The sequence below is a fragment of the Marmota flaviventris genome, chromosome 1 (genome assembly GCF_047511675.1).
Source record: "Marmota flaviventris isolate mMarFla1 chromosome 1, mMarFla1.hap1, whole genome shotgun sequence".
NCBI classification, from domain to species: Eukaryota; Metazoa; Chordata; class Mammalia; order Rodentia; family Sciuridae; genus Marmota; species Marmota flaviventris.
In genome coordinates, this window is record NC_092498.1 from 100233278 (window position 1) to 100305366 (window position 72089).

General features: G+C 39.4%; 1 protein-coding gene, 1 long non-coding RNA gene and 1 pseudogene across 2 annotated transcripts; 2 read left to right on the forward strand and 1 right to left on the reverse strand.

Annotated features, from left to right (window-relative positions):
- Positions 1-25148: 25148 nt before the first annotated feature.
- Positions 25149-37044, reverse strand: LOC139704735 (uncharacterized). The gene is made up of 3 exons (XR_011706705.1): positions 36909-37044; positions 25731-25889; positions 25149-25411 (listed from the first exon to the last, which is right to left on the reverse strand). It is a non-coding gene; the product is annotated as an uncharacterized lncRNA (long non-coding RNA).
- Positions 37045-44453: 7409 nt separating this feature from the next.
- Positions 44454-44957, forward strand: LOC114095164 (tRNA-splicing endonuclease subunit Sen15 pseudogene; annotated as a pseudogene).
- A 22612-nt stretch (positions 44958-67569) lies between these two features.
- LOC139704725 (thyroid receptor-interacting protein 11-like) lies at positions 67570-69787 on the forward strand. The gene is made up of 2 exons (XM_071608329.1): positions 67570-69112; positions 69228-69787. The coding sequence occupies exons 1-2, from the start codon at positions 67570-67572 to the stop codon at positions 69785-69787; spliced, it is 2103 nt and encodes a 700-aa protein (XP_071464430.1).
- Positions 69788-72089: the final 2302 nt, after the last annotated feature.

A 72089-nucleotide genomic window follows, 5' to 3' on the forward strand; every position in this document is an offset into this window, starting at 1 on the left:
TGTGTGGCAGGTCCTGCGTTCTCCCCAACTATGTGGATGAGGAAATTGAGACCTGGTCTAAGCATAGGATCAAATATTTCGTTCTAACTCATCAACACAGCCCAGTAGACAGTCACCCTGTGCACAAGGGTCACAGACACAGAGATAGCATGTCCTAGGCACCTGTGAATGCTCTAATTCCTTATTTACATTAACTCTTTCAAGTAACACAAGAACTACAAAAGGTGGGTCTTATTATCTTGTTCTGCATGTGAGAAAATTCTAGCCTACAGAGTTTAAGATATACAGATTCTATCATGAATAATTGGTAGAGCCAAGAGTTAAAGTTAAGACTTTAGCCCTGCCATATTTACTGCCATATTCTCAATACCCAACACAATATCTAGTACATAGCAGACACAATAAATTTTTAATGAATAAATTAATAAGGGATAGAAATCACTTGATGATGGTGCTTATCGCTAGCAGCATCACTTAAGGACACATGTAGTCTATGTCTGTCATATTATCTGGTGTGTCTGTTTATTGATTTATTTTTTCATGCATTTCATGATATTTATTGAATACTTCCTATGTTTGGTTATTGTACTGGGCATTAGGGATACAGAGGCAAGCTAAAATGATGTATGTGATTATGATTCCTCTTTTCATTCTTCTAGTGGGAAGAGAAACTCCTAAATATCCAAATATACCTCTAGGCACAAATTCTGACTAGTTTAATAAAGACAAAGTTTAAAAGTAAATTTGGCTATGCCATTGGAAAGTGGGCAGTCAATGATGAATTGTGGAGAGGTGACATTTTATGCATGAGCTGAATGGAAAAATGAATGAGGCAAACCGGATAGAGACTCCACAGCGGAACGGCACAGCATTTGAGAAGGTTCCAAACAGGGAAATATCTGGTACTTTCAGGAAAAAAAACTTGAAAGACTCTGTGACCAGAGCTAGGGAAAAAGAGGGCTGGCAGCCCAAGAAGAGTTTGATTTTGTGACCCATGGACAGGTGTATAGGACTCAAAGAATTTAAAATTTATCTGAAATGGAAGAGTGGGCTCTAGAAGGTTTTATGTAGGGGAGTTACATGATCCAAACTGTATGTTAAAACATGACTTTTTAGAATTAGCTACAGAGATCATGAACAAACCTCCTGGCCTCAATAAATCTGTGAGCACCTCTAATAGTGACACAGTTCAAGCAGTTAAATATTTTTTATGGATTTTACCTGGGCCCCTTTTCTTTAACCCAAAAGACTAATGTCTCTGAGGACAAGGACTCTATAATTGCTTTCAAATAACCTCAGCCTCTGATAGTACAGTTGAAACTGTAAAATAGATGTTTAATAATTCTTTGTGAATTCTTACTCATTACAAAGTATTAAAAATACATATATGGGGTTGGGGTTGTAGTTCAGTGGTAGAATGCTTGCCTAGCACATGTGAGGCACAAGGTTTGATCCTCAGCACCATATAAAAATAAACAAATGAAATAAAGGTATTGTGCCTATCTATAACATATTTTTTAAAAATGTATATGTGGCAGGGTGTGGTGGTTCCTGCCTATAATCCCATCTATTAAAGAGGCAGAGAAGAAGATTGCAAGTCCAATACTAGCCTGGAAAATTTAATGAGATCATGTCTAAAAACAAAAAATTAAAGGGCTGGGAAGTAGTTCAGTGGTAGAGTACACTTGGGTTCAATTTCCAATACCACACACAAAAAAGAACATGTTCAAACACATTCCCACAAGCACACACCACACATACATACCAGGGAGATTGAGGTCCTTGCTCACATTTCTAGAAGGTTCTTTGAGGGCCCATGCACAGACAGAGAAGGAACAGAATAGAGGCATTTTATGGTCCAGCCCAAAGCTACCCCAGTGAAATTTCCACCCCTGTTTTATAGACTCAACTTTGCTCCAATGTTAAGATAAGCATCTGAAAAGAATAGAAACACCTGTCCTAGACCAAGGCTCACATTCTTACTGACTGTAATTCTAGCCTGGGCCATAAAGCTTTCAAGAATGAGGCTCTCCCCTGATAGGGGCGCCTGTTTGAAAGTTCATAAGGCACAATGCTTTTACCTGGGAATTTCCTTTTTGATGAAAAAGAAAATATCCTATTTTGCACTTTTGAACTTGTAAAACTATTTTAGTAAAAGATATTAGAGAGAAAACCAATTAATGAAGACTTTCCATTAACTGAGATATTTTGTTGTACTTCACTATTAAGGAGAAAGAAGCAAATTATATACCCCAGGCTCAAAGCAATGACCATCAGCACATTTTCAATACTCTGTAAGAAGAACCAGTGTTTAGACTGATAAAAATGAGGCACATAAAAAAACCAATCTTTTGTGACTATCAAATGTTAATTCCTGGTACACTGTAATGCGGACTAATGCATTTCTGAAGGATTCCTTAACAAGAGTAAGAAGCAAAATATTTGCCATTGAAGCCAGAATTTAGTGGGAAATTCAATTAACTAAAAGGAACATTGTTCTCCCAAGCATTCTGATTAATTGATGATCTACTATGCATTCATTAGATTCTGATACACTTACACTAGACATGAAAAACATAATTCGGCATCATTTTTGAATTCCTTAGAAGGAGCAAATATTATTATATGAAATCAAACTTTAGACAAACTGAACTTTTGGTATCATGACTTTTTCTAATTTCTATCTAACCAAATATTTTAATAGATATGTATTTTTTAATTAAACCATGGCACTAACAGAAGTTATTCATAAATTACCTCCCAAACCCACTGTAATATGATTTAGTAATAGATTTCATATGGATTTAAAAGAAATAATAACCCCAGAATAGATTTTATAAATGGATCAGACATACAACAATTTATATGTGATTTTAGATATCAACCCAATGATCTGCATAAGAGCATGGAACATGACTGATGAAGTGGGAGTTATACCATGCACATTCTAGAACACTGCTTCTTTCATAAAAATATACTTTTGGCATTTTTCTTTTAGATCTGAAACCCAGGGAATACCAAAAAAAAAAAAAAAAAAAAAAAAAAAAAAAGAAAAAAGAAAAAGAAAATTCAACAACTGGAAGAAATCCACAAGAAGATTCTACATTTTTACCAAGTTGTTACCACTGGAATGAAAACTGTACAATATTCACACCAGGTGTGACTAGCAGGAAAAAGCTCCATCTGTGAATCTTTGTTCTCATCAATGCTCAGGGGTTTGTTTCATTACATGGGGGTGATTCCATAGGTTAAATAGGCGAACTTATAAAAAACTACAGTTATTACCAAAAACATATTCCCTGGAAGCTTTGCTGGAACTGCATAATGGATTTGGGGAGGAGACACAGGGTGCTCTTGAAATGCCTGTGTTGTGATTGCTCTTTGTTGCCAAGGAAGGGGTCTTAGAGGGATTTGGGGAAATAGAAGGCAATTTTCCATTGCTCTTGTCATTTTAACCTGTCTTGTAGACTCAGAGGTACCCACATTTTTAAGACATGCATATAGGTATGCAGGCATTGAAGAATAATCGTACTTTTCATTAAGAAGATCTGTCTGTATCATACTTTGTGTTACCCATGAAAACCATAATGGAGTCTTGCATATGAAGATACTAGATGTGAATTTGTTGAAAATGTCATAATTCTCTTCCTTCTCTGCTATCCATGTCTCTTGAAGCAGAGTAGGGAATATAGGGTACATTACATTCGCTCCAATCCTTTTTGACAATAATTGCATGGCCTAATTGCTTAAGTCTCAAAGTCTATATTTCATTTTATCTCTGTTACAAAAAGATACACTTCCAAGTCCAGAAAAAAAAAAGACGATTCTTTGTCTATCTTTATGAATTTGTGCTTAGATTCAATCACCTAGAATTAGAGCATAGCATGTGCCATTGATGGCAATCATGAGACATAAAGGTTGTCATTGAGCCCTCTGGAAACTTCCAGATCCTCAATGCAGCATTCAAGGAAGCCAGTGCTCCATGGACATTGACACAAATTGGACCATCCATTTTATCATTGTTTTCATAGACAATAAATTCTTGATCATTGTCAATAAATTAGCTTTTGGATCTATAAGTTTTAAAATCTTGATATGTTAGCTTTTCATCACTGATCAAAATACCTGAAAGAACAACTTAGAGGAAGAAAGATTTATTTGATTCATGGTTTTGGAGCTCTCAGTCCATGGTAGACTGGCTCCAATGCAGAAACCTCATGGTGGAAAAGCAAAGCAAAGTTTCTTAGCTCATGGCAGCTGAGAAAGTGGGGTGGGGAGGGAGGGAGAGACTGGGAAGAAGATAAGCCCTTCCAGGGCACACCCCTAGTAAACTACTTCCTCCAACTAGCTCTCACCTCCCAGGAGTCCATTCAACTATTATGATCCAGTCATGTCCTGAAAGCCCCACTTCTGAACTTGCTGTACTGGGGACCATTCTTTCAACACACGAACATTCTGGGGACACCCCATATCCAAACCATAACATTTGGTGATTTGAATTATCCTTTGTAAATACTCATTCTCTCCTGATTTGTAGTCTTTGCCTCTTTCCTTTTCTGGCTGCTTTCCAAGGGACACCTGGCTCCTGTGACTGCATAGCAGAAGGTCTTTGGAGGTTCCTTCATAAGCTGTTCAATATGCTTTGGATATGGGTGGCCCTGAATCTTTTGGCAGCTAAGTCTCAAGTCTGTGGTGGAAACCATGAGCTGAGACTTCAACTCTCCAAGCTATTTAATCTTTACAATATGCAGCAAACCATATGTAGCATCCGATTGGACTGATCTCAAGTCACATTATGAGAATGCACTCAGTGACTATCTGGAGGTAACACCAAGATGAATATTTTCACCCAATGAAGCATCCTCTCACTTACATTTTCCTGTTTTGAATTCTTCACTGTTCAGATTTACAGTATTGGAATGATCTCCTTATCACTGGCCTCTGGGTTTCATTACTAACCACAAAGATTCTGAGGTGCTTCTTCTGCAGTGACTAATGATTTGCATTCTCATTGATGTCATGAAAGGGTGTGCTTTCCTCCTCTACACCATCTCTGTAAAATATCAGCAGCTACAGCTAATTTCCCATCTCCATCTCCATTAGAACTCTCATTTTAATGCATTGACATGGAGGTAGGGGGCTTATTGCACCTAGTTTTTTGGTGGATAGAGTACAGATTTCAAAAACTCTAATCAAAAGAAGAATCACTATAATTAGAGTCTATCAGATATGTAATATTTTGGTTAACATATTTAACTAACACAATAATCTTCTGCTTATCTCTCTCCAGTGACCAAGTGTTGACACCTCTATATTATAAATTAACTATTCTCAATCCTATTGGTGTAGACCACTGCTCCCAAACTTGGTTGCATTAGAATCACCTGGAAGACTTGTTAAATCTGGAACTCCTCATCTGATTCTGTATAGTAGGCAGAAAAATGGCCCCTAAAGATGTCTGTATTCTAATCCCTGTACCAGTGGACATGGTACGTGGTAAGGGTAATTAAGTTTGAAGATAGAATTAAGATTGCTAATGAGCTGACCTTAAAATAAGGAGTTTATCCTGGATTATCCATGTGGATGAATAGAATCATGAACATACTTAGATGTAGAAGAGGGAGGCAGAAGAGGAGGTCAGAGTGATGCAATGTAAGAAGGACTTGACTCACTGTTGCTGCCTTTGAAGATTGGGTGGCCTGGCCATCAGCCAGAGTTGGAGGAGGCCTCTGGAAGCTCCAAAGGGCAAGGAAATGAATTCTCCATTAGAGATTCCAAATAACACGCAGCCATGCTGATACCTCGATTTTAGTCCAGTGAGTCCCATTTTGGGCTTTTGACCTCCAACTCTGTAAGGTAATAAGTTTATTTCATCTGTTAAATCTTTATATTTTTGTTACAGCAGCAATAGAACACTAATACAGTAAGGCTGGGGTGGGATTTTGTTGGAAATATGGAGAGATGCTGACGATGCTGGCCAGAGGGTCAGATGCTGAGAAGCTGAGAGACTCTGAGAGACTACTTGTACCTCTCATCCGCTGAGGTCTTTTATAGTTGTGACCGACTTTGGCGTCATTGTCTTCTCCTGCTGGTATCTCCTTATACAGTCCCCTGTCGCTGAGTGTGGATATGGCCTGTTCTGCTTGTAACCAATAGAATATGGGGACAGCGATGGGAAGATTATATTATATAAGCCCCTGTATTGCTGGCATATTTGCTTTTTGTTCTCTCTCTTGCTTTTGAAGAAGCAAGTTGCCATGTTTTGAGAATGCCCATGAAGAGGCATGGAGAGCAATGAATAGTATGTGCCACCTCTAGGAGCTGAGAGCAGCTTCTGATTGTTAAAAAAAATAAAGTTAGGTTTGCCAGTGTGTCATCTGCAAGAAATTGACATCTTCCAGCACCAAGTGAACTTATATTTCCAGTCCAGCCTCCGTATGGGAACACAGCTCCACTGACACCTCAATTGCAATACCTTGTAACACCCTAAACAGGGGATTCGGTTAGGCAAAGTCCAGCCTTCTAACATATAAACTTAAGAGGATAAATATATGTTGTCTTAGGTGAGTAAGTATTTAGTTATTTGTTATGCACCCTAGAAAACCCATACACTAGTGTAGTCTAACATCTGAAACAGACAGAAATAACCCATGGCAAGAGAAGAGTCCGTGGATCCCATTGTGGGTCATGTCTCTTTTTTCCTTTTGGGCTTTTAATAATAAACTTACCATTCACAGAGCCTGCACTGTATGCCAGGCTTTGAAACAGTCCCCCAAGTTTTATATTTATTAACAAATTGATTCCATGAAATAGGTGGAAGCCCACTGCACATACAGAGAAACAGAGTCCCCAAGAAGTCGGGCAACATTTTGATATCACAACTTTAGTATGAAGCAGAGCCCAGGATTACATATTTGTCTGAAAGTTATATCCCAGTCCCTGCTGCATGGCTGCCACCATTATATAAGGTGGCCATGCATTTGCAGTAGTTCAGGGGTGCTCCAAGAGCTATAGACTTCCAGTAACAATGTGGTTTTCCCTGTGCAGGAGCTGTCTATGGTGTGGGTTTTAGAAATAGGAAACAATAGCCACACTCAGAATTTGTGTTAACTCAACCTACAGTCTTTTCTTTGGGCCCTATTGATCCCAAGATATCTCTCAGGTACTCCACTATGTCCTAAAGCCTTCATTAGGGAAGGGGGCCCACGTAGAGATACTACCTTCTGAAGTTTTGCACACAGGGAAAGTAATAGGACTTGCCAACTTTAATAATAAAAAACACTTGCACAAAAAACATTTAAAATCATGGAAAGGGAGTGTTTGACTAAAGCCATTTGTCTATATAACATATTTCCCTTAATTTTGCTCATAATGGATGATTCCTGTACACTCATAAGTACGGGGATGAGCTGACCGATTTTAAGCAGACCCACGCGGTTGTGACCACATTCATAACTGTCTCATTTATGAAACTCAGCACACCCATTGAGTTTAATGAAGTAGAAAAATTAGGGGCTCAGAAGGCCGCTGAGCTCTATGACTGTGTGCAAATACAATTAATGCACATCTCAATAATGGGTGTCCAGGAAGTGTTCTCACCTCATATCCGATTCAAGACAACCAACAGGACTAATCCAGCGCTTTTTCTGAAGAGACATCTGAAATATATCAGGGAAATAAATGAACTGTCAAAAACTTCATTTATTCTACTGAGACTATGAAATGCAGCTGAAGAACTCATCTGAAAGATGGCTGCCGGAGCTCCATGAGGTTAACACCCACTACCTGTGGTCTCCCGGCTGTTGAGGTGAGGAAGCCGGTGGGTGGAACGAGGCAGAACCAGCATCACCTGAGCCAGAAGGGGCAAGTGACTTGGGCCCAGCCAATTAGGGCAAGTCATAGCCAGGGCCGAATTCGTAGCACAACCAATGTGGTTATGGTAAATTCCTCCATCCTGTTTTTATTGAGGAAATAAGTCATACTCTGTTCAGCTCTTTCAAGGTTGTCCACTCTCCCACACCTGCCACCCTTTTTTACCAAGTGTACTATTTTGTGGGTGGTGTACCAGAGTAAGATGGAACAAAGATTTTTAGGTTAATGGTTTCCTCTTTCAGACACTAGAAACTTACATTGCAATAGCTGAAGGGGAAAAAAATCTGAACAATTATAAAATGGAATGAGCCACGTATGACAAAAATAACCCATGAATATCTAGCTCTTTTTATGAAAAGATGATGGTATTAAAAGTGGTGGTGCTTCTGTATCACCTGCCAGTACTGAGTTGTCATGTTTATGCTAATCTATTTAGCAACACTGAGAAGATAATGTCTGCATTTTGCGGACAAAGAAATAGAAGCTCAGCAGGTTTAAACAGTGTCTCACTCAGCTCTTCATTCCTAACAAATAAATATCTGACATAATTAGCTTATAAAGAGGAAAGACTTATTTTTCCTCACAGTTTTGGAGGTTTTAGTCTATAATAGATTGGTTCCATTGTTTTGGGCCTGTGGCAAAGCAGCATTATTATGGTGGGAACATGTGGTGGAACAAATCTGTACACCTCATAGCCTGGATACAAAAGAAAGAGGAAGAGAAAGGGACTGGGGTCCACAATCCCTTTGGGGGATACATCCCCAATTACCTAAAGACCTCCCTACATCTTATAGGTTCTATCATGTCCAATAGTACCACCCTAGGGACCCAGCCCTTATCACATGGGCCTTTAGGAGACATGCAAGATCCAAACTATAGTAAGCAGCTTAACCAGGGTCACCGAATTAATAATGGCAAAGCCATGGCTTCTGTAGCTGAGCTATTATAGAGGAATAACTAAAATTACTCAAATGGCCCATCTGAATTAAATTCAAATGTCTGTACAAAAGGAGAATGGTCCTGATGTTTAATTATTTCCTCAGTATTAATATCTGTGGAGAATTTTTGGAGAGATTTACTGAGATTAATGAAAAGAAGTTTCCAGAAAAGTAGCATGCACATAAATATGCATATAGGTACAAAGACGAAGGGAAAGAAAATATTTCAAGATGAAATATTGCTTTTTCAAACAATATTTAATATTTAACTTAAAATAGGGCCAGGAATGTGGGAAAAGAAGGTGAAAAAAGATATGTGGGGAAGAAAGCTGGTTAGAAATTTGAGTGACTGTGTGGGCCGAGGCTCAGCTGCTTGGTTTTCTTCCTTTGTTAATGTTGCCCTTGGATTCAGCGAGGGCTCTGAAGGCAGACATTCCACAAAACTGTTCTTGAGGTAGCTCTGGTTAGACTAGAAGCAGGAAGTGCCAGAAATCTTGCAAAGAAGCTGATCTCTTGACATTTCCTGCCTCAGAGCCCAGGGGCTTGGGTGACTCTCCCCACCTGAGGAAGCTCCCGTGAACTTGGCGAGGTTCACCTAGATCCAGAGAGAGCCGGAAGGGCTGACAGCAGCTCTCACCAGCAACAAGGATTTATGTGCCACATTTCAAAGGACATGCATTTTAAGGATTTCTTGCTGTGTGAGAAACCGTCGGGGCAAAATGGAGTAGAAGAAAAGTGCACCTGATTGTAATTAATGCTGACAGTAATCTCCAGCTTTCATTCTGAAAACAGCCAGATGGGAAAGTTGGAACTGTTAATAATAGAAAACGTTGCCATCCACAGTTCCTGGAGCCATAACTCTTTAAACTGTTTGGATTCCAGATCTCCACAGACCAGCCCAAGCCAAATGCTGCTCAGAATCTACGCAGCCATGGGCCCTGGTGGGCCCTACCACAGGAAAGGAATCAGAGAGAAGAAAGCTCTGTTCTCAGACCCCCCAGCCCTGATGAGAAACCTTTATTATGGAGGCCTGGAGCTGGGGGAAAGAGAGGAAGGTAAGGAAATATCAAGAACATGTCAGGTCAGCCTATGGCTTTGAAACATCTTAACCAATAGCCTTATACCAGTGTTAGCAAGAGAGGAGCCCAGGAATTGTGTGGGGTCCCAGTTCAGAGGAAGCTTCAGAAGGTGCCAGGGAGAAGGATGTCATTCTCCAAGGGTCTGGTCACATGTGTCCCAGCAGAGGGCAGGGTGAAGAGAGTACCCAGAGCCAGGGAAGTAGGGAGCTTGGTAATGTTTTATGCTAGGAAGGAAGGCAAGAAAGAGAGAGCCCCACAGGAAACCATCTCTCTCTCTTTCAGGAATTGCAACCATGAAGTCATTCTTTGTCCCTCCGTGAGGATATGCATCTCTTCAGAGCTGGCTGAGCCATCTGTCCCACTGACCTTGGTGTCCAGTGACTTGGGTGAGATTTTCCAAGTGTGAGGACTCTAAGAGAACATCTGGGGACTGATCTGACCCCAGCTGTTCCCAGTGGAAAAGTTGAGGACTAAGGGTCTCATAGCCAGAGAACTGCTAAGGAGAAGATAAAAAACTCGAGCACTATATGGAGTCCAGGGCAGTCTTTGATAGCTTAGGAAATTTCTTTGGTAAACCCAGGCAGGGAGCCTGCTGTTAAAGCTCCCAGTTTCAGTCCCTCCCCTGTCCTATCCAGGAGCACCACGGAAGTCAGCATTGCCAAAGTCCTTTTGACTCTGGTGGACACACAAGGAGGGGACATAGGCAGGGACAATCAGTACTTTTAAAGGTTCTGACAGATCTGAACAGGTCAAACTGGCAGAGGTGGGCAGGCTTCTGGCAGGAAGGAAAGAGGCCAGCAATTCCAACCGTTCGATACATAGAAAGAAGCACTTCACAAGTGGCTCTCAGGGGCACTGGAGCCGCGTGGAGGTTGAACAACCTGAAGGAGAAGAGATGAACTAGAGCTGTAGATGGGCCTCTCATGCTGTCCTTTAGAAGCCATGGGCTGGGCAGGATTCTTTGCCTCAACTTCCAGTAGGAAAGTACAAAGGGGGAGGCTATTTGCCACCGACTGTATGTTCAGGGAAGCCTTTTAGAACTGAAACTCTCTGGGGGACAGAAGCATATGGATATGCTTTAAGAGTAGGAAGAGAAGGTTGATGAGGCTATTGATTTCTGGCTGGCTGCTGGGCAGGGTGTCAACATCCTTGCTGGGCTGGTAGGAACTGACCCATAGAACGACTGTAAAAATGGAAGTTCAGGGAAAACACTGTGAAAAGCACGGATGGGGAGAAATCCCCCCCAAAAGCTCCTGACAAATGATTAAAGACAAAATTCTAAATCTACCAGATAACTAGATTTTAAAACACCACAAAATCAAAACATATTTTATTCTTATAAGCACATCCTAATAATTTTCAGTAATACTTGGGTAAATCTGAGAGAAAACATTCAGAGTGAAGTCTCAGTCTTGGGGTAAGCACCTACCTGAGTGAGATGCTTAGGATGGGGATAACAGGACATTAAAATGATCTTGATGACACTGTAACCTGATCATTTTCATAAACAAGAAACTTCTGAGCCTCCAATAAAATCTCATGGAGAATCATAGTTGGATAATATTAGCTGTAGATCTGAATGTAATAGGGCCAGATTCCCAAGATCTCAGCCCCCAATAGATAACCCGTTGGCCTATAGAGTGGCCACAAAGGTCCCCTGAAGATCTTGAGCCTGGGAGAAGCATTCTGGACATTGTGAACTTTATCAATTTTCTCATTTTGGAGACAAAGGTACTGAGCAGGTTTGCCAAGAAAAAAAGGAAGAAAGTTAGAAGGCGGCTTCGACTCCTTGTCAGTGAGAATTGTTTATACCCCTGCCCCAGATTATCTTTCCATTGCCTCAGCCCCTACTTGGAAAAGACAGACATCTGTTCCCTCTGCATGGGTGCTTGGACCACAGGGAGGAACTGGCTCGAACTTGCCTCATGGGTTTGTAGATTCTTCTATTAAAGTTGATTTCCACATATTAAAAACCTGGCTTAACCCTCCCCCCACCCCAAAGACAGCCTCACAGCAGATATGCTTGAATGAACACTCAGAGAACATGTTGTGAAACCCCGTTGGGGCCATCTGGCCGCCTGTGCCTTCGGATGCAGCCTTCTGAGCAAGTGCCCTATAACCCAGGTAATTACAGAGCCTGAGCCCACTCAGGGGAATTAAGATGAAGCAACAAGCTATTATTGCCCTTGTCTGCAGAAATAATAATATGTAGTACCTGGGTAGCACCTTTCATCAGGAGACTTCAAGGTACTTCCCAGGCATTGTTTGATTGTAAGCTCTTCTACCACTGATCTGCAATAAAGGCAATGAAGAAGAAAAGAGAAGTCTCCTGTCAATGAACAAGTATTAGCTGGTGGCAGAAGTGGGGGTTGCCTCTGGAGCAAGGGACTTAACTCTGGCTCCCACTGAGACAAAGCAAGAGACTCCACCTGGGCAACAAGAGCTGAGGCTGTGTGGACACAGATGGAAGGTGAAGAATGCAAACAGCAACGCTGGGAATTGCTAGAAAGATTTAGCATTTCCACAACCGCCTCCGTGGGTCAGCCCTACCAGGCTCTGGGCACACAGAAAGGAGGCCGAGGGAAATAGGAGAAGCCCCAGGGATGTTTAAATAAGTTCATGGAGTTCAGCAAAGGCCCCAAAGGAGATGGGATGACTAAGACCAATAAAGCCATGGTTTTATAAAAGAGCCCATGGGGACAAACTAGGAAACTGCAGGCCAGTCCATTTGACATGAATTGTGGGCCACTGTGAACTTCTTTTAAGAGTCAAAGAGGAGAACATTTGGAAAGATCCAGATTGACTGGGGTGACTGGGTAGCTTCAGGAAGTAAGGGGCATTGTATTTCACTAACCAGGGGATTCTTTATAGATCCGGCTAGTCTGGCTGACAGAGGGAGCCAAGTCTTATGTTTGAAAAACCCACATCCCCAAGCCAGGAGAGCAGGGCCCACAATGCAAATGTGCCGAGCAAGTTGTGATGAGCAGTGGATACCAGTCTAATGAACAAGAAGGGTTTTAATGATTTCTCTACTGTGCACACTCAGTTAACCTTTGCCATTCATCAATCCAGAGAGCAGGGATACTTGGCTCTTTGTCTACTATTTGTCTACTATTTCCCAGAATGTGTTCCTCAGAATCTTGATCACATGTGGATGACTCAAAAACTGTTCTATAGCCAGAGCAATTTTGGAAATGCTGCAGAGTGCTTTGATTCCTCTCTTGAAGATGAGTGAAATATATTAGCCTATTAAAATCCCCAGGATGTCTTAGAGGAAAGAGACTTTTTCGAACTGTCTTCATCCTTGTGTTCTCCCCAATTATTGGCCCACAGAACACTGTTCCCTTTTGCAAACACTTGTTAATGTTTCAGAGAATGAATCAGCCCTCAGAATGCTATTGGGAAGCCCTGATCCTATTCACTCATCCAGGCTGTCACAAAGGGCAGAGGCTGCTGCTTGAGGCATACTATAGCCAAGCAGCAGCATTGAACAGAGGAGCCCTGCTCAGTAGGGTAGGGGAGTGGGCAGTGCGGTACAACTAAGTCACAGAGGCTAGGTCCAGTCAGGACAAATGGACAATCAACGAAACAATGTTCAGAGACTGAAGTATCATTAAGCAAGGGCAGGGCAAGGGCTATCACACTGTGGAAAGCCAGGGAAAGTAGCAGGGGCCAATTGCTAGGAAATGTTAGAATTGTCATCTGCAGGAGTAACAGTAATCAGCTAATGATTCTTCACTAAGTGCTTAGAAAATCCCTTCAGTACTTTCTGTGCATGCCTCTCACCTAAGCTGTATGAGCAGAGAATAATATAGAAAGTCATATAATATAGAAAGTCAAATAATTAGGCTAAGGCTGCCCAGTCGCCACTGTTAGAGCCTGAAGAACCCAACCTTCTGTCTTTAGAGTCTTTCATTTTAGCCTCTATGCCAGGAATTGGCAAATGATGGCCCTAGGCCAAATCCAGACCACTGCCTGTTTGGGTCATTAGTATTTTATTGGAACACAGCTATCCCCGTTGTTTGGTTCTGCTCTATAGATGCTTGGGTGGTGCAGTAGCACAGTTGGGAAGTTGTGACAGAGAATGTGCAGCCTGCAAAGCCTCAGATATTTACTGTCCGCTCCTTGAAAACTTGAATGATCTCTCCTTTATGATAGTCTACCTTTACTTGAGGGCTGGGAACACATGCAGAAAGAAAGAGCTCAAAGGAAAATAGAAACAGGTTGTTTCAAACCTAGGCCTTAACATGACAGCCTGTGTTTTAGGGAAGGTGTTTGGCCTAGAGAACACAGAGAACTGGGCAGGACACTTCCCAGGGAGGCAGCCAGCCTCAGTGGGGGAAGGTAGACTGTGACCTGGAACTTCACAAACTTCATTCATTAAATAACTTCTTGTTGAGAGTTTATCATGTACCTGATATCCTAAGCCCTATAGCCAGCAGCTTTTGGGTTTATCCTAGTAGAACTTAACTCTGAACAACACCACAAGGTTTAGGCTACAAATAATTCAAATAATTTTTCTGATTCTCTCAGAAAATTGAATTTGTTCTGAATCTGTAATTGTTTCCTTAACTGCACCGAATAAAGCCTGTTAGGGTTCTGCAGCAGCTCTCACCCCAAGGAGCTGAGGCAGACAAGACTTGGAGTCAAGGTGGGGCTTGGCACAGGTCCCCATTTGAGCTTGGGATAAGGGTGAGCTGGCGCTCTTGGCCCACATGGGAATGGACAATTGGTGCAGGGCTCATTAGCACAGCAGGCAAGGGGCTGGGGATTAGTACCAAGAGGTGATGAGCCGTGTACTAGCTAAGTGGAGTTGGGGGTTTGTCCTATGTGCTGTAGGCCTTGGAGACCTGTCTTAGAGCCACTGGCCCAGGAAAAGTCTGGGAAAATAAAGGAACCCTCTGCTGAGACAGGTTTGAATCAGTCTTTCTTCTCTGGTCTTCTCCCTTCAGATCAGGCTAACGCAAAAGACTCAGCTGCACAGGCCTGAGGAAGGACAGGGGCATCTGCATTTCTGATACATAATGAAGATAATTTTTATACAGTTATTCCTTGGCTGTGACTCATTTGACTGATTCTGATATTTTCTGAGGCTCAGATTTTTGCTCATGAACTGAATACAGCCCCTTTCTCTCAGGACCTTTCCTCTAATGCTAGTGTATTCTTGCTCTCATTTTCTAGAGCCCTGATTCAAGATCACCTTGATGGAGAAGTCCTTTCACCCTTGATGTTGTGACCCTCCCCCACCCCCACCCCAGAGGATCATGGTACTATAACTACCAGATAACTAGATTTTAAAACACCACAAAATCAAAACACATCCTGTGTTATCCTCTGTTACCCCAAGGGCAAATTCTTGTCTTCAGACTTCAGCTGTGTGAAACCTTATTCCCAGGTTGCTGTAGTCCCCATGTGTCCTGTGAAAGGCAGTGGATTTGGGCAAGTAGATTAGGGTTTTCAGTATCCACAACCATCAACCATCAGTTAAGAACTGAGTCATCTCTAACCCCTGAACCAACACTGACCTGAAACATATTGGCAAATGAGGAGGCAGAGGCTGCCCGTTCCAGCTTCCTGGTCTGGGCACTAACAACTTCGCCTCTATGTTTTCTTCTGAAGAGGAGTAGGGAGGAGTCCTACAGAGTTGGCAGGGTTTCTTCTGAACAGCAAACTCTCCAGGGCAAATGTGACCTGCACCAACACCATCACCTCTCTGCTGACAGTGTGCCCGAAGTGGGCAGCACATGTCTTGTAACTGGGAAGTCTCTCCTTCTATGGGATTATTATGGGACCTCTGCTGGTCCTGGAGCATGGTCACCTCCACTGGATGATAGATAATAAAAGCATCTCTTTCAGGAAAAATTTGATTACCCATGCACTTCCTCTTCCGGTTCTTTGGGAATGTGTTGGCCCTCCAGGCCTAATGTGAGGAAGGATTGTGAGGGGCCTCTTAGAGTACTTTTGGGCTGCCCAGGATCACCTTCAAAATTCAGTTGTGAATCACTCCACAGAGACAGGCAACAACTGATTTGTACATCTTTCTGTCTTAAAACATCAGCCAAAATGGTCATATTCATAATCATGGTCATTTGGGAGATGGGAAGTGGGAGATTATTAATTTAGGATGTACCATATTTGTTCCATTGCAATATTCACATCTCATTTTTCTTTTAAAGCATGGCTTTTCCTTTGAAGTGAATTAAAATCATATGATAATTGGAGTTCCATTCAGGTATCTATCATTTTCTCTCTTGTGGTGACCCAGCAATTTCCACATTTTTTCTTGCAACTGTCAGGGCAAATTTCCTTTTGGATGTTGCCATAACCTATTAAAAAACTGAAGTGGAATATTTGGGATATTTTATTGTTGCAATTATTTTGATTCCCAGTAATGGCTAAGATATGATCAAAACAGTGTGGGGACTGGCGCAGCCAGAGGTCCCTCATGGATTATCTGGAGTCTCCAGCCATCATTTGTTTTTTCTTATGCCCAAGGATAAATCTTCAGGAGCAGATCCCTCTATGCCTTCCTCTTCCTCTACATCCAGACCCATAGTCTGAGGTAAGTATTTGCTTTGCAAAGACTCCAAGGGCCTCTGTGTTGGGTTCCCTTCCCCAGGCTCAGAACACTTTGTTCTTATCAGAGGCTTTGGGAACTAGAGAGATCAGGGGAAAAAGCATGAGCTTTGATTTCAGGCCAGCCTGAGTTTATGGTGTGACTTGGACACACACACTAACAGAGAGAGGCTGAGTTTGTTAGCTCCTTTAATACTCAGTTTCTTCATGTCAAAAATGAAATTTTTGGTGATAATTGAAAAGAGAGTAACATATGTAAAGTTCCTCCATGGGACCATTTAAAGTGGTGAATAAATAGCACCAGCTATTAAGGTAGAAGGTAGCCATGCTCACCACTACACCACCAACACCAGACATGACAAATCGTTATTTTGGACGTAGCATTGTGACTATCAAACTTTATCACTGCTTCTGTATGCCCCTGGTCTGCTCTGATTCGCCCAGGTTTGTTCCTATCCTACTGCCTTCATTTAAAAAATACTTATTCAATGGCTTTATATGTAGGTCTCTTGGCTGGATATAGAAAATATAGTGATTTCAAGGAAAATAGGCAGTAATTCTGTCCTCAGTGGGTACACAGATCAGCAACTTTTAACCTGGGGCTTCATCTCCCTTCAACTGCAGTGGGCCCCCTCTGCCAAGTCTGAGTTCCTGTCCCTCCCTGCCCCCACCACTAACAGCCACTACAACAGTCTGGAACCAACAGCCTTCTTTCTCTCTCATCTCCCATGTTGCTCAAGGGTATGTCTACTAGCTGTGCTCTGCCTTGTCTATGTCTGATCTCTCTCTGTTTAAGATGTGTGGGCGAGGATAATAATAATAACTAACACTAATGAGCCTTCACCAGGGGCCAGATACTATTGCAAGCATTTTGCATGTTTAATGTCATTTTTTTTTCTTACAACTACCCTTTGAAATGTATACTGTCTTTAAAACAAGGAACCCAGGAGATGTTACTTGCCTAAGGACCTGTCTCTGCCAGCAGAGTCAGGATTTGAAACCAAGAAGTCAGAAGCAGAGCCCATGGCAGGACTATGTCTTACTCTCCTACACCAGTTTTGGGCATGCTTCCTCAGAAAATGACCCCTTCCAGCCACTCCTCAGCTTTGTCCTCAGCAGTCTTGGTTTGTGAGAGCAGCTGTTGCCTTGGCTAACTCTTCTTTATTGAGAAATGGTCTTAGTGTGAGGTGAGCATCTCTCCCAGGCAATGACCTTTGCCTACTTTGATGGTCAGTGAAATGGGGCAGGTTAATGGAACTGGTGTCCTATTTTTGCCTTTTTTTTTAAGTTTACTTAGGCTGTCACCACTATCAAGAAACTCAAGGGGATGAACTTTTCTCTCAACATGGTGGCAGATTAGCATTCCTTTTGCCAGTTCATTGTGAAGATGAATTTCCCAGGTAAGTTGGCAACTAGTTAGGAACATGTCATGTGCCTTCTCTAATTCTCACTGAAATAATGAGACAAAAAATGTTTCTACGGGATTTTGGAAATTAGGAACACAGACCAATGAAGTGCTAGAAGCCAGGAGGAATTTCTACCAACTTAATCTTGGATGGGGCCTGAGATAGACAAGCTGGATCAAGAAGGAAATTTCTACCCCATCTTACTGAGTTATGTGTTCTGGATCTCTGGAGCCTTCCCTAATTAAATGTGGAAGCAACTGTTTCTCTCTTGGCTAAGGTCACTTACCCAACCAAACCCTTTCCTTGTCGCTTTGTTTTTGATTGCCACTTAGATAGTGGGTAGTGGGTAATGCAGTAGGCCAGAAATAGTCAAAATGCAGGTGTGGGATACTGACAATAATAAAGATAGGAGAGTAGTGACAAGGGCACACTGTGAGGATTGCCGTGTAAGCCTACAATTGTACAGGAAAGAAATGCAGAATATGCAGTTAATCTACAAATAAGTTGTGTTTCTAAGTCTAAGGTGAGTGGGGAAACAACCCCGTTATCCACTCAAAGGGCTATACCATGCAGATTTTTGGAGACTGTGAATTTAGATGGAGATCTGCAAATGAAGCAGCTTTCTAGTTTAGGAGCTGAGAGGAAGATTGCAACATGTTATTCTCTGCATTGTAAGTACTGGCGAACTTTAGGCACTTTACTCATACTGATTATTCAAGTATGAGTAAACAGAGGAAAAAAATCCCCTATAGTGTCAAGGGGGAAAAAATGGATCATCAATGTGAAGACATAGGAGGCCTTTTGAATTAAGATTTACTATAGGAAAGGCTTACCAGTAAACCACCTTCATTTTCATTCTAAAAAATGCTCAAAAGACGTGTAATGGAACATTAAGCCTGTTAAAATTAAGTAGCCCAAAGTGGGAAGGTAATGATATAATGGAAACCAAATAATATTGAATGAAGTCTCAATAATCATTGTGAATGTGATTAGAAATTAAATGGAAATGTTAAAAAAAAGAGGGTAAGAGAAAATAGAAGTAATGGCCCTAACAATAGGGCCAAAAGGATCATAAGCATCAAAATCATTCCCTATTCCGGAGGAACTTGGAAGAAGGAAAGAAAGAGACAGTAAACCTATGATCTTTCCCCAACTTACTCATTATGAGAGGCAGAGGTTCAAAAGCCCTGTTTCTTTCTAGGAGAAAAATGCACACTGGAACATTTACAAATTTGCACTTGAATTAACTATTAGTATAACTATGAACAGAGTATATATACACTTATATAAACACACACACATATATATATACTATATATATACACACACACACACACACACACATATATATATATACATACATATATGTGTACATATGTACTATTGTATTTTTTTTGTTTTTAAAATTATAGGCTTCAAAAAGGATAGAAAACAAGTTTCCACCTAGCAAAAGATAAAAACAGAAAACAAAAACAAAACAAAATCCCCAAACGCAAACACAACACACACACAAAAGGGAACAGTCATGAAGTATAAAGCACATAAAGATAGAGCAAGGTAATAGAGGAAATATTCCCCATTATTAGTACAATATATATAAATGGATGACATTAAAATATGAACACATGTACAGGATGCCCATGTGTTGTACTTTAATGTCATCCATTTAATTTACAAACAAAAATAGATAAACATAAAATTTAAAATCAAAGTTAAAAATAAGTGAATTACTATTGTAATCAGAAAATCTTTTTGGAGGTATGTTTACAAAACAGCCCATCTTTAAAGGCAACTATTTATTCCATTACCACAACATAATGACTGTTTTCTTTTCTCAGTTAATGTATAGTCTTTAAAAAACTAAAGATTGAACATCATTTTCTTTGATATGCACCGCATAAATGAAACAAATGAAATTCCTTGTAGGTAGGATTTCCAGTCTTCTTCATGTATCATCAACTGAAACCCAAATTTTATTGCCCTGACCAAGAATAAAGTGGGTTCTAATAGTCCAATTTAACATTTTATAAGTTCTCTTTTGGATAATGGTCTGGTGAATTGTCAAAGATCAAACCTTGGTATTGTGATTAAAACTAAGTTCACATTAGAGCAATTACATGGTTATTTGCACTTATGATGTAATCTTCTTAGACAAAAAGTCCCATGCAAGTCATGTCAGTCATCATTAATATTATTGTGGTGTGAAGTGAATTATGTGGTTAGTATTTTATATATAATACATTGTGCCCTTATTTCTGTCTTAACACAATCCTTTTAGGCCAAATAGATTCTTAAATGATCTGAATCTCACTTATAGAATCTGAATCTCACAGTAGTTCTTTTATGGGTTAATCAGAGTGATGTTTGTTGTTGCTATTTATTTGAATACAATTATTTGAATTTAATCATTCTTATTATCTTTAAAATAAATATAATGGTTCAAAGTAGGTACCTATTTGCAAATATTTAAAACATAGCTATGCACGCAACGTTAAAAATCATCTTGTTCTGGTACTTTTGGGAAACTCTGAGTGATCCTTAGGCTTCCACTTGTTTGTGATCTCAGTATTATATTAAGGATCTTTCCTGGTGTCCTCAATAGCAGCTGGCAAGTGCTGAAATTCTCTACATGTGAGGTTGATATTTACACTGAATTTGATCATAGCATGTAACTCATTAGGGACACAGAATGGTTGGTGTGAATGCAACCAAAGATATTTATTTGCCAAAAGAACCAACTATATCCTAGGCACAATCATCCATGAGTTGATACGTTAGCTGTAAAGAGGCATAAAGTCATAAAACAACAGAATATAAAAGTAGAAAGACACAAGTACCCTCAAAGAGATTTAGATGAAGGACTGTGAGAGTTGAGAATGAGTTCAGCCAATCAAGGCTAAGTTCAGGCCCTCCAATCTAAATCTAAACAGTGTTAGGCCTGGGTAAATGTCCAAGCTGTGATTGCTTCATCTGCTTAGATGAGCTATTCTAAGTTTTCAGTACATGCCACTCTCTAGGACCAGAGGGTCAAGGATTACCTTTTACAATTGGTTCTCTAATTTACTTTCCTTGTTTAGTTTTTAAAGTCTTATAAGCATTTAGTGAGTGTCTAAATGATATGCAGAGAGTGATGAAATGAGATATATACAGAATTGTGAGGCAGTGATAACATTAAGGATCATACAATGGGGGACATGCACATACTAACAGATAATTTAAATATATTTGGTATATATTATATATATATGTTAAATATATATTAATCACATATGTATAATGAGATACATATATGTATACATGTACAAATATGGGACACATATGTATAATATATATCTACATTCTGTGTATATATACTGAGCAGAGAAGAGGGAGAATTAGATCAAGCTAGTTGCTTATGTACAGCTTCTAATGGCAATAACACTTTAGATTGATTGCTAAATGATCAAAACAAGATAGCTAGGTGAAGAAATGAGGGAAGGGTGTTCTAGGCAGAAGAAAGCACAAGAGTAAAGGCTAAGAGTCGAGATAGAATGATGTGCATCAATCTTTGTCTACTATCCTCCACTACACTGCCCAACCAAGGTGGGACTGAGAGGATTGCAATTATGGGCTTGCAACCGTGGGCTTGTAACTGTGGTCCATGAGCCATTGAGAACTGATTGCATGAATATAAGGAGGATGGACAAGAGAGCAGGGGAAGGTCCTTAGTATTAGCTCATATCTGGAGAAGGGATAGATCTGAGGAAGTTTCTCAGAGACAGTCAGATGCAGTCTGTGGTCATCTTTTGCTCCAGCTTAGAGGTGGGTGGATCTGCAAAAAAGTGTTGACGGACACAGAGATGGGTGAAATGGAGTTTGGAAGTTAAATGTAGTTGAGATTATTAGAGTAAAAACTGGAAGAGATAAAGCCAAGAAAGAGTTTGCTCATTAACTTGTACGTTATTTTGTACATAATAAGGAATTATTTATTTAAATAATCTAACCAAGTGTGGTTTTAGAAAGATCATGTGCAGTGTGCAGTGTAGAGACTGAACTAGGGAGGGAGGAATGGGCAAGCGAAGAGTTGGGACTGCTCAGGCAGGCAGGATCTGAAACGACGAGTTTTAGGGCTCAAGTTAGGGAATAGGATGTGCTTTAGTATCTGTTGGCTTTACTCCAAGCAAAGACATGGAACAGGCTTCATAGTTCTTTTGACACCTGGGCTACAATGAGGTCTTCCATGATGGCAAATTAATCATCCCCAAATTGAAAAAGTCAATAACATTCATTCTGTCTTCCACTCTCACTACAGTATTTCCAGCAAGTGGTTGACCAGTTACAGCTCTTTAATCCCAACTGCTAGGACTCTTCTCTTCAATCAGTCTGCTCCACACAGATCAGGAGGTTGAAAAATCTCTTTTTCTATCTAGTCCTTCACACATGTTCTCTCCCTTTCCTTATAACTTAGAGGTTCAGATCTATGGCCGCCTCCTCCGAAGTTCCCCCTTACTTTTCTAGACATGTTCCCTACCCCCCTTATTCTGTGTCTGTACTTCCATGCCTTGCTCTTTCACTCAGGCCACTTGCCATAGTCAGAAAATATGCCCTACATGTCTTTCATGCTATTATTATCCAGCTCTTACTCAAACTGTCAGGGTGCATGTCTGTCTTGTGGATTAGTTGACTATCCAACATTCCCATGGAACCTTATCGTTTAGACTTTCTTAAACATGAATCCAAATGGTCTTCCCTATGGCATCTAGATCTGCTTTTCAATATTTATTTGAAGATGGTCCTTGAGCCTTGCACAGGTGTCCTTAGTTCTTGGCCATGGAGGAAAGCCCACAGGGCATGTGAACTCTCCCATCGTCCTACTACCTTGGGATGAGCAAGTGACAGTTGAGAGCTACACTGGACTCTGGGAATAGAACTACTAATTCAGATCAAGTTTTTGTCCCTCAGAATTGTGACTTTTCATCCTTTAAAAGAGGCTTTATTAGGAGAAGTCTGGTCTATGACTTCCAAATTCTCCCTCTGAAGATGTATCCAAAGTGGAATTGCTGGAATAATGAAGATGAATACTATAATGCTTAATTATAGCTCAATAAAAATATAAATAAGGTTGTCAGTCATTTATAATTACCTCTTGATCTGATCCTTCCGGAGAGGAAGGAGTGAACTATGCTCCCTTTGGAGGTGAATTAACCCTTTCTGGCTCCTCATTGCGATAAAGCTATAATTTTCCAAGTGCAAGGCTTGCAGCAAAACAGTTCAATTATAATCCAAACACAGGCAATTTACTTACTGGTAGGATTAGTGCTCTTGGTTCATATTTATGAGGAGTCAAACATCAAATGGAGGCTGTCTCTGTGCTAACCCCCTTGTGGAAAACATTACTGGAAGAGTTGAGACTTGTTCAGGGTTCAGCATCTCTCATAAGCAAGGGCTTATCCACTAGGACCAAGCAGCTGGGAATGTCCCACCCTGCTCGCCTACTAATGGCCTGGAACCTGCACTAAGAGGGCCCATGGTGCAGATCTGGACGATGCGCTCCTTTGGTCCAAACCTATGGGACCTTGGAGAGCACAGAGTAGTGCTCTGAGAATATAGCTTAGTGTACCTGTGGTCATGGCCGGCCTGTGTCTCCTTGGAGGTCAGCATGGACATGTCGTGGAAGATCAGTGCTGTGGGTTGCATGGGGTGGTGGAGGGCTGGGGAGCAAGTGGCTAAAGATGACAGACATTGGAAAAATGTCTTCAGGCGCAGTGAGATTTGGGTCTGGGAACCCATAGGTCATCAAACTAGGGTTTTCTGTTAACATGCTGTCACATAGCCTCTGACTTGGGTAAAAAATGTATTCAACATGAGGTATGAGGCCACTTGAAAAGGACAGTTGTCTTGGAGTATAGAGCCCATCAGGGAAGAATATCCAGCTTCCCTGAAAAGTAACATTTGGCCTCCTGGGGATAGTATTGTATCATTGTTCCCATTTTATTTTAATTCTTGTTTATTTTCTTGAGGAAGGCCAGATTACAATGGGCAGTGACAGAAAATAATGCCATCAGAGTGGCTTTGGTGTTGCAGGTGGGTAGAAGGAGGGACTCTGGACCAGGCCTGAAATCCCATGGCTCTGTGGGGGCTTAACCCAGCTCCCCTCCTGCAGCATGCTTGCTATTTACTTCTTTCTCAAGGCCCTTACTGGAGGTCAAGGCATGTGATTTAAGGAGCAGGGGCTGGGGTTCTTGGTGAGTGACACATGGCTACCATTGTGGCTCCTCATGACATGGCCCCACCACCAGCCCACCCTGCACGTCTCCCTGGGGAGCTCCCTGCCTCCTGGGCAGTCAGGGCTCGGCTGCGTGACCTCCTCTGCCTTCTGTTCTCTCCAGCTTCCTGGCTCCCCCGGAATCTTTTTTTTTTTAAATTTTTAAATATGAGACTAATATTTATTTATTTTAATTTTTGTTGTTGGTTGTTCAAAACATTACATAGTTCTTCATATATCATATTTCACACTTTGATTCAAGTGGGTTATGAACTCCCATTTTTACCCCATATACAGATTGCAGAATTACATCAGTTACACATCCATTGATTTACATATTGCCATACTAGTGTCTGTTGTGTTCTGCTGCCTTTCCTATCCTCTACTATCCCCCCTCCCCTCCCCTCCCCTCTTCTCTCTCTGCCCCCTCTACTGTAATTCATTTCTCCCCCTTGTATTTTTTCCCTTTCTCCTCACTTCCTCTTGTATGTAATTTTGTATAACCCTGAGGGTCTCCTTCCATTTCCATGCAATTTCCCTTCTCTCTCCCTTTCCCTTCCACCTCTCATCCCTGTTTAATGTCAATCTTCTTCTCATGCTCTTCGTCCCTACTCTGTTCTTAGTTACTCTCCTTATATCAAAGAAGACATTTGGCATTTGTTTTTTAGGGATTGGCTAGCTTCACTTAGCATAATCTGCTCTAATGCCATCCATTTCCCTGCTAGTACTTTCTTTTTCTTTTTCCTTTTTTTTTTCTTTTTTAGGACTGCAGAGGAGTATTCAAAAGGATGCAGAAAAGACACTCAGGATAAGTGCTATGTGAGGAAGTGAGGAAGTGCTATGCCTTTCCTCACAAACAGCCGTCCTCTCAGGGCTCCTCACCTCATAACACCCCTCACCCCTGCCAAGGATCTATTTTAGCTCCTTATTTACACAGCAAGTGTAACTCAGGCAGGAACTGTGACCACATTCCTAGGTGATGCCATCAAGTGGCTCTTCAGAGGGGTGCGAGGGACTGAGCACTGTGCTCCTCCTCTGTGTGTGCAGCTGCCACTGAGGGCAGAGCCCCTCGTCCAAGGTACTGACAAGGGACTCTTTCTCCTCTCCCTTGAGGGAAATGAGTTCAAGTGAGACTGCAAGTGGACAGATGGGAGGACTCCAAACCCACAAGATGTTTGTCCTCCTGGCATTTCCAGACTCTCCTTTCTCTGGAGCATGAAAACAACACAGGGTACAATCCCCTCTCTCATCCATGGACACTGGCATCCATCAAATTCCCTCTTGTGGTAGCCTCCTCTGGAAAAAAAAAATGTGTGGTGAAATGATGGGCACAAAGTCTAAATAATGTCATTTTCAGCTGTCCCATTCTCTGTTGACAGAGTACAAAAGTCAGAGAAAATTCATAAAGGCAAATCTAAGTGGGTGAGCTTCCTCCTCAGAGTTTTCATGTGCCAGTAGGAGGCAGAGATTGCTAATTGGCTGCCCCCTTTTCTTTAATAACAGATTTCTAGCTTTATCCACATATTCACCTAAATGACTATAGCTTCTGACCTCCCTTGTGAGTAGGTGTGGCCAGGTGAACGGGCCAATGAGATGGTTGATATTAGGTACCCACTTGATTATATTAAGAGTTCCCAAGGTAGTTGATATAAAGCATTATTTCTGGATGTCTGTGAAGGTATTTCCAGGGGGGTCGACATTTGATTTTATGGCCTGATTAAGGAAGATCCATCCTCATCCAATGTGGGTGGGCACCATCTGCTTGGCTGAGGGCCTAGAGAGCACAGAAAGGAAAAGAAAAGGTGAATTTGCTCACTCTCTCTTTTGTCGGTGGAATACCTTTCTTCTCTTGACCTTGGAGTCCAGCTTCCCTGGCCTTTGAACTGTTGGACTTACCAGTAATCCCTCAGGTTCTTGGACCTAAGGCCTTGAGCTAAGAGTTATACCATTGACTCCCCTGTTTCTGAGGTGTTTGGACAAAGACTGAGCCACACTGCTGACTCCCTTAGTTCTCCAACCTCTAGCCAGCATATCATGGTACTTCTTAGCCTCCATAATCATTTGAGTCAATTCCCACAGTAAATCCCCTTATCTGTAGGTAAATCTATCTACAGATCTATCTCATCTATACCCATCTCCATCCATATATACCTGTTTATTTGCCCATCTATCCATTGTCTCATGTCTATATCCTATGTGTGGTTCTTTGCAGAATACTGACCTATAGAGGAGCTGAGGTATTAGGTGGTATCAACTAGAAGCCTTTCTAAAAGGCATTGACTCCTATGTGCATGCTAGACCACTTCAGCTTTCTTCCTTTTAACTTACAAGTGGAAAATAATGACTGGAGCTACAGCATCTGTCTTGATGATGTTTAGGCTGGAAGCCACATACTAGGTGGATAAAACAGAAAGAACACAGAGGAGTCTGGGACCCTGAAGACAATCAAACCAGTCCTTTCTTTGGGTCTTTGCATAAAAGTGAAAAACGTACATATCTATCTTGTTTGAGCCATATGTTTTTAAAAATGCATTGTTTTCTATTCAATATATCATTTCCTTTTTGAGAATACACAATTGCCTGTGGGTGATCAACTAGTAATCTATTGGACCATGGAGTCCATCTGTTGACAACCAACTTAATCATTTTACTTTGTCTGGGGGAGTTAGCATTGCTATTTTGTAGGTAATGACTGCTCTGCTGGTTCTAGATAACCTGGAGATAACTCAATGGTTGTTCCTCACTGTGATCTGTCATGACATGATCCAGCCTTGACCAGAAAAGGGGTACTTCTTACAAAAGTGCCCAGAAACATCAGTTCCCCTTCTGCCTCTCATTTTCTATAGGTCTTACTTCATTTCCTCAATTGCCAAAAGCCAGTCATCCAATATCATGTATGCATCTCAATATTGTAGGCCAAAATAATAAATAAAGCCACAATTATAAATTAAAAAGCCACATCAATATATTTGACCATGGTGATAGAAAAATCTCACTCCTAATGACTATTTTGCCTATGTTCTTGGTGATTTAGACCAGGGGCCAGCAAATTTCATCTGTAAATAGCCAGAAAATCGGTATTTTTGGCTTTGCAGGCCATGAAGCCTCTATCGCAACCATCATTGGAGCATGAGAGAAGCTATGGATAATATGTAAAGAAATGAGTTTTTATTTAAAAAACAGGTGATGGGACTGGATATGGTCTGCATACCAGGTAGTATGCCAATCCCTAATCTAAAGGAAAGATTCTGAAGCAAGGGACTGAATACTCTGGGTGCCTTGTGATAAGTGCAAAATGACACCAAATGAGAAGACAAAAGTCATGTGGCCATTTCCGGAGCAGTGATGATATGAAGAGCTGTCTGTGTGGAGCCCAGAAGGCTGTGCTATACTGCAAAGTGCTGTGACTACAGGAGGCCCTGATTTCAGCAGCATTGGGCTTGCTCTGTGTGGGGAATGGAAACTTCTCAGAGGCAGACAAAGTGGAGACTTTTTTTTTTTTCTGAAAATAAGAAGAGCTTTTGCAAATAAGAAGTATGACCACACACTGTTAATCTGTTCTCTCTGCATGTGTTTAAGGGATCTCAGGCACAGAGAGTATGTAATATGTTGGTAAGCAGGTTTGCTGTATATCATACTGTGCTAGAAATCTCACCCTGGCTGGAAATACAATGAAAACTGAGAATTCCTGTTGTTCATCCCTGCAAGTCAAGGCAAGAATGAACACAATTGAACTGCAGGGAAGGTCCTTACAGCTAAACAGCTCTGAAAGCTAGTCCTGAATGGAAAGCAGGATACAAAGTAGGAAAGAGTGTGAAGAGGGTGTTCTCTGAGGCATTAATGCCATAGGTAAAGGCAAGACTCCTGGTACATGCCTTTGCTTCTTTGCAGGAAAGATAGAAAATGGAGTGGAGTCTGTGTGGGGACAAGGCAGTCCTTGTAGACTGCAACAACAGCATGGAGTTTGGGAGGCAGATGATCATGCTATACTGGAAACCTCAGAGAGGTTTCTGAGCCAGGCAGCAACTTCTGATGTGAATCTTTTTGCTCTATTCCTTGGTGCACTAAACCGGACATATTTACTGGAGAAAAGAGCTGGAAGTTGAATTTGATCGGGTTCTGGGTTGGCAGTCAGCCTGGGTTGGGAGGATCACTGGGTGGGCCAAGAAGTCGACAGTTCTTCACATCAATATTCTTTACACTTGGTTTAACACTTAATGGGGGAAGGGAGAAACTGATTTTTCTGGAAAAAAACAACTTTTTAAGTTCAAAATGAAGAATTTATTAAATTAACTGCACTAAACACAAACTAAACTTACTGAAAATTATCACGATTTTAGGATAAGTACATAGGTATATTCATAAATTTGTGCTTAAAATATATCAAAGTTTCCATTTTTAAACCCTTGGAGGTCAGTGATTTTGCAGATTCAGAAGCTATAACACGCTCACATTGAAGAAAATCATGAAGGGTGATACAAAAAGAGAGGGAAACTAGGAAACTCCAATGTGAGAGGGATTGGACTTGAAGTGATCATTGTGACCAGAAGTTGAGTATTCCCAGAGGAGACTGATACTGAGAAATTAACAAGGAGAGAAGGATAAAACTTGTGGCCCTATGTTTTAGTCAATTTTTTTTTTTTATTAATGGACCTGACCAGCACAACTATAGAGGTTTATTTGAGGGCTCATGGTTTCAGAGGTCTTAGTCCATAGAAGTTTGCTCCATTCCTCAGGGCTCTAGGTAAGGCAGAACATCATGGCGGAAGAGTGTGGCAGAAGGAACTAGCCCACATGATGACCAGGAAGCAGAGAGAGAGAGAGAGAGAGAGAGAGAGAGAGAGAGAGAGAGAGAGAGACTCCATGCTCCAGATACAAAATATATACCCTATAGCCACGGTCTCAGTGGACCACTTCCTCTGGCCACACCCACCTGCCTTGGGTTTCCACTCAGTCACATCAGGGATTGATACACTGATTAGGTTAAGGCTATAACCCAATCATTTCTCCTCTAAACCTTCTGGCATTGTCTCACATGTGAGATTTTGGGGGACACCACATCTAAACCATAATACCCCATAAACATACTAGATAGGGACTCCCTTCAGCTGTCTATAAAGAAGCAGTGGCTTCATCAATTCAGGCTTCTAGAGAGACCTTATCATGACCGCAGTGGCCAGTTTCCCTCAGTCTTTCTCTACCACTATCCTGAACTCATGGCCACTGGTCTCAAGATAATGTTTGCACTCCAGGTAATGGTATCTACCTACCAGGCATGAAGGAAAAAAAGAAGGGCAGAGTAGGGTTGCCAAATTTACAAAAATACAACACATCTCATTAATTTGATTTTCAGAAAAGCAATGAATGATGTTCTGGTAGAATTCCTATGTTTGGCAACCCTCACAGAGGACAGAAAGCAAAGACCTGAAAAGACACAAACCCGAGTCCAGCCGTTCACCAGGTTTTCTGGCAGCCCTACCCAGGAGCTTCTGCTCATAGACTATGTGGGCAGACCAGGGTCACATGCCCATCCCTGGCTGCTAAGGGAGTCTGGGGAAGTGAATGTTCTTAACCAGACTCATTGATAACCTGACTGGGAATGAAGAAAGGGAAAACAGACATTGGATAAGCAGCCATCAGGGTCTGTAGAGGAGATAAACTGAATTCTGAGGCAAAAGGAAGCAGGGATTTCCTAACAAGATCTACATTTATTGAGCACATACTACTCTGCAGTCACTGCTCTGAGTACTGTGCAGATCATCAAAATATGCTTGAAAAGTAGGCCACTGAAATGCTACACAGAGGATTACAACTTCCTGCAGAGATGATGTATTGTTATCCTCCCTTTTATGGATGAAGAAACTGAGGCACAGGTGAATTCAACCCCTGGACTAATGTCCCCCAGCTGTATGTGACAGAACCAGAATCTGAACCTCCATTGTATGGAACATGGTGACAAACTCATGCATGAGACATGGGATGTCAAGCAGAAGAGAACGCTGGGAGCTGATGGATTGGCAGATTGTGGATCAGCAGCTTCTCTGGTAATCCAGCATGGCAAACTGCAGAGTCTGGAATATATACTTTTCTGGAAGAAGGTAAAACATGTCCTGGTTTTTCTGAAACTGATGATGTTCCCAGGCTGTGAGAATTTCCATGCCAATACCTGGAGGGTCCTGGGCAGACCAGGATGTGTAGGTCATCCCACTCTGGGATAGAAGACTAACCTTCTTTTTAAGAGCCTCCAACTTGGTCCTAAAATCTAAAGGGAAGATGGGAGCAGAGAATGGGGAGAAAAGACTCCAGCCAAATAAGTACCCTTATGGACTAATTAAAAATGTCTCGATATATCTAGTGAGAGAGGCCAGCCAAAAAGCAAAGGGCTTATTTCCATCTCTACCTGGACTCCAAACTACTTTGGGACCTTAGGCAATTTGCCTTATCATCCTGGTCCTTACTCTCTTCATCAGCAAAACAAGGAAGGCAGATTTCCCAATTCCTTTTTAATTCTCCAATTCCAGAACAAGATGGTCTTCACTATCCACGGACACAGGAGCCCTCTATGACTGTGAGAATCTATGCCAATAAATAGGTAATTCTCATACACCCTAATTCCTTTAGGTTTGGATACAAGTTTATTGTGAGAATAAGAAATAAAAAAATAAATTGTAACATTTTTATTAAAGTCTGATGATCTATTCAGAGTCACAGCAAAGTTTTAGTGGATATGAATGAATGATTTTGGAAAAGCAAAGTTACAATGTTTCCCCCACCTTTCTGTTGACACCTTTCTGAACTTTACCAGAATAAAATGATCCCTTTCTTGGAGTTCTAGCTAATGGTCTGTATCAAATGTTTCAGGCTTAATTCACACAAAGAATTTATATTGCATGTCTAACTTTGTTATTTTCAAGGATATCTGTATATATTGGGCCTCCACTATATGTATTGGAGTAAGAGCTGAATGTCAGAATTGAATGTCAGTTTTCTGTCTTAAAGAATTTATCTGAAGGAACTAAGGTTCATACATATTGCAAAGAATATAGAATATAGAAAATATACAAAAATGCCAAAAAATGGTATTTAATTAAGAGCAAAAATGTATACTGTATGAGGACCGAACACACATTCTGCATTTTCTTGTTTTCATGTATTCTGCCCCTTTGTTCCTACCAACATATCCGAGGCATAGCATCATTTTTGGCACGGAAGCTCCAATTTCATTGCTTCTCAAATCCAGAAGTGGTACAAAATATTTCTGTCAAATTGGGTCCTGATTTTCAGTACTGAAATATGGACTTGATTAAGAATAGAAGCGATCAGTATTGGCAAAAGTTATAGGAGTGTCTTCGAGGAAGAAGTAGGACTGAGATTTAGAGAGTGTTAGACCTGGACAAGACTTCAGAAATCATGTAGCCCAACTCTTCTCCGTACTGGCCAGGAAGATGAATTGATGTACCCAGGCATAATTCTTCTGCAAAACAGAGGCAAGGACGGAAGGCATGGTGTCTGACTCTCGGTGCAGGGTTGCCGCTGTGTGCAGAGTTGTCATTCCTACCATGTTCTGCCTTCATTCATCAGGATACAGTAACTTGTGCCCACAACCCTCCTAGTGGGATAAGTGATAGGAACATACTCTTGTCTGCTCTCATATGTAATGACAATATCTAACCATATATATGGAGGGACAAAATGAGATGCACTTGGAGGAACAGGAAGTAGGAATGAGCTGTGTGGCAATGTGAAGGAGGTAGTTCCTCCAAGTTCATGTGTTGGAAATCAAGCCCCAAAGATCTAAAGACACAGCATGCACCACAGTGAGGAGTAGCTCCTCTCCATAGGGATAAGATAGCCCTGTAGCATTAGGTGATGTGGAAAGAAACTACACAACTTAAGGGGAGATGCAGCAAGGCTTGGTGAAAATCTGGGGCTTTTTCATGTGGCTGGGCAGTGCCAACCTGAACTGTATTACACAAAGGTCCTAGAAAGGGAATGCAAGCCCTGTGCTATGTTTTGAATGTGTTCCTCCAAGTTCATGTGTTGGAAACTCAAGCCCCAATGAAATAATGTTAAGAGGTGGGACCTTTGAAGAGGTGATTAGTTTATTACAGCTCTGCCCTTATGAACTTGTTAATGTTATTATTGCGAGACTGCATTAGTTATCCAGGGAGCAGACTTGTTACTGCAAGAAGAGGTATGCAGGAGGGAAGTTTGGCCTTCTTTTGCTTTCTCACACTATCTTGCCCTTCTGCCCTTTGCTTTTCACTGTAGAGTGACACAGCAAGAAGGCCCTGTCCAAATTCAGCCCATTACCCAGTCTACAGTATTCTGTTACAGCAACAAAACACAGACCAAGACACCGAGCAAGGAGAAAACTGACCTTCACCAGGGCCTGGGGAAAGAATGGTGCAGATTCTTGGATTTGAGAATAAAAGACAAAAATAAAAAGTTTGAGACCTGAGTACCAGAGCCTGTATTCAGTTTCTACCACTTATTCACAGAATCCCTGATGGATCTTTCTATTCAGGGTTTCCCCAGAATTAAGGATGCCTGAGAGCCACTTCTGCCCCTCCTTTAATACACCAGTTCTGAATTCTCTTCCATAGTCCTGTGGTGAGGCTCAGAAGTTTACAATAACGAACCCCCAGGTCGTTCTCATGCAGGTGCTTAGAGAAACGCTGACTTACCTGCCCTGAACCTCCCAAGGTCCTCATCTGTACAATACAGTGATAATGGGACAGTGCTCTATACCTGGATTGGATTGAATTATGTCCCTCCAAAAGATACATTCATGTACTAATCCCTGTGGATGTAACCTTGTTTGAAATCAGAGTTATTGCAGACGTAATAAAGTTATTATGAGGTCATACTGGATTCCAATAGGCCTAATCCAATGGTTGGTGTTCTTATAAGGAGAGAAGGAATACAGAGAGAGAGAGCAGCCATATTAAGAAGGAGGTAGAGGTCGGAGTGAAACATGACTACAAGCCAGTGGTCACCGAGAATTGTCTTCAAGGACCGATGCTAAAAGAGGAAAGAAAAATTCTCCTCAGAAGATGTCAGAGAAAGTACGGTCTTGCTGACACCCTGATTTCAGATTCAGTCCTCTAAAACTGAGAGAATAAATTTATGTTGTTTTAAGCTGCCTAGTTTATGGAACTTTGTTCTGTCAGCCCTAGAAATGAAAATGTCTTTCAGGGTTGTTGAAAGAATCACTGGAGTTGTTATAATAGTAAATTGGTACACCATGGTTAATATTTAAAGGGAAGACAGTAGAGGCATTTAATTATTTGTCACATTATAACCACTTTTACACGGATATTTCTCATGCATCTGAGATAAATATTAACTTAGGAGTTGTGCCGTCTGTTTTCTGTTGCTGTAGCAAAATACCCAAGGCTGGGTGATTTTTAAAGAATAGGGTTTTATTTATTCACATTTTCAGAGTCTGGGATGTCTAGCTGCATGGTGTTGGCAGCTATTTGGCATCAGATGAGGTTTCTTGCTGTATCATACATGGTAGAGAGTATCCCATGGTGAGACAGAGCAAGAATGCTAGCTCAGTTCTCTCATTCTTTTCTTATAAAGCCACTAATGGCATCACAGGGGGCCCCACCCTCATGACCTCATCTACCCCTAATTACTTCCCAAAGATATCACATCTCCAAATATCATTAATGCAGGATTTTTGGAGATTAAGTTTCCAATGCATGAATTCCAGCGGACACACCCAGAACATAGCAGGAATTTTGTAATACATCTTAAGGGTGGCTAGGGGAGAATGACAATCGTTACAAAAGAAACGTTGAAACAAGCATGTGAAGATCCAAGTTCCAGTCTCAGCTCTTCCATGAACCTGCTATTGTTCATGTGGTCATGTCAGGAACATTTTTCTCTCTCAGTTTTCTTCTGGAGATGAAAAAATTCCAGAGCTTTTGGAAGATCAGGTGAAGATATGATACATTTTACTAGACTCTAAAATGCTGCACGAGTGTAGGAATTACTGTTATTATCATTGCTGTCATTGTTGTTTTCAGTAGGGTCATATCTGGAAATGAAGGAGTAACTCTTGAAATATTGCTTGATCCAGACTTTGAAGCTCTTGGCTCTTTTGTATGAGGAGAATACAGCACAGACTAAGACACCAAATTCAAAACTGATTATTATGGGGTATTGTGGGTGACAGGAAAGAGAAGAAGAGAAGGATTTTTTTCTTTGGTTACAGAGCACTTGTACTCTTGAGGGGAGGGGTGTTGAAGATAGACTGGTGTCTGTCTCTAAGGTTGCTCTGAGGGCATTGGTGGGTCATAGAACATACTAGAAGCAGTAATGGCAGGGCAGATGTCACACCCCACCTCTGTGAGATGTTAGGAACCATACGCCATATGTAGCACCAAGGGGCAATATCAAGGACTCTGCCTTTGGAGCAGAGTGGCTTAGGCTTGATATGTCCAGGGTACACAATTATTTAGTAGGTGACCACAGGTCATGTGTCTACATGCTGGCCCAAGAGCACTCAACCAAGCAAAGGGTGCCAGATCAGGACAGAAGACAATGTAGCTGGCCAAAACCATGATGGCGTATAGACTTGTCCAGGGAGAGTCATGATTCTGAAGTATGTGTTCTAGGAAAGGTTCAGATTCAGGGCCCATTGTGAAGTGAGGATCAGTGAGAGAGCCAGACAGTGACATGTGTAGTTCAACAATTCTCTTTCTGTTTGCCATGGGCTAAATTGTGCCCTCTTCCCCAATTGATATGTTGAAATATTGATACCAGAGACCTTCATATGTGACTGTATTTGGAGATAGGATCTTTAAAGAAGTGGTTAATGTAAAATGAGGTCATACCAGTGGACCCTAACCCAATCTAACTGGTGTCTTTCTAAGAAGAGGAAACTAGGTCAGAGGGAGAGACACCACACACATGTGCACACAGAGGACATGCTGTGGAAAGACACTGATGTGGGCGGCCATCTTTAAGCCAAGGAGGGAGTCCATAGGACCCAAACCTGCAGATGCTTTGATCTCAGACATGCTTTTCTGGCTCTCATGCTAATCAAACTGAAAAGGGACATGTTTTCTTTGATTCTCATCTTAGACTGTTACAAAGGAATGCAATTTGGAGATTTGAGATTGGAAATATGATCCCAGAATGCAAAAGTAAAGAAGCAGGGAAGAGTGGAATGGGAGAAAGAAAAATAACAGAAGGTGCATCCCTAATAGCTCACTGCTGTGCCCAGATAAGGGCCATATTTTAGCGAGTCCTCGAAGGATTCATGGAGAACAAATCTCAGTATGGTCCCGTCCAGAGGTAAGAGGCTGGTGGTTAATTGCCAAACCCCATCCTCCTGCAGTTGGGATGTTTCTAGCATGTTATTTTTCCTTCTGGTCCAGACCTTCAATCTCTGGTTTTCTCTGGCTTCTGACGAATTCCAGCAGTAACCAAGCAGGGGGAGGCAATGCCATGCTCATGACGTTGAAGCTAGTGATGTTCATTGTAGAGCCTTCTGGAGCTCTGCTGAAATCAGCTAGGCTAAAGGCACGGGGTACACAGCATTCTAGGCAGAGGAAACGGCCAGTACAAAGGCCAGGAGGCAGAGAAAGCCTGAGACTTTCAAGTAACACAGGAAGGCAAATGTGCCTGGGTATAATAAGGAAGGAAGACAATAGTAGGAGTTTTGGTCAAGAAAGGCAACAAAGGCTTGTTCGAGAAGACCTGATTAGACCACTGAGAGGACTCTTGGCCTTGACTCTGCAGGAGAAATGGGGCCATTGCAGAATTTGACAGAGTGTAACATGGACTGATTTACGTTCTAAAAGGCTGATTGGCTGCTATGCTAAGAATGGACTCAGGCTGGGGGAATTTGAGAAGTGGGGAGAGCTATTCTGGAGGCTGATTCACTTAATCCTGATGGGAGATGATAATAGCTTACACTGGGGGAGAAGCAGGGGTGGGGCAAGAAGCAGTACACATTCTGTGTAATTCTCTCAATGATCTGGGAAGATGAGTTGCTGTTGAACCTGCTGAGAGTTTAAAATCTCTCATCATTTACAGACAACTTGGTCTCTTACAGATTAAGGAACCTGTATAAATTTCAGTCCCATAAGTGGTAACTGGTTTCGATCTAGGCTTTGTAGCCCTTCCCGTACTAATCTCAGAAAAGCTATTTACTCTTTGCCTCTGAAATGGTTAGTTTCTAGGCTGGACATAATTACTGACAAGTGAGAGAGCAATGGTAAGAGTGAATGAAAAAAATAAAGGTCCACATGGATTTTCTAACAGAGAGCCCATTTTTCTCAGCACATTCCAAGATGCTGAACAAACTAGATGCAAGACTTCAGAAACTATAGAACAGCAAATTATTGAGTTGGGAAGCAATAATTAGAAAGGAAATGAAGAAAATGGACGTTGGGGGCCTTAATGTGAAATATGACATTGATAAATCAAAGGAAGCCTTGAATTAGAGATGTGGATATTTCAACTGATTATCCAAGATAACTCATATCCTCCATTAACCTCGTCCGTCTTGTTTTGCCTTTGTGAGGACAAAGAATATCTTTGCAAATTGCCAGGCCACAGGATTGTGTCTCCCAAATGTTTATTCAACGAGGGTGGGGAGGAAGGGGAGGAAGCAGTTGAAAAATAATTTGCTTGTTAAGCAGCCCAGAGGAATGTTCTTTCCACTGAGTCTGGTGCATTTATGGGAAAGATAATAAGAGACACTCATGACAGATTTGACAGCAAGGCAAAAGTAAACAGTAAGCCCAGGCTAGCAAAAGTTAGAACCACATACCTTTGCTTTAGATGCTTATCCTCATTGCTGGGTATAAACAAAATAGCACATGACTGTGCATAGACGAGATGTTGCTCAGCTGCCCTCTCCTTCCAGATGATTCCAAAGCCAGTGGTGTTTATTTAGAGGACTTTGTTTTTCTGAGAAAGATGCCACTAGGGACATAAGGCATGTTGGGACATCAGTATAACCATGTGTGTCAAGATTGTTTTGATTCACACGAAGATGTGATGAGACTCAAAAGGAGAAACCACAGAAGTGGGAGTGGAAGGATCCGATTGGATTATTCCTTTTCAGCCACCCCACCCATCCTGGCAGGAGACAGTCCCTCGACAGAAGATGTAACACCCGGTCTAAGCCAAATGTCCTAGTAGTCTGGAAAGTCTGACCATATGACAGGAGTTTGACTAGCAGCCATGAATCATCTCACAGAACACTGTGAGCAGACTGAGGAGGTTGAGAGTGTTTTGTATGGAAGTGTTTCTTGGGCATTTTATAAGTACGTTGGTACTTGCTTTATGGCAGGTGACCCTGTGCAAGTTTCCAGAGAATCCCCTCTGGCCTTTCTCCAAACCTGATACTCTCCCCTGTTCTCCTATCAGCTGTTGCTTTTATGAGCAGAGCTGACCAGTGCCAGGGCTCACAGGAAGTTGGTCTGGTTTTCCTAGTGAGCCAGCAACAATTCACATCTTTGTTTCTGCAGCTCAGGGTGTGTGATAAGCATGAAGGCCTGAGATTTTCCGGGACTAACATTAGTCCCACCAGAATATCTGCCTGTCGGGTGCTGAGACACTTCTCATTTATCCTCAAAATTAACTCCCACTTTCCTTCAACCACTCTCCTTGGCATCCTGCACATGTTCTACACTTTTAATCTTTGAATAACTAGTCATGTAATACCACCTTTCTAAATTGCCCTTTAACTTTCCTCCCTATTATTTAAAATCCCACATATATGGGTCTCACCTGAAGAACCATTCTACCTGTTTTATATATGCTGACAATTATGGAATCTATCATCTTCCTCATTCTAACATCAGCTGAAACTCATGTATTTTCTTAGACCCTATTAGTTTTTTCCAATATATTTTCTCTTATCTTCCTTCCTACATGTGTTCTGCCATTTCCAGCCTAAGCCTCAAATATGCTCATCATTTATTATTATTATTATTATTTTGTTATTTGCATTGTTTTCATTGGAAGCAATGGGGAAATAAAACAAAAATAATCACACACAATATGGTTTAATTTCCTCTCAGTTAACTTAAAGAAATCAACCCTACCAAATAAGAAGCAGGTGTGGTACCTTGCTATGGGCAGCCGTGACCACCTGTTGGCATATTTGCCCAAAGCAAGGGGAGCCCTGCAGCAAGAAGACACTGGGTACTGTTCCAGGGTGACTGGCTTCCCCCATTATGCTGCTTGGTGCACCTGCCAAACCCACACTTCTCAAATTGGTCTCCCCAGACCAGCAGCATCAGACTCATCTGAGAAGTTGTTCAAAGTGAAAATTCTCAGGTCACTCCTAAAATTCACTGAATTAAAGTCTCTGGGGAGAGGTCAGTAATCTGCATTTTATTGACCCCTCCAGGAGATTCTGAGGCACACTCAAATCTGAGTATTAACCAACTTGTTAAATGCCAATGGAGAAACTATTAGAGAAATTTCCCCTCAGATTTTTCAGCCTAGTTTGAACTTAATACACCCAGCATACAGTTTACCTTTTTCTTGTGTCTTTTCTTCCTTCTCTTTCCTTATTTTTATCTTTCTTCTAAATTGAAAAATAAAACTGTACCTATGTATCCCGTACTACATGATGTTTGAAGCACACATACATTGTGGAATGGCTAAATTTAACTAGTGCATTACCTTACACAGTTTTTATTTTTATGGCGAGAACTCTTGACATCTAGCCTCTTTGCATTCTTTTAAGAATATGGTGTAGTCCATGGAATATTACTCAGCATTAAAAGAGAATAAAATCATGGCATTTGCAGGTAAATGCAATGGATTTGGAGAATATAATGCTAAGTGAAGTTATCCAATTTCCTGACAAAACAAATGCCAAAGTTAAGTTTTCTTTGATATAAGGAGGCTGATTCATAGTAAGAATGAGGATGGGGGACCATGGGAGGAATAGATGAACTTTAGATAGGGCAAAGGTGGGGGGAGGAGAGGGTGCAGGGAGTAGGTGAGATGGTGGAATGAGATGGACATCATTACTCTAAGTACATGTATGAAGACATGAATGGTGTGACTCTAATTTGTGTATAACCAAAGACATGGAAAATTGTGCTCTATATGTATACTGTGAATTGAAATTTATTCTGCTTTCATTTATAACAAATTATAATAAATAAAATAAGAATATGGTGTATTGTCATTAATCATAGTCATCATACTATACAATGGGCCTCTTGAACTTATCTCCAATCTAAGTGTAATTATGTATCTCTTGCCCCACATTTCCCCGTCTCCCCAACCACACCAACATCTGCTAATCACCATTCTACTCTCTACTTCTATGAGGTCAGTGTTTTTAGATTCTACATAGGAGTGATATCAAGCAGTGTTTGTCTTTCTGTGCTTAACTTATTTCACTTAACATAATGTACTCCAGGTTCCTTAATGTTGTAATAAATGACAAGATTTTCTCTTTCTTTATGATTGAATAATACTGCACCATGTATACACATTATATTTCCTTACCCATTTATTTATTGATGGACACTCAGGTTGATTGCATATCTTGGCTGTTGTGAATAGTACTGCAATAAACAATGGAGTGCACATAGCTCTTTCACGTATGATTTCATTATCTTTGGATATATACTAGCTACTGAGACTGCTGCATCATAAGGTAGTTCTAGTTTTAATAATTTGAAGAAACTTCATACCATTTTACATAATGGCTACATTAATTTACAGCTGTGTGTTAGGTTTCCCTTTACTTCACACCCTCAATAACACATTTGATTGTCTTTTTGATAGTAGCCATTCTAACTGAAGTGGAGGTGATATCTCATTGTGATTTTGATTTTATTTCTCTGAAAATTAGTGATGTTGGGTAGACAAGGGTTGATAGATATAGACATACATCTATAACTGTATATATTCTATACCTATATCTATGTTATATGTAATCTATAGGTATTATATATTTATACACCTTGTATATCTTCTTTTGAGAAATATCTAATCAAGTCTTTTGCCCATTGCTTACATTATTTCTTGCTTGTTTGAGTTCCTTAAATATTTGGGGCATTAATCCCCTCTTAGATGTATGGTTTGCAAATATTTTCTCTCAATCTATAAATTTTTTCTTCATTCTGTTGATTGTTTCTTTGGCTGTGCAGAAAACTTTGTAGTCTGATATATCCAATTGTCTATTTTTTCCTTTTGTTTCCTATATTATTAAAGTTGTATTTTTAAAAAATATAATTTCCTAGACCAATATCATGGAGATTTCCCCTATGAATTCTTATAACAGATTCATAATTTGGGGTCTTACATTTAAATCAATAATACATTTAGATTCAAAATTGTTTCAGTAGACTTTTGTGTGTGGTGAGATATAAGGTTCTAATTACATTCTTGCACATATGAAAACCCGATTTTCCAACACTAATCATTGAAGTGCTTGTCCTTTCCCCATTGAGTATTCTTGGCATTTTGTTGAAAATTCAATTGACTGTAAATGTATGAATTTAGTTCTGGGCTTTTTATTCTATTCCATAGGTCTGTGCATCTGTTTTTAATGCCATACCACTCTGTTTTAATTACTATAGCTTTGTCGTATATTTTGAGATCAGAGAGAGTGATGTTTCTAGCTTTGTTCTTTTTTGCTCAAAACTGCTTTGGGACTTTTATTGTTCCATATGAATTGTCAGAATTTCAAAATATTTCTGTGAATAATTAATTGGCATTTTAATAGGAATTGCATTGAATCTATGATTACTTTGGGCAGTATTTTTTGACCATATTTGTTCTTCCAGTCCAGAAGTATGTAGTATTTTTTCATTTATTTGTGTCTTCTTCAGATTCCTTCAATGTTTCATAGTTTCTATTGTAGAGAGAACTTTCAACTCCTTTAAATTTATTTTTAAATATGTTACTTTTTGTGAAAATTGTAAATTAAATTGTTTTCTTTTTTCATATAGTTTACTATGAATACATAGAAATGTTACTGATTTTGTATGTTGTTTTTGTATCCTGCAAATTTATTAAATTAACATATTAAACCTAACAGTATTGAGGTGGAGTATTTTGAATTTTTTTAACAGGATTGTGTCATCTACAGAGCTAATTTAACTTATTTCTTTACAATTTTATTTTTATTTCTTTTGCTTGCTTAATTGCCTTGGTAGGACTTCCAGTACTTTGTTGAAGAGAAATGGCAAAAGGTGTCATCTATGTCTTTTTACAGAATTCATAGGAAAACTTTCAGCTTTTCTCTATTTAATGGTCTATTAGCCATAGGTTTGTAATGTGTGATATTTATTGTGCTGAGATATGTTTCTTCTATACCTAATTTGTTGAGAGTTTTTATTATTAAAGAATCTTGGATTTGGTCAAAAGTTTTTCCTGAATCTTTTGAAATAATCACATGGTTTTGGTCCTTAATTCTATTAATGACATTTATTAATTGATCTGTTTTTGCATTACTCGGGTAAATGCCACTTCATCACAATGAATGATCTTTATAATGTAAAGTCAAATTAATTCTGCTTCCATTGTTTTAACTATGTTTTCATCTATATTCACCAAAGATATTTCCTGTAGTTTTATTTTTTTAATTAATTTATTTATTTTAATTAGGTATATATGATAGCATAATGCATTTTGATTCATTGTACATGATTGCAGCACAATTTTTCATTTCTCTGATTGTACATGATGTAGTGTTGCACCATATGTGCAGTCATCCATGTACCTAAGGTAATAATATCCATCACATTCCATCATCTTTCCTGCCCCCACACTCACACCCTTCCCTCCCCCTCCTTTGCTCAATTAAAGTTCCTCCATTTTCCCCATACCCTCCCCCATTATGGATCAGCATCCACTTATCAGAGACAACATTCAGCCTTTGGTTTTTGGGGATTGACTTACTTCACTTAGCATGATATTCTCCAACTCCATCCATTTACCTGCAAATGCCGTAATTTTAATGCTGAGTAATATTTTATTGTGTATATTTACCACAGTTTCTTTATTCATTCATCTATTGAAGGGCACCTAGGTTGTTTCCATAGCTTGGCTTGTTGTGAATTGAGACTACTATAAATATCGATGTGGGCTGTTTTACTATAGTCCTTTGGGTATAGACTGAAGACTGGGATAGCTGGGTCAAATGGTGGTTCCATTACAAGTTTTCTAAGGAATCTCCATAGTGCTTTCCAGAGTGGTTGCAACAATTTGCATTCCCACCCACAATTATGAGAGTGCCTTTTCCCCCACATCCTTACTAATACTTACTGTTGTTTGTATTCTTGATAACTGCCATTCTAACTGGAATGAGATGAAATCTTAGGGTAATTTTGATTTGAATTACTCTAATTACTAGATACATTGAACATTTTTTTCATATATTTGTTGATTAATTGTATATCTTCTTCTGAGAAGTGTCTGTTCAGCTCCTTAGCCCATTTGTTGATTGGGGTCTTTGTTTTTTTTTATGTTAAGGTTTTTGATATATATATCCTGGAGATTAGTGCTCTATCTGATGTGCTTGTGGCAAAAATTTGCTATCAAAATGTAGGCTCTCTCTTCACCTCATCGATTGTTTCTTTTGCTGAGAAGAAGCTTTTTAGTTTGAATCAATCCAATTTATTAATTCTTGATTTTATTTCTTGTACTTTAGGAGTCTTGTTTAGGAAGCTGGGGCCTAATCCAACATGATAAAGATTTGGACATACTTTTTCCTCTATTAGGTACAGGGTATCTGGTCTAATTCCTAGGTCCTTGATCCACTTTAAGTTGAGTTTTGTGCATAGTGGAAGAAAAGGGTTTCATTTCATTTTGCTTCATATGGATTTCCAATTCTTCCAGCACCATTTCTTGAAGAGGCTATCTTTTCCTCCAGTGAATGTTTTGGCTCCTTTGTCTAGTATGAGATAACCATATTTATGTGGGTTTGTCTCTGTGTCTTCTATTCTGTACTATGGGTCTACCAGTCTATTTTTTGTGTCAATACCATGCCGTTTTTGTTACTATAGCTTTGTAGTATAGTTTAATGTCTGGTATTGTGATGCCTCCTGCTTCGCTCTTTTTGCTAAAGATTGTTTTGACTATTCTGGGTCTCTTATTTTTCCAGATGAATTTAATGATTGCTTTTTTTTATTCCTATAAGGAATGACAATGGGATTTCCATTGAAATTGCATTTAATGTATACAGCGCTTTGGGTAGTATGGCCATTTTGACAATACTAATTCTGCCTATCCAAAAGCATGGGAAATCTTTCCATCTTCTAAGGTCTTCTTCAACTTCTTTATTTAGTGTTCTGTAGTTTTCACTGTAAAGGTCTTTCACCTTTCTTGTTAAATTGATTTCCAGGTTTTTTTTTTTGTTTGTTTGTTTGTTTTGTTTTTAGGATATCGTGAATGGAGTAGTTTTCCTAATTTCTCTTTCAGAGGATTCATCACTGATGTGTATAAATGCATTTGATTTCTGGGTATTGATTTTATATCCTGGTACTTTGCTGAATTCATTTATTAATTCTATAAGTTTTCTGGAATCCTGTCATCAGCAAATAATGAGAATTTGGATTCTTCTTTTCCTATTTGTATTCGTTTAATTTCTTTCATCTAATTGCTCTGGCTAGAGTTTTAAGGGCTATGTTGAATAGAAGTGGTGAAAGAGGTCATCCCTGTCTTGTTCCAGGTTTTAGAGGGCCACAAGAGATTAATTTTATATTGAAAGTGAAGGAATGAAAAAAGATGGAAAAACAGACATTTACAAAAAAATTAATGCAATAGCTAAAGAATATGGATTCTTTTCAATTGCACAGGATAAACCAGATGTCAGGCTACAAAACAAGTCAACAATTTTAGAAGATTGAAATTATATTAATTATGTTGAGTATCTTTTTGTCCACAATGATATAAAACTAGAAATCAATTAAAAGAGGAAATTTGGAAACTTTTGAAATACATGGAAATTAAATAACATGCCCCCAAATAACCAGTGGATCAATAAATAAATTAAAAGGAAAATTAGAAATTTTTGAGACAAATGAAAATGGAGATGTAGCATACCAAAACTCATAGGAGAGAGCAAAAGCAATTCAAAGACAGAAGCTTATAAGAAAGACTACATCAAAATAAAAGCAAGATCTCAAACTTTCAGTTGTTTTCATATTATTCATCAGCATTCTTTTTTATCAGCATGAAGAACACATTTCTTATTAGACAGGTTTGGTGATGATAAACCTTCTGTTTGTCTAGGAAACCCTTTGTCCTTTCTTCAGCAGCTTTGCTGGGTAGCTGAGTACCATATTCTTGATTAGGAGGCTTTTTTTCTTCAACAATTAGAATATCATCCCTGATGGAGGAGATGAATGATACTGAGCCAGCCCCAGGCTGCAGTGGTCTGGACACAGGCAACTTTTGCAATGGCACTGGTACTTCCTTATGGGCCCCCAGGGACACCTGGATGGGCACCCACCTTAAGTATTTAGAAATGATGGAATTGGTGGAGATGCTACTCAAGTTTATATACCATTCTTGGTTTACATGGACCCCACAGAGAGTACAGGTTGGCAGGAAGTAAGTAAACTGTGCAGGAATACCTGAATGCCAGCTCATCTGCCTGGTTGGTTCTGAGAGAGAAGGCAAAGGATTACAGACTGTGGTGCCTACACCCATCTCTCCTTCACAGCCATAACAGGATAACAGATCTTCAAAAATCTTGAAAATTGCAAGGTGATCCAGATATGCTAAGTCTTTCACTTTGGTCCTAATGGAGTTTGATTACACTATGGTCTGTTATAATAAATTTACAGAGGGATTTAGGATGCCAGATCCTCAGAATATTTCCCTTGGAATATGACATCTATACTTTCTGATACTTATTTTATTCATAAAAGATTACATTTGAGACCCATCTTCTTGCTTCATTTTTTATCTAACAGAGTTGATTTAGCTGGTCCCATTCCTTAAGTTTTCTTTTTGAAGAATGAAACTTTCTCAGATAGAAGAACTTATATTAAACTCAAAACTCAAAACTACAGAGTAGTTCTAGGACTTCCCTATTGGAGACCCTTTAACTACAGTTGTGTGCAGGTTTATGCTGAGGATATGTTCAGATGGGGGGAACTCACATTCTGCTTCTGTCACCCCACACTTGCAGCTGCTTGTTGTTGGGACTGTGGGCTTGTTGTTGAAACTACTTCCTCTTTCCCTTACTCAGCTCTTCTTGTGCCTTCAGGACACTACAGCTAGCTTGGGATGACACTTCATAAGCGCTTTGTCACCTGTACAGTTTACTTCTGCCTGCTTTTTTTGTCTTCATATAACTTCAAAGATTTCTTGGAATTGGTTTGTTTTCCTGTCACACTTACTATTATTTCCCTCTTTGGTTGACTTAAATCAAAACTAAAACTATGCCAGAAAAATGCTGCCTACATTAGTACAAAAATTTCCTTTCCATTTTTATCCCTACCACCCTTAATATATGATAGCTAGAATATTATGAGTGAGAGAGTAGGGGACAATATTTGGCATTGTTTTTTCACTTTTATTAATGTCCCCCAATAAAGTCATCCAAAGTATGAAAAATTATATGCACAAAGATTTTTTCAGGTGGCATTACTTATATTATCCAAATTATGAACCACTTAAAAGTTTAGAGCACTAATCAGCCAGACTCTTTTCTATAAAGAGTCAGAAAATAAGTATTTTAGGCTAGGCAGACCATACTATTACATCTTCTCAGTGCTGCTGTTTGTAGTATGAGAGCAACCATAGACAATATGTAGAAAAACAGGATGGATATTTTCCAATAAAACTTATAAAATGTGGTGTTATAGTTTGTCATCCTCTGGTCTAGGTATATACCCAATAATTAGATATCTATGGAGGTTACATTATTTACTCATTAAAATTAGTAATGAATTGAGCCACTATAAGCATTGATGTGGCTACATCACTGTAGAATGCTGATTTTAACTCCTTTATATATATGATGGAGCATTACTTAGCTATAAAGAAGAATGACTTTATGATATCTGCTGGTAAATAGAGGGATCCAGAGACTTTCATGCTAAATGAAACAAGCCAATTCCCCCAAACTGAAAGTTGAATGGTTTCTCTAATATGTGGAAGCTAACACAAAATGGGGGAGGGAGGAGTAGACATTCAGTGGATTAGACAAAAGGGAATTAAGGGAAGGGAGGGGAGAATAAGAATAGCAAAGTGTAAAGAATCTGACATAACTTTCCTATATACATCTATGAATACACCACAGTGAATCCCAACATTGTGTACATCCACAAGACTGGGATCCTAATTAGAATAAGATATACTCCATGTTTGTATAAATATATCAAAATAGACTCTACTGTTATGTATAACTAAAAAGAACAAATAAAATTTTTAAAAAATAACAAAAAATTACTAATGAAAAGCATGAGAAAATGTTATATTAAATTTAAAAAATTGCAAGATAAAAAAGTGTATGAATGAATGAATGAAATCATTGCTACAAATAATAGTATTCAAATTACTAACTATGGTTACTGTAGGATGGCAGGGCAATAAATGGATGACTTTAGTTTTCAGTTTTTATTTGCATTGCTTTTATAATAAAAAATTTTTAAAAACCCACTCTTCTCTTGCAGTATTTCTGTTGATGAAATAACTGAAAGCTGTATCGATGCCCCTGTGAATGTGACATGTTTGAATTCTCTTGCTGCATTCAGTGTTCTTTGTCTTTGATTTTCTGATAATCTGATTATGATGTGTCATGGTAAAGGTTTTCTTGTGTTGACTTTGATTGGTAACCTCCAAGCTTCCCACACCTGGATTTTGTAAAGTCTTTCTCCAGGTTTGGAAATCTTTCAGCTAGTGTTTTCTTAAATATATTTTCTAGGTCTTAGGTATCCAATCACATGAAAGTTTAGTTCACTTGATGATGTCATATAGAACTTCTTTAATATTTTTATTCCTTTTTTATTTTTTCTTCTCAGATTGGATAATTTCACATGCTTTGTCTTCAAGCTCACTGATTTCTTCTACTTAATCAAGTTTGCTGTTAAAGTTTTTTATTAACTGTTTTAGTTTAATTGCTATATTTTAGGAGTTCTATTTTTTAAAATTCTTCCTATTCTTTTCTCAGACTTTTCTATTTATGAATTGTTTTAAAAATTTAACCCAATTTTTTATTTTTATTTTTTTAAAAAATAGTTCTCTGAACTTCTTTAAGGATTATTCTGAATTGCTTGTCATTCCACTTCTTTGTGGTGTATTTTTGGAGCTTTATTGCTTTCTTTCGTTTGTGTCATATTTCCCTGATTTTTCATAATCCTGTGTTCTTATATTGATGCCTGCACATTTGAGGAGGCTCTTATTTCTTTTGGCCTCTACAGATGTTCTCTGACCTTTAGTATTTAATAGTGGAACTTAATCCTAGACTTGTAGTTGTTTTCTGTTTGAGGGAAGACATATAATGAACATCAGAACTTGATAATTGCACCAGAACTTAATCACTGACCTATAGTTCTTTCCCAACCTGAGGAAGATTTAATGTAAGTACAGAAATTTAATTGGTAACCTGCAGCTGCTTTCTGGGCACAATGTTTGCAGCAGTATGATGCCACTGGCTTGTTTCTCTGGTCCAGAGAAACCATCAAGGTCTGCATTGTTGTTTTTTTTTTGTTTTGTTTTGTTTTGCTCTGAGCACTGTGCACTCTATGTTTTTCTAATTGACCCCTGGTGGTATATCCTTTCTGGCTGATATGATTTGAAAGTGTCCACCAAAATTGTATGTGATCACTAGATGATAGTGCTATTGGGAGGTTATGGAAATTTTGGGAGGTGGGGCCTATTGGAAAGAAGTTGGGTTATTGGGAGTGTTCCCTTGAAGGGAATATTGGGACTCCTGCAGCATCCCCCTCCCCTGGCTTCCCATCCACCATCAGGTGAGGAGATTCTTGCTATGATGTTCCAACTTACCACATCCCTAAAACAACAGAGGTAACTGACCATGGACTGAAACCTCTGAAACTGTGAGCCAAAATTTTTCTTTCCTCTCGTTATGTGGATTTATCTCTGGTATTTGTCACAGCAAGAGAAAGTTGATTTACATATGGATTTCCCCAGTACTTCTGGTGGTATGATACAGGATTGAGCTTACTGCAGAGGTTTCCAGCATGGTGGGTGTTATAGTTTGGGTGTAAGGTGTTTCCCAGAAGCTCATGCGTGAGACAATGCAAGAAGGTTCAGAGGAGGAAATGATTGGGCTGTGAAAGCCTTAACTCAATCAGTGAATTAATCTGAGATGGTATTAACTGAGTGCTAACTGAACGCAGATGGGGTGTGGCTGGAGGAAGTGGGGCATTGGGGGCATGACTTTGGGGTATATTGCCGCAGTCTGGCTGCAGCAAAATAACCGGGAGGTGACGAACAACTTGTGTAGATTGATACAGCAGGAGTGGGAGCCATTTATTGTAGGAACGGAGGGGTATATATATACATTACACACAGCTTATCTTAATTAACATAAACTAGATACAGTAGTCAACCAATAAGGAATCTCCACACTTAATGGCTCGCTGGCGTTACTTCACAAACCACACCCTCTGCAAAATGCCAGGCGCCATCTTGACTTGTTTACGGACTCTAACAGTATATAGTTGTTTTTGGCAAGTGGAGATCTTGCTCTGCTTTCCTAATCAGCTGCTTCCCTCTGCCACACTCTTTCACCAGCTGTTTAACCTCACCTGGAGCCTCAGGGAATGGAGCTGGCTATAAGCGGACTGAGAACTCTGAAACCCTGAGCCCTCAAATAAACTTTTCCTCCTCTACAATTGTTCTGGTCAGGTATTTTAGTCACAGCAGCAAAAATTCTGACTGAAACAGTGAAGAAACTTTTCCCACTGTACAAACCTTGGTCCCAGGGGAATTCTCTGAGTAGCACTATGCCAGCTTGAGGGAGGGCTGACAGAGTCAAAAAACATCTCTTACCATTCAATTGCAGCTCTGAATTCTGTAGTTATCAGCATGTCTCTGCCTCATTTCTGAGTTCTAGAGAGTTAGGTTGTTATTCTTGCCTGTTTCTACTAGTTGAGTTTCTATAAAGTGTAGTAAAGCCAGGGAACTTGTATTCTGTCATCTTACTAATGTCATTCTGAAAAACAATGTGTAGACAGTGTGGAAATGGTAGTGAAATCCATAGACATCAGAGATCTTCATGCTTTCTATTATATTGTTCTGCTGTTTTCAGAAAGCAGCTTTCACATGTACCAAGATGGTAACTTGAGATTAAGCAGCAACATTGACATTTCAGGTGTTTTAGTCAGATATTTCACTGCAGTTACTAAAATACCTGACAAGAACAATTTTAGAGAAGGAAACATTTATTTGGGGGCTCATAGTTTCAGAGGTCTCAGTCCATACAGAGCCAGCTCCATTCCTTAGATGTCCAGGTAAGGCAGAACATCAGGGCAGAAGGGTGTGAATATTGGTACCAGGAAGTAAAGAGAGACTCTACTCAGCAGATATAAAATATATACCCAAAGTCAGGCCCCAGTGATCTACCTCCTCCAGTCATACCCTACCTGCCTATGGTTACAACCCAGTTAATCTCTATCAGGGAATTCATTCACTGATTAGGTTAAACCTCTTAAAAACCAATCATTTCACTTCCAAGCCTTCTTGAATTATCTCTCACATGAGCTTTTGGAGAACACCTCAGATCTAAACCATAACAGTAGTTCTCTCCTTCCATTTTTTTTTTTTTTTTGGTTGTTGTTCAGTTTGAGTCTTGCTGACATCTTTTCACTCACTTAGATGTCTTTTTCCTGTGTCCTCTCACACTCTGTGGGCTGAATGATTATAGACAATGACTTAAAGTATCTTGTTGGATTCAGAAATTTGACTGTTTCCTTAAACTTACACATTATTAAGATTTCAGTTGGATTCTTCATTTCTATGTACACACTTCTCAATAATTCATTCCCTGGTGGCCCTGCTGATTCATCCAATTGTCACTCATAGTTCCTGTCATTTTGAATATCAACAGAGAACTATGCACAGGTTTCATTTATGAGGCAAGACATCTAGTAAAAGGACAGTCAGCACTATGCAACCACCTAACTCAACTTCTGAAAGAGATTCCCGAAAGTGAGTGTGGGTGTGTCAATGCAGGAAATTTATATGTAAGTGGCTATGAGACAATGCAAGAAAGATTCCAACTAGGCAGAAAGGAAGAAAGTAGTCACCTTGTCTTCTCCACAAGGCATTTGCTGTAGGTGTGGAAGGCAACTATTAAATTGAAGACTTCTGAAAAATGGAGGAAAGTTCATTAGCACTAAACCTTGAAACTAGCTCTTTCCTATCCAAACTCAAGGATATTTATGAGTTTTTTTCCTACCACATAAGTGCAAAGAAATTTTTATCTGTGTAAACAGGTATTTGATAGATTGCAACCACAATGGAAGAAGACTACATTCTCCATTATTCATATGTTTTTCAAAAATGATAGGGTGCTTATTACTTTATTTGAGGTTTTGAACAAATGGGCATGGATGACTGAAATAAAATTGATAATGAAGACAGAAATAAGGTCTTTAGCTGAAGGCAGTGAGACGGGAAGACTGTTTCTGTTTGAATGCACCACCATCTTATCTGTGGTGTAGTATGACCTACTCTCAGCTTCTCATTAGACTTCTGTCTTCTTCTCCATCACTGGCAAAGGGCAATCTGTGGGCTACGTGTGAACCAAAAATTGGCCTCACAGTCAGTGAATAAAAGAATCTGATCTCTGGGAACTTCCAGTGGAAATTTTCTCCAGCCAAGACTGTACAGACACATGTGAGCCTTATTCAGCTCTGCCTGGTCCCACACAGCACCGGAGATGGGGTGAACTGCTGCAACCACACTGCCTCTCAGAGATGGGTATAGCCTGCCAGGATGCCAATCAACCTGCTGACTGCAAGACATTATGAAGCAAATCTCCACCCCTGAAATCTAATCCCTGTCTTTGATGTTCCCCCTTTAAATAAACAATGGAGCAAATTTCTAATTGTTCAGCTCCAGCTCCTGTGTGTGGGGACCTATCAGGCACTCCAAGCTCCCTTAAAATTATAATCCTGACTCTGTCTTTTGTTTTTCACTAATTATTTCTGACTTATCTTCTCCACTGGTTTATAGCCTCCTGGGAAGGAAAAGGGACCCCCGGCAAGGTCCTAAATGCCTCAAGTTACATCATCACAAAGTATGTCCAGTCCCTGCTATCAGATAGTCCACCAGCCATAGTATTTTGAACATCTTGATGCCAACTCTATTGTGAGAACAGGAGAGTGTAATAGCTAGTGTTACTCTATAATGAGCAAGTTGGAGGCAAAAAAACAAACAAACAACAACAACAACAAAAACAAACAAACAAACAACAACAACAACAACAAAATATAGCTCCAGCTCACCCAATTAGGATTTTTAAGTTAGCCCTCTAATTCTCAGTTTTTTGAGAGACTGAAGACCTAAAACCCAAATATTTTGTGAGGCCTACATGAGAAAATCTACTTGAGAAACCAAGGAGGATTGAGGACTTCATATCCTGTTATAAAAAGAGCCTATTATGATGTCTTTCTTTCACAAATTAGCACTGCCCCACCATTAAGGCCATTTCCCCTCTTTAAACTATCTTTATTCTAGATTTTTGATTCAAGACACATCTACATGTTAAAATCAAGATTCTCTATTTTTAATGATAGCTTTGCCAAAAACAAATAAATAGTTGTGAAAATGAATCTCCACAAAAGACTTATAGAGCTAATAAATAAATTTGGCAAAGTAGCAGTCTATAAAATCAACATACAAAAATCAATAGCTTTTCTATATACCAATAATGAATATGCTGAGACAGAAATCAGGATATCAGTTCTATACACAATAGCCTCAAACAAAACAAAACAAAACCTAAGAATAAATCTGACAAAAAGTTGAAAGACCTCTACAATAAAAACTATAGAACATTAAAGAAAGAAAGTGAAGAACACACAAGAAGATGTAAAGACATCTCATGTTCATAGGCAGAATTAATATTAAAATGGCCATATTACCAAAAGCAATATACAGATTCAATGCAATTGTCATCACAATGCCATGACATTCTTCACAAAACTAGAAACAACAATCATGAAATTCATTTGAATTGTGATTTTAAGCCAAGAAAGCAATGCTGAAGGCATCATAATTCCTCACTTCAAATTATACTATAGAGCTATAGTAATAAAAACTGCATGACACTAGCATAAAAACAGACACATAGACAAATAGTACAGAATAAAAGACACAGAGACAAACCCACATAGATACAGTCATCTGATCGCTAACAAAGATGCCAAAAACATACAGTGGAGAACAGACAGTTCTTTAAACAAATGGTGCTGAGAAAACTGGTTATTCATATGTAGAAAAATGAAACTAGATCCTTATCTTTCACTCTGCCCCAATCAACTCAAAATGGATCAAACACCTCAGAATTAGACCAGAAAATATGCAACTCCTAGAAGAAAACGTAAGATCAACACTCCAGCTTTTAGGCAGAAGCAATGACTTTCTTAATAAGACCCCTGAAGCTAAGGAAACAATGCCAAGAGTTAATAAGTGGGACAGCATCAAATTAAAAACTTCTGAACAGCAAAGAAAACAAATAGGAATATGAAAAGAGAACCCACAGGAGGTGAGAAAATTTTTTGCTAGCTATACTCCTGACAAAGGATTAATATCTAGAATATATAAAGATCTCAAAAAATTTACACCACAATAATTCAAATAACAAAATTAATAAATGGGCAAATGAATTAAACAGATCTCAAAAGAAGAAATACAAATAGCCGACAACTATTAGCAATTAGAGAAATGCAAATCAAAACTGATATTTTTATCTCACACAAGTCAGAATGGCAGTCATCAAGAATATAAATAATAATAAATGCTGGAGAGGATTTGGATAAAAGGAACACTTTTATACCATTGGTAGTACTGTAAATTAGTACAACCTCTATGGAAATTCAATATGAAGTCTCTTCAAAAGATAAGGCATGGAACTATCATATGACCTAGCTATACTACTTCTCAGTATTTACTCTGAAGAATTAAATTTATCTTACTACAGTGTTACATGCATACACATGTTTATAGTAGCACAATTCACATAGCTATACACACACACATACACACACACAAAATTGAGTTTTATTTAGCCATTAAAAAATAAAATTATGGCACTTTCAGGAAAATTGATGGAACCGCACACCATCATGTTAAGTGCAATAAGTCAAACTTAGAGGTTTAAGAGTTGTATATTTTCTCTCATATGTGGAAGCTAGAAAGGAAAATTATGGGGATGGATCTCCTAAAAATCAAAGGGAGATCAAAAGAGAAAAATGACCAATGGGTGAGAGGCAGAGAGACAGGGGAGTGATGGGGAATGATATTGGTCAGATTATATTGTTATATTGTATGCATGTACAAATATGTAACAACAAATCCCACTAACATGTACAACTATAATGCACTAATAAAAATGTGGGGGAAAACTGATTAAAAGAAAAAATAGTAATGAAAATGAGGAAGTAGATTTGCATTATTTTATTTTGGGTTCTGAACAAACGGGTGGGAATGTCCTAAGTGACTGCAATAATGCATGTTTAAGAAATTTTTTTCTTAAAAATATATAGCAATCTAGATGTTACCAGACTCTTTGTTAATATGACCAAAATCATTACTCACATGTTTATATGAAACATAATACATTACCAGGAATATAATCTGGTTCTAAGCTAAATATATTAATACCTTGTCTTTTTTCTTTCTGTACATAAAAATATTTATTAAAAAGTAGGCACAAGGCAGACTGCCCCTCCCCTGCCAGAGCTCAGGCCTGGCCCAGATCCTCCCACACCAACCTGCACAGAACTCAGGCTCAGAGTAGGCCTAGGTTCATCCCGCCACTGGCAGATACCCACTGGAATAGGTATCTGCATAGGACCTATTCCAGCATAGGACTGCCTCTTCCAACAAGCAGGCCATTGCTGGAACCCAGGCCCAGCCCAGATCTGCCTACACCTACATAGGCAGGACCCAGGCCCAGGGTGGGTCCAAGTCCACCTTCCCACCACCTGGGAGCTGAAGCCTAACCCAATTCCATCTTGGGACATTGCAGACATTGCCACAGCCTTCCCAATGCAGTAGCCCTTACCTTTTGACAAAAGACAGGGCCTAGAAGCAGCTGCATCTCAGAGAAGGCATTCCAAAAGGAATGTGAAGCTCACTCTTGCAGTCCAATCTCTGTAAGACATTGCATTAATTTTGGGGCACCTCCACTATAACCTCGAGTTACTTCAGCTATTGTCACCACCATTTTTTGTTGCAGAAGCATGCATTGAGGGACATCAGCAAGGTCTAGAAGTCCAACATCAATGTGAGGTACAGACAATCTACATGGATACTACAAGAATATAGGGTAGAAACTGTAATATCTCAGATCCACACTGCAAGAAAGGAAGACACATAGACAACACACACACACACAAACAAACAAAAAAAAGGGAGAAAAGTGCCCCCAAGAAACCAGGATACTATAATAACAGAACTCATGCACAGCAAAGTTGATGAAATGTCAGAGAAGGAGTTCAGAAGGTTCATAATTAAAATGATCTGTGAATTAAAGAATGACCTAAATGAGCAAATACAGGCAAAAGTTGTTCACTCCAACAAAGAGATAAGAGAGCAAATACAGTAGCAAAAGATTACTTCAAGAAAGAGAGAAAGACTCTGAAAAAAAAATGTCATAAATCATTGAAATGAAGAAAACAAAAAACCCAATAGAAATCATAACCAATAGACTATATCACTTGGAAGAAAGAATGTTAGGTAATGAAGACAAAGTATATAATCTGGAAAATAAAGTTGACCACACAGTGAAGATAGTAAGAAACCATGAACAGAACATACAAGAATTATGGGACAGCATCAAAAGACAAAATATAAGAGTTATTGGAATAGAGGAAGGTACAGAGTTTCAAACCAAAGAAATGCACAATCTCTTCAATAAGATAATATCAAAAATTTTCCCAAGCATGAAGAATGAATTGGAAAACCAAATACAAGAGACTTACAGGACATCATATATACAAAATTACAACAGATCTACACCAAGGCACATTATAATGAAAACACCTAGCATACAGAATAAGGATAGAATCTTAAAAGCCATAAGAGAGAGAAATGAGATCACATATACAGGGAGACCAATTTCTATCACAGCAGATTTTTCAACCCAGACCCTCAAAGCTAGGAGATTGTGGAACAACATATTCCAATCTCTGAAAGAAAATAGGTGCCAGCCAAGAATCTTATATCCAGCAAAATTAAGCTTTAGATTTGACAATGAAATAAAACACCTTCCATGATAAACAAAAGTTAAAAGAATTTATAAATAGAAAACCTGCCCTACAGAACATCCTTGGCAAAATACTCCATGAAGAGGGAATGAAAAACAATGATGAAAATCAGTGAGGGTGGTAATTACAGTAAACGAAAAACTAAACAGAGGAGAAACCAAGTCACATTAAATACCAAAAATAACAAAAATGGCTGGGAATACAAATCATGTCTTAATAACAACCCTGAATGTTAAGGCCTAAACTTACCCATCAAAAAAATATAGACTAGCAGATTGGATCAAAAAAACAAAAAAGAAAAAAACAATATGCTGCCTCCAAGAGTCTCATGTCATAGGAAAAGACATCCACAGACTGAAGATGAAAGGTTTGGAAAAATGATACCACTCACATGGACTGTGGAAGCAGGCAGAGGTTTCCATACTCATTAAATAAAGTAGACTTCAAACTAAATCAAAAGGGATAAAGAGGGACACTACAGACTACTCAAGGGAACGATCACCAAAATGACTTAAAAATTATAAATATTATGCCCCAAACAATGGAGCATCTATGTTCCTCAAACAAACTCTACTCAAATTCAAGAGTCAAATAGACCACAACACAATAATTTTGGGTGACTTTAACACACCTCTTTTACCACTGGGTAGCTCTTCCAAACAAAAACTGAACAAAGAAACTATGGAACTCAATAATACGATTATTAACTTAGACTTAACTGACATATATAGAATATTTCATCCTTCAATGAGCAAATACACTTTCTTCTCAGCAGCACATGGATCTGTCTCTAAAATCAACTATATGTTATGCCACAAAGCAACTCTTAGCAAATACAAAATAGTAGAGATACTACCATGATTCTATCAGGTGATAATGGAATGATATTAGAAATCAATGATAAAATAAGAAATAAAAAATAATCCAAAACTGCTGAGAGCCACGGCTGAGTCTGTATGGCCCCTGGCATTTTGCCAACAGTATTGATTGACAGGCGCCTCTGCCTGTCCGCCTCTGCCGCAACTTTTGAGTTCTCGCACTATTTTGGAGTTCTCGTGGGGATTTCCGGGGATTCCCCGAGAGTTCCCATTGGTTGGGGAAGTGCAGGAGGAGGGATTTCCGGGAGAGATAGTTCCGGCTGGGGGTTCCTGGACAAGCCTCGTGGCGCGTTCGGGAGGATTTCCCCGGGAGCTGTGTGAAGTGTTTTTCTGCGTTTTAAAAATAAAGTTTGTTCCTGCTTCAGTGGCTCGTGATTTGTGCCCAGCCAGACTGCGGCATTCATTAGCCCAATGTTTCCCTCTACGGCATCGTGGGCAAATACCCGGTATTCTATTCGTTTGATATCTAGCTTTGTTAAACCCTCCTCCTATGGGGCAACTCCTTTTAAAATGTCCTGTTTGATCACAATTATAGCATGTTTTTGGCCTGGCATCTAAAGCCTGTTGTACTGCTGCCAAGACTTGCCCTTGTTCATTAACGTCTCTACATAATTTAATATATGTGTTTAAATCTTCATGTCTCCATGGTCTAATGACCTCTCTGCAACAACGATTTGCTTGGTCATAAGCCAGTTGTTTTATAAATGGCATTGCCTGTTCTGTATCCCCAAAAATTCTGGAAGCTGCTTGAATAAGCCTATCTACAAATTCAGCGTAAGGTTCATTAGTTCCTTGTATTACCTTAGATAATTGACCTTGTAAACCTCCATGCCCCTGTAAAGTTTTCCATGCCCTAACCGCATCTACAGCAATTTGTGCGTATACACCAGGATCATATTCAATTTGTTGCCGTTGACCCTCATAAGGTCCTTTTCCTAACAACATATCTAGATTTCTTTGAGGGTAACCGGCTGCTGCATTTCGCCTAGCTGTCTCCCTGCAAAATTCCTCATTGGCAACCTTCCATAACAAATATTGTCCTCCATTTAGCACAGATTTACACATACTAGCCCAATCTGCTGGCGTCATGTCCAAGTTGGTAATGGATTCGACCATGCTTACAGTGAAGGGTGCTTGAGGACCATAGGTTGTTACAGCCTCCTTTAACTGCTTCACTGTTTTGAAATCTAAAGCACGGTGAATTCGCTGCCCTCCTGCCTGCTCAAGTACAGGGCATGCTAATCTTTGAGGTCCTGTCTCAGGATCCCATCTATCAACTACGGGGTTTGAGGGCCACTCAGCTATCTCCATAGGGGGTGCTGTTGGTTGAATTACGCCCTCTGGTGATAGAACGGTGTTAGTAGCAGCCTCCTGTTGTAGCTTTTTCCCTAATACCTGTTTCTCCTCTAAGCTTTCTTCCTTTAAATTTTCTTCCTCTGTCTGACTAGCTTGAGAGACCTTCTCTTTTGCTTGATCTAAAATGTCTTTCTCCATGGTCTGAACCTCTAACAATTTACTTAACACTCTTTCAGTTTGTTTTTTACTAATTTCTAATCTGTTATAAAGATAACGCAACCCAATAAGATAACACAAAACAAAACCGAAACAGAATGAAACAAAAACGGAACAAAAAATCGTTGTATCAATTTTCCTATTTTCTTGATATGTGCATTTGTGGTCTATTTCTATCTCTTCCTCAGGGGCGAACAACTTCAAACCTTGAGCCAACCATTTTTCCCAATCTGCCTGATAAAATTCTAGGGATAGGCAGCTTGAAACAAACACAAAACAAATCAAAACAAGAACACATTGTTTTTTAAAATGGTCACCCATTCTCTCGCCTTCCCTTAGGGGCAATCAATTTCACTTACCCCGAAGCTTCAGACGTTCCCCGCACGGGCCACCAAATGCCGCAGTCTGGCTGGGCACAAATCACGAGCCACTGAAGCAGGAACAAACTTTATTTTTAAAACGCAGAAAAACACTTCACACAGCTCCCGGGGAAATCCTCCCGAACGCGCCACGAGGCTTGTCCAGGAACCCCCAGCCGGAACTATCTCTCCCGGAAATCCCTCCTCCTGCACTTCCCCAACCAATGGGAACTCTCGGGGAATCCCCGGAAATCCCCACGAGAACTCCAAAATAGTGCGAGAACTCAAAAGTTGCGGCAGAGGCGGACAGGCAGAGGCGCCTGTCAATCAATACTGTTGGCAAAATGCCAGGGGCCATACAGACTCAGCCGTGGCTCTCAGCACAAAACCTGGAGATTAAATAATATGCTACTGAATGATCAGTGGGTTGCAGAAGACATCAAGGAGGAGATTAAAAAAATTTTGGAGGTGAATGAGAATACGGATACAACATATCAAAATCTCCGGGACACTATGTAGGCAGTTCTAAGAGAAAAGTCCATTGCATGGGGTTCATGCCTTAAAAGATGAAAATGTCAACAAATAAATGACTTAAAATTACATCTCAATGCCCTAGAAAAAGAAGAACAAATCAACACCCAAAGCAGTAGAAGACAAGAAATAATTAAAATCGGAGCTGAAATCAATGAAATTGAAAAGAAAGAAACAACTGAAAAAATTGACAAAACAAAAAGTTGGTTCTTTGAAAAAATAAATAAAATTGAAAAACCCATAGCCACCTTCTGCTAACAAAGAGAAGGAGAGAGAAAACCCAAATAACTAATATACATTATTAAGAAGGAAATATCACAAGAGACACGACAGAAATACAGAAGATGATTAGAAATTATGTTGAAAACTTGTAGTCCAATGAAATAGAAATAGACATAGAAAAAAATCAAAGACATCAACAAATTTCTAGAGTCACATTCTTTTCCCAATTTAAATCAGGATCTGCACAATTTAAACAGATCAATTTCAAGCAATGAAATAGAAGATGCCATCAGAAGCCTACCAATCTAGAAAAGGCCAGGTCAAGATGAACACACAGCTGAGTTCTACATGACCTTTAAAGAAGAACTAATACCAATACTCTTCAATTTATTAAAAGAAGTTGAAAAAGAGAGAGCACTTCCAAACTCATTCTATGAGGCCAATATCACCCTGATTCCAAAACCAGGCAAAGACACATCCAAAAAAGAAAACTTCAGACCAATGTCTCTAATGAATATAGATGCAAACATTCTCAGTAAAATTCTGGCAAATCAAATACAAGAGGACATCAAAAACATAGTACATTCTGAAATGGAAATGAGGACAACCACTCCATTCACAATATCCTCAAAAAAAATAAAATACTTGGGAATCAACCTAACAAAAGGGGTGAAAGACTTATACAATGAAAACTACAGAACCCTAAAGAGATAAATAGAAGAAGATCTTAGAAGATGGAAAAATATAACCTGTTCGTGGATAGGCAGAACTAACATCATCAAAATGGCGATATTACCAAAAGTTCTCTATAGGTTTAATGCAATGCCAATCAAAATTCCAACGGCATTTTTGTAGAAATAGAGAAAGCAATCATGAAATTCATATGGAAAAATAAAAGACCCAGAATAGCAAAAACAATTCTAAGCAGGAAGTGTGAATTAGGCAGTATAGTGATATCAGACTTCAAACTATACTACAGAGCAATAGTAACAAAAACAACATGGTACTGGTATCAAAACAGGCGGGTGGACCAATGGTACAGAATAGAGGACACAGAGACCAATCCACAAAATTACAACTATCTTATATTTGATAAAGGGGCTAAAAGCATGCAATGGAGGAAGGATAGCATCTTCAACAAATGGTGCTGGGAGAACTGGAAATCCATATGCAACAAAATGAAACTGAATCCCTTTCTCTCGCCATGCACAAAAGTTAACTCAAAATGGATCAAGGAGCTTGATACCAAATCAGAGACACTGCATCTGATAGAAGAAAAAGTTGGCTCCGATCTACATATTGTGGGGTCAGGCTCCAAATTCCTCAATAGGACACCCATAGCACAAGAGTTAATAACTAGAATCAACAAATGGGACTTACTCAAACTAAAAAGTTTTTTCTCAGCAAGAGAAACAATAAGAGAGGTAAATAGGGAGCCTACATCATGGGAACAAATTTTTACTCCTCACACTTCAGATAGAGCCCTAATATCCAGAGTATACAAAGAACTCAAAAAATTAAACAACAAGAAAATAAATAACCCAATCAACAAATGGGCCAAGGACCTGAACAGACACTTCTCAGAGGAGGACATACAATCAATCAACAAGTACATGAAAAAATGCTCACCATCTCTAGCAGTCAGAGAAATGCAAATCAAAACCACCCTAAGATACCATCTCACTCCAGTAAGATTGCCAGCCATTATGAAGTCAAACAACAACAAGTGTTGGCGAGGATGTGGGGAAAAGGGTACACTTGTACATTGCTGGTGGGACTGCAAATTGGTGCGGCCAATTTGGAAAGCAGTATGGAGATTTCTTGGAAAGCTGGGAATGGAACCACCATTTGACCCAGCTATTCCCCTTCTCGGTCTATTCCCTAAAGACCTAAAAAGAGCATACTACAGGGACACTGCTACATCGATGTTCATAGCAGCACAATTCACAACAGCAAGACTGTGGAACCAACCCAGATGCCCTTCAATAGATGAATGGATAAAAAAAAATGTGGCATTTATACACAATGGAGTATTACTCTCCATTAAAAAATGACAAAATCATGGAATTTGCAGGTAAATGGATGGCATTAGAGCATATTATGCTAAGTGAAGCCAGCCAATCCCTAAAAAACAAATGCCAAATGTCTTCTTTGATATAAGGAGAGCAACTAAGAACAGAGTAGGGAGGAAGAGCAGGAGAAGAAGATTAACATTAAACAGGGATGAGAGATGGGAGGGAAAGGGAGAGAGAAGGGTAATTGCATGGAAATGGAAGGAGACCCTCATTGTTATACAAAATTACATACAAGAGGAAGTGAGGGGAATCGGAAAAAAAACAAGGGGGAGAAATGAATGACAGTAGAGGGGGTAGAGAGAGAAGATGAGAGGGGAGGGGAGGGGAGGGGAGGGGGGATAGTAGAGGATAGGAAAGGCAGCAGAATACAACAGACACTAGTATGGCAATATGTAAAACAGTGGATGTGTAACCAATGTGATTCTGCAATCTGTATACGGGGTAAAAATGGGAGTTCATAAGCCACTTGAATCAAACGTGTGAAATATGATATGTCAAGAACTATGTAATGTTTTGAACAACCAACAATAAAAATTTAAAAAAAATAAAATGAAAAAAAAAAAGATAGTACACCATGCTCAAGCAGGGTTCATTCCAGGGATGCAAGGTTGGTTCAACATATGGAAATCAATAAACGTAATTCATCATATCAATAGACTTAGAGATAAGAACCATATGATCATCTCAATAGATTCAGAAGAAGCATTCAACAAAATACAGCACCCCTTCATATTAAAAAAAAAAATAGAGATAACAGGAACATATCTCAACATCATGAAACCTATCTATGCTAAGCCCCAAGCCAACATCATTCTAAATGGAGAAAAATTGAAAGCATTCCCTGTAAAAACTGGGACAAGACAGGGATCCCCTCTTTCAACACACAGTTCTGAAAACACTGGCCAGAGGAAATAGACAGACAAACATAGTTAAAGAGATACAGACAGGTAAAGAAGAACTCAACTTAGCAGTAATTGCAGACATGATTCTATATCTACAAGACCCAGAAAATTCCACCAGAAAACTGCTAGAACTAGTAAATGAATTCAGCAAAGTAACAGGGTACAAAATCAACATCCACAAGTCAAAGACATTTCTGTATATCAGTGACAAATTCTCTGAAAGGAAAACTACCCCATTTACAATAGCATCAAAAACTCTAAAATACTTGGGAATCAACCTAATGAAAGAAGTGAAAGACCTCTACAAGGAAAACTACAGAACACTAAAGAAAGAAATTAAAGAAGGCCTTAGAAGATGGAAAGAACTCCCTTGTTCCTGAATAGGAAGAATTAATATTGTCAAAATGACCATACTACCAAAAGCACTATACAGATTTAACACAATTCCAATAATGATCCCAATGACATTCCTCATAGAAAAAAAAGAAGAAATCATGAAATTCATCTGAAAAGAATAAGAGATCCAGAATAGCTAAAGTAATTCTTAGCAAGAAGAGTGAAGCAGGTGGCATCACTATACCAAACTTTAAACTTTACTACAAAGCAATATTAAAAAAAAAAAAAAAACAAAAACAAAAACATAGCATTGGCACCAAAATAGACCTGTAGACCAATAATACAGCATAACCCACATAATTAAAGTTATTTTATATTTGACAAAAGAACCAAAACATAAATAAAATATGAATAAAAGATAGCATATTTAGAAAATGATGCTGGAAAATCCATATGCAATAAAATGAAATTAAACAGATATCTCTCATCATGCAAAAAACTCAAAGTTGATCAAGGACCTAGGAGTTAAACCAGAGACACTGTAACTATTAGAAGAAAAAGTAGGCCAAAATGTCCATGATATCAGATTAGGCTTCAACTTCTTAATAAGACTCCTATAGCGCAAGAATTAATATTAAAATTGATAAATAGGGTGGATTCAAACTAAAAAAATTATCTCAGCAAAAGAAACAATCAATGAGGTGAATATAGAACCTACAAATTGGGAATAAATTCTTCCCACACATGTCAGAGCACTAATCTGTAGGATATATAAATCACTCAAAAATCTTAACACCAAAAACACAAATAACCCAATCAATAAATGGGCCAAGGACCTGAAGAGACACTTCTCAGAAGAAGATGTATAATCAATCAATAAATATATGAAAAAATGTTCAACATCTCTAGCAATTAGAGAAATGCAAATCAAAACTACTCTTAAGATTTCATCTCCCTTCAGTCAGAATAGCAGCTATTAACAATACAAACAATAAGTGTTGGTGAGGATGGGGGGAAAAGGCACACTCATACCCTGCTGGTGGGACTGCAAATTGTGTAGCGAATATGGAAAGCAGTATAAAGATTTCTTGAAAAACTTGGAATGGAACAACCTTTTGACCCAGCTATCCCAGTCCTCAGTCTATACCCAAAGGACTTAAAATCAGCATAATGTAGTAACGCAGCCACAACAAGGTTTACAGCAGCTAAATTCACAATAATTAAACTGTGGAACCAACCTAGATGCCTTTCACTAGATAAATGGATAAAGAAAATGTGGTAAATGTACACCATAGAATATTGCTCAGCATTAAAAGAGAATAAAATTATGGCAGTTGCACTAAATGGATGGAGTTGGAGAATATCATGCTCAGAAAAGTAAGCCAATCTTGAAAAACCAAAGGCCAAATGATCCCTCAGATAAGTGGATGCTGATAAATAATGGGGAAGGGGATGAAAATGGAGAAACTTTCATTGGGCCAAGGGGAGGGAGAAAAGGGGAGGAGAAATGGGGCTAGGAAAGATAGTGAATGAGATGGACATCATTAACTTAGGTACAAGTATGACTGCACATGTGGTGTGACTCTACATCATTTACAACCAGAGGAACAAAAAGTTGTGCTCCATTTGTTTACAATGAATCAAAAAGCTTTCTGCTGTCTTGTATAACTGATTAGAACTATTAAAAAATAAACTAAATAGAACACCTCTCTTCTTTATAAATTGCCCAGTCTGTGGTCTTCCATTGTAGCAATTAAAAACAAATGAAGACCCCACGGGCTCCTGAGAGAAGCAGAGATCAGGAGCTCAGGGTTGAGCACCAGAGCCAGACACACTATCTCTTGTGGAGAGCTTACTTCCTTCCAGACCCACGGAGAGAACAAACCAAGGCAATTCTTCCTGATGGCTGTTGGAAAGCAGGTCACTGGGAGGAACTATTGCTGGTACACTGTCTTCTGGCAAACAGGTTCCTTACCTCCCATCTTGTTCCTTTCATTCCCTTGTTATTAATAATCATATCTTGCTTTTCAAACCCCAAACCTAGCGCAGAATGTTATTCGAATAGAAGCTGCCATGAAGCTGCAGTATGAAGAAATGCATGACCTGACTCACTAGAGCCCTTGGGTAGAATCCAGGCTCCCCTGTCCAGGCTTCAGGTACTCCCCAGCAGGGGTCCAGGAAAGGCCCTAGTCTCAGCAAGGAAGGGTATGTTTGGAAAAAAAAAAAAAACTTGTTGCCCCTAGGTTTCAACTCTGGATGGACCAGCTCTATATGCCAGGGCAGTGCCATGCCACTCCATGCCAGAGCACACACTACATGCTGCCTGTAACCACAGGATGCACAAGATAGAGCAGAGAGCATCAGTGCTCCACAGGCTTTCCCAAGTTAGCAGATAAAGCAGACAGCCTGATATTTCAAAGAAAAGAGGATAAAAGCAACATTTCTTGTACACATCTGCTTTAAAATTATAGCTTAAATACTATGCTTAAAGTAAATAATAAATAAATAAGATTAGGACTTATTTATATAAAAAATTGAAAGTTCCAGTCTCATAAATAAGTCAAAGCCATATAAAGCCTAGTCTTAGAAATAAGTCAAGTCTATTCTTGTAGCAAGTGCATCTCAATGTACAAATAACAAAAGCACATTAGGTTTACAAGGCATACATGTGGAAAAGGATTCTCTGATATTCAATATTGTTCTCCCCAGCCTAGTAGTAATGAGCCCTTTTCCTGTTAGTTGGTGATGGTTTGATTTGGGAATCTGCATTTACATTCTTGCCTTCAGTGTGGTTAAGATGAATAGTATCCAATACATTTCATAATTTATTTGAAAATCTATATATAATGATTGATACTATCCTTATGAAATCATTCTTTCTTTAAAAAGATCATCTATTGATTGGGTTATTTGTTTTTTGGGTGCTTACCATTTTGAGTTCTTTATATACGCTAGAGATTAGTGCTCTATCTGATGTGTGAGGGGTAAAAAATTGCTCCCAAGATGTAGGCTCTCTATTCACCTCACAGATTGTTTCTTTGCCTGAGAAGAAACTTTTTAGTTTGAGTCCATCCCATTTATTGATGGACTCAATTAAATTAAAGATGTTAATTTAATTCTTGTGCTTTAGGAGTCTTATTCAGGAAGTTGGGGCCTAATCCCACATGATGAGGATGAGGGCCTCCTTTTACTTCTATTAGATGCAGAGTCTCTGGTTTAAATCCTAGGTCCTTGATCCACTTTGAGTTGTGTTTAGTGCATGGTGAGAGACAGGGATTTAATTTCATTTTATTACATAAAGATTTCCAGTTTGGGCAGCACCATTTGTGGAATATTACTCAGCAATAAAAGACAATAAAATCATGGCATTTGCAGGTAAACGGATGGCGGTGGAGAAAATAATGCTAAGTGAAGTTAGCCAATCCCAAAACACAAATGCTGAATGTTTTCTCTGATATAAGGTGACTGACCATAATGAGGTAGGGAGGGATGCGTGGGAGAATAGAGTAGAATTCTAGATAGGGCATAGTTGTGGGAGGGGAAGGGAGGAAGCAGGGGGTTAGAAATGATGATGAAATGTGATACACATCCTTATCCAAAGTACATGTATGAAGACATGAATTGGTGTGACCATACTTTATATACAGAGATATAAAAATTATGCTCTATATGTGTAGTAAGAATTGTAATATTTATTACACTGATTCCACTGTCATATACTAAAAAATATAAAATCAACAAAAAAGTCATCTTATTTGGTGTTGGGGAATAAACACAGGACGGCATAGCTAGTAGGAAGGGCTCTACCACTGAGATATACTCCCAACCCATTAAAAAAAATCAGTTGTGGGGTTGGGCGTAGGGCTCAGTTGTATAGTGCTCACCAGGTACACCTGAGGCACTGCATTCGAGCTTCAGCAACGAATAAAAAGAAAAATGTATTGAGTCCACCTAAAACTACAAATATATATCAGTTTTGACACCTTCCCGCACATAAAAAGTTATGTGAACTCAGCATGTTAGGAAGGGGTCAAAACTGACTTGACACCTGAAGAAGTTGGATGTAACCTAACTTTTGCTGTAAAGATATTAATTACCAACATAGAATAAGGTAAAGATTATAAGATGTTCCCTAAGTAGAAGACGCCTTACCAAGCAAGGTTATCTTGCTTCCCATTCCTCTATGTCTTTAATTTCATTTTCTTGCCTTGTGACATTAGCTAGCAACTCAGCAAGATGTAAAAAAGAAATAGTAGGAGAGGAGACACTTGATTGTTCCTGATCTTAGTGGGAAAGTTTCAAGTTTATTATCATTATGAATGTGGTAGGGATGATATGGCAGCCAGCACCCAGGTGGCAGGGGCAGCCTGCCAGCTGGGAAAACTTGCTAAAACTGGGCTAGAAGTCACCCAAGCCCGAGGGTGGAAAGTGGAGAGAAGGAGCCCAGGCCCCGCCCGGGTTACTGTGACACTGGAGGCTAGTCACTGGTGCAAGCCCAGGCCAGGCCTCTGCATTTCTAGGCAGATACCAACAGTTGGCATGAGCCCCACCCTGCGTGGAATTCTGAGTGTTTGGGTCATAATAGATGCGCCAGCATTCCAGGAGTTTCAGAACAGAGGTGGGTAGAGACAGAGGTGGTTTTCAGAGGTGGATAGAGACAGAGGTGGTTTTCAGAGGTGGACAGAGAGGGAGGTGGTTTTCAGAGTGGGTCTGATGGCTCACTGAAATTGGGCAGATGTCATCCTGGTTTAGAGGCCTAGGCTCAAGCTTGGGCCACTCCTTGGGCCAGGTGGGGGACAGCTTGGCTTCCCTCACCGGCCATATGTCCAACGTCACCAAGGACGAGGTTCTCGATGATTTCGAGGACGTAGAAGCAGGTTTACCTAGTTATTGGAGAAAGAACATTGAAGATACCAAATGGATGATCAGATATGACAATGAGAGACTTAAAAACTATTGTACTGACCTGGAAGAAAGGTATGCAGCATCCGAGCTAGGGATCCAACATCAGTCTGCAAATTACTGAAATGAACTGGCACAGAAAGAAGTCGAAATCAGGCAACTGAAAGCAAGACAGTTTGACCTAGAGGATGAGTTGTTGCAACTGAACTCAGCTGCCCAACCACTGCATTCAGGAGCTGGTGGTGTACCATCAACCACTGCCCCGTCTTCATTCGGTCATGACATCAGTCATGGTTCAGCTTTTCCCGGTGATGGCATGGACTTCAGTGACATCATTTCAGCACAACAAGAAATCAACAGACTGTCAATTAAAGTTTTGAGACTTGAATCCGAAGTCGACCGTTGGAGCACTATTGCTCAGGCACAGCAAACACATAATTCAGATCAAAGTGAAATCTGCCAACTACAAAATACTATTAAGCTACTTGAACAAAACCGAAATCAAGACCTTGATAATCACCAAGGTGAAATTGCAGTTTTGCAGAATGTACATCAACAGAAACTGGCAGAGATGAGTCGCCAGTATCGAGAGGAACTAAATGCCCCTGAAGAAAGAATTAAAAAACTTGAAAATCAGTTACAGCAAGGTGACTCGGGAGTAACAGTAACTGATGAGTCTAAAATCTGTGACTTGCAAAACACGATTCAGGTTCTACAAACTGAAAAACTAGAGTCTGCCAGGAAGATCCAAGAACTTGAGGATCAACTAAAAGACATAAATGAACAATTATCTTTGGCACAAAATGACACAGAGGTCTTGAAGAGAGAAAAAGAGCAGCTCAGTGTTGAAAAGCAACAAATAATGGAACAGTGTGAAACCTTGAAAGTGGAATGGAGTCAATTGCAGCCTTCTGTGATGCAGCCGAAAGATGAGGAAATTGGGAATTTGCGGAAATCCAGTGAACAATTAAAAGCCCAGTTGCAGGAAGACACACACAACACTCCAGCCGACAATTCTGATAGTTTTCAAATAACAAAAGTTCAAAGTCTTCATAGAGAAAACGCAAGTGAAAACAAAGACCTGTATCATTATGAAACTGAAAAAGGAGTGAAAGGAATCCAACAACGGGAACTTGAAATTCAGCTTGTAAATGAAAAGAGTAGATTTTTAACCAACCAGATTGATCAGCTGTCTGAAGATGAAGTTGGTCAACTCACTCAAGCTATCCCGCAACAAGCTCTTCAGGCTAAAACTTATTCAGGACAACTTGATATGATTCCACCCCAGCTGTTGGCTGCGTCATCACGTACCTCCCAGTCAGCAGAGGTCCAAGAGCTGAGACAGTCACTGCAAGAAAAAGAGGCCACCATTAGGATGCTCCAGGAAAATAACCACAGGTTGTCTGATGCAATTGCTGCTGCCACAGACAGAGAAAACAAAGAACATGAAGAAATGGATTCCGAAACTAAACAGCTCAAGGAAGAACAAGATGTGTTAACAACTTTACTGAAGGAGAAAGACCTCTTCATCCAAGTCCAAACTGATCAGTTTATTTCTTCCAATGAAAAGCTCACTGATAATGTGAATGAAAACGAGTTGTTGAGGCAAGCAGTAACCAACCTGAAAGAGAGAACATTAATTTTAGAAATGGTCATTTCTCACCTCAAAGGGGAAAATGAAAAAATGATGGAAACATCCCAAGAAAAGGAAATGGAGTATCAAGCATTACAAGAGACCAACTTGAAGTTCTCTGTGATCCTGCTAGAACAAGAGTACGAGTGCCAGTACATGAAGGAGCAAGCTCTTGCCTTTGAGCAGCTGTTACTAGAAAAAGAAGATGGCAAGGCTGGGGACCTCAGTCAGCTTTTAAGAGCACTTGAATCCATGCAGGAGAAGACCATCCTATTTCAGCAGGGGAGAGACCAAGTCACCTTGTCTCTAAAGCACCAACCAGATGGTCCACCGGACCTTAGAGCAAGAAGTTCAACACTTACGTGACAAAGAATTACACTTGAAGCAAGAGGTACAAAGCCTGAGGAGCCATCTTCTAGAATCAGAAGATTCTTACAGCCGGGAAATTGGGGCTGCGGAGAAGAGAGAGAGGAACCTGAGAGAGAAAGTCACACTATTGGAGGAAAATCTGCTCTCCTCTTCTAATGCAAGTTATCAAGCCAGTGTGCAGGTAGAGTCCCTGCAGAAACAGGTGCGTTTCCTCTCCCAAGAGAGGGATGAGAACGCACTGCAGCTTTCGCTCTACCAGGAACAAGGAAAGCAGTATGCCATGTCACTCACTAACCTGCAAAAGGTTCTAGAGCATTCCCAAGAAGAAGAAAAAGCTATGTATTCCACTGAAATAGAAAAGGAAAGACAACGTACAACCGAATGGAAGGAAAAGGCAGAAAATCTAGAAAGAGAGGCATTGTTATTACAGGAACGCTTGGATGAAGCCAACCGTGTGTTGGATTCAGCAACCACTCTTACACAACAGTTCCATCGAAAGGAGGAACAGATTGAACAAAGTGAGCTCCCATGAGAAATATTGGATGATGCACCAAAGGAATGGATGAACTCGGAAAATGGCACAGAAGGAAAAGTGGACAAAGCCCTAATGAGAAACCTGTTCATTGGGCATTTCCAGACACCCAAAAATCAGCGTCCCAAAGTGTTAAGATTAATGGGAAGCATGCTGGGCATTCAAAAGGAGGCAATGGAGCAGTTGTTGAGTGGAGATGATGGTGGTGTTACTAAGTGGATGAAGGGATGGCTTGCAGGAAGCTCCCAATGTGTCCCCAACACACCTTTGACAGCAAATGAGCAACCTGGGCTGAAGAGTTCTTTTTCAGAACTTTTTGTCCAATTTCTGGAAACAGAATCTCATTCATCCAATCCATCACCAAAACTTTCTGCTCGTGCCATGAAGTGTCTAGACTCCAGAGGAAGGAGAAAGGAACATGCCAATGTACCAAGAAGTGTGACAGACACAGCAGAATTCAGAGCTGGTAAAAGAGAGGCTGTGAATCCATTCTTGGCACCACGTTCTGCAGCTGTGCCACTGATTATCCTAGATGGACTTGGACCTGGTGGACCTGGGAATCTCCTTTTGAATCCCATCTCAGACTTCATGCCCACCTTTACACCATTGCCAGTGTCGCCAGACAATAGCGCCAGGGTTGTACTAAAGGACCTTTGAAAGCAATTCAAAGTGATTCTCAAGCCAGGGATGAGTTAGCACTTTAAAGAAGAAATAAACACTCTGTTCTTTATATTTATAAAGTGGCCGTTTCAAAAAGAGGTCCTGTATTTGTAGGGACAAAGAAACAAGTTGACACATAGAAGTACCAGGTATTTTGTTTCCCCCTCCCCATTTTTAGTGTGTGTGTGTTTGCTGTAGCACTGTTTTAAAATAAATTTTTCTTTGTTTACCGTAGTCCTCGTTTTCATGTGATATTTTGCTCTGATGCTATCAGGAAATCAACACAATAATAACTATAGCTCCAACCCCCCCTTTTTTTAGGATTATATTTGTTACATTTAATTGAATTAAGATAACAATGATACATTTATATAACAGGCAGAATAGAAGAAAAATCCAACCCATATGAAACCCATATGAAAAAGATACATACCTCAGAATTTGGGCTAGCTGAAAAGAAAATATGATGTAGTAAAATGTTGTAAATGCTTTAGTTTATAAAAGAAAACACTGTATAACTACTAAAAGAAAATTACAGTGGGAGGGCCTGAACATGAAGTTTAGTGGATAAATTCTTTAAGATTCTTTTAATCCAAATACTATGACACCTATCCATTTTACTTCATTCTATAAAAAGGTCACTTGACATTCATTTCGTTTTCTAGATGTTAAATATGTCCAGAAGGAAGATGACTTTTGTCAGTCAGACCCAAAGTATAATCACATGCATCCTTTTTAATTTGTAAGAATATATCATTAAATATCTGGACTGTTCAAATACTTTGCTTGGGCCCCTCAGGAATGCTTATAAACACATTTTTAAAAACATTTGATCAAGAAAAAAAGTGGGGTAGAGAAATAAAACATTACAAAGTTTTGAAAGATGAAAAAGTGAACAAAGGGGTAGTTAAATCCTTTCTTATTTTGGTAAATTAATGTAAAAGATAAATCAAATTTTCTAGCTTAAGTCAGGTGATATCAGAAGTGAAAAAGCAGATGATGTAGCAAATGTTTCTCTGACACCTATAATTTCTAAAACCATTAAGAACATTTTTATTAAAATTGATTCAAATAAAATTTAATATAAATTAAATTATTTAAAATAAATCATAATTCATTATGAATTAATTTCGCTAATTTAATTTATTTAATATATTAATTATGAATTTAATTGATTTCATTAATTTAATTCATTTTATTGATTTTATTTATTAATTTAATAAAATTAAAATTATTTACATTTAAAATTTTATTGAATTTTTAAAAGATTAGTTTAACACTTAATTTTAGTAAATTTTTATATAAATCAAATTATTTAAAATTCATTATATAATTTAATATGAATTTTAATAAAATGAAATTAATTTTGATAAAATATTCTCAATTGTTTTAGATATTTCAGGTGTCAAGAGAAATATTTGCTATTTATTCTACTTTTTTCTCTTCTTCAATTTCACCTAACTTGAGCTGGAAACTTATGATTTATCTTTTAATTTACAAAAATAAAAAGTGAAGACAAAATACCTAGTGGCTATATAGATCAGACAAGAAAGTGGGAAGACAGTAGAGTATATAAAACAAACATATCAAGAAAAATTAAAAAAAAATGTTCAAATACCAGAAATTGTTGGGAGAATAGAGA

What these genes read in the sequence shown, in the direction of transcription:
- LOC139704725 (XM_071608329.1), top strand. Translation starts at nt 67,570, where the DNA reads ATGGACTTCAGTGACATCATTTCAGCACAACAAGAAATCAACAGACTG. An exon ending in TGGCAAGGCTGGGGACCTCA is followed by an intron (nt 69,113 to 69,227) that starts GTCAGCTTTTAA and finishes ACCGGACCTTAG; the next exon opens with AGCAAGAAGTTCAACACTTA.